Raw genomic sequence first — 51,901 nt, forward strand, 5'->3', positions numbered from 1 at the left:
CATTTCAGTATTATTGACGGGGGGAAATGCCAGTGAATAGCCCGTCATGTACAATAACATTTTAATAAATTATGAACTATACTATAAATATATAAATAGTTTTAAATTTAAAAACAATCAAAAGCATTAATGAGTGATGTATTGTACTATTGTATATTACATTTACTATAATAAACAGTATACCAAACAATAAAAATATTTTTTATAATTATTATTACAATAAAATCGGGATCCCAAACATACATGACAAATATTCACTATTCGTTAGTACACTCAACATGAAGTAGAAACAAATTAGTCAGTAGGTATTTAATATTTGTTATAACTTATAACAATTTATATTATAAGCCAATTTATTGTTTGCTTAGAGTTTAAAACTATTTAGATACTCAATATTATATTCAATATTCAACATTTAATAACGTGTAATTACGTGTATTACATAAAAATAATGGTAGTCTTAAATCTAGTAAATTTAAAAATAACTATTATTATGAACATACCAATTTATCCACAAAAAGAAAAGAAATGATTTTGATTAGAACAACAATAAATTATACAAAAATTATAAACAAATTAAATTAATATTCAATGGAATATTGAAATATTGTTCAATCAAGTATGTATAAATGGTATAAATTTTGCATTTATTATGTAATACAATGCATTCAATTATCACTGAATACACAATATTTGTTGTTTAAATCTTGAAAGTACACAACACATAAAATAGCAAATTTACTTTAACCAGTTCACATTTAATTTCATTAAATTCTATATTGGAGTAAATTAAACATCATCAAACTTAAAAGTAACAACAACAGATAAACCAATCGTTGAAATATAAAAAACTTAACAGATTTACAATTATGCCAATGTGAATACAATATTCATTGATATAAAAATAAAAAAAAACATGAATAACAATTTCCATTTACTAACAACACTTATTTTAGATATTAATTTATTATTTACATGCTAAAATTAATTTAATGTTAAAATTCTTTAATATTTTCATTTTTTCAATACTATTATAAAATATAAAAAAAATTTACTAAAACATAAATTATAACCAGTGGCAGCGCGCGAACAATTTTATAGGGTAGACAACAAGACAACAAGACAATAAGACAACTAAAGAAATAGTGTTATATAAAATTGATTTAAAAATAAAAAATAATACATATGTGTAAAAGGCCCTAAACCACTGTCGGAATGCAATTAAATTATTAAAATATTACGTTGAGACATGTCTCTTCCATACATATAATTTTGTTAATACCCCACTGTGTTTCATTGTCTACCCTAACTCGCCGCCACTGATTATAATTAATATTGAATATATTGTATGCAAACTTGTAAATAATTATTGCCATCATCAATTTTTATTTAGTAAATAATAATATTTAAAACAAAGATAAGTTGTAAAGCATTCAATCATATTCTTAACTGAAAAATAATTTGCCTTAAAATTTTATTTCTGGTATATTTTATTTTATTTAAACACTATGAAAAATCTGATAATAACACAACAGAACAATAACCAGATTTGGTTTCTAAACCTGTAGTAGATTTATCAGAAGATTTTGAACAGGAGTTACCAATAGATGAATGAGAATTTTGTAACATACCAGACTTCACACAACTAAGCAAAGGTAAAGGACTCTTAATGAACAAGTACTATATTTTCAAGAACAGCTTGAAACACTAGATATTGAACTAGCACTGCTCGATGGAGATGAAATTTCATATTGACAGCTGAAAATGAAAATAAATATGAATATTTATAATTATTTAAACGAAAAAACATGTTGTAAAAACATGGTACCTACTAACCACCTTGAACGTGATCAATTAATATGCTCAAGAAAAAATATTTTCTTAACATCATATAAGAATTAATATATTGAAATAATAATTTAAAAATAATTACCAAGTATTGATTTTGTACTCGCTGTTAAAAAATTTATTTTTTTATTTCCTCATCTTCACTACTGTTTTCCTCGCTAGTTGATATGAATTCTTTGGAAACAATTCTAAGTTTTTGTTTTGATAACGTGCATACTTTTTTATTGCTGTTGGACTAAACATGAGATGGTTATTATATAATGGAAATTATTATTGTTCACAAATTTAAATTTAAAACTTACCAAACTTTTTTTTTTTAATACTGGTACATTAGTAGAAGTAGATCGAGTTGAAGCACATATTTCTTTTCTGCATTTTATATTTACTTTTTTTTTCTTTGTACTATTATCAGATTGCCCACTACATTAAGATAGATATTAAAAAGTTGATAAATTATCTTATAATGTAAGTGATAGATAAAAACCTAGAAACATATATTACCTTTTTTTTGATTTTTTAGGACATTTATTTTCTTCCTCTTCAGAAGAAAAACTTCCACCGTGAGCTGAACTCTTTTTCATACGAGGTTTTCTTTTAAGTTTAGGGCTTTCTATAGCTGTATGAAACATCATAATTGCATTTTTTGTTTTCTCTAAATATTCTTGGCGTTTTTTTAAAATTTCATTCTTTTTTCCTTCTTCGAATTGCATTTCATTTGCTTTGTCTTCATTTTGTTTGACTATGAGTAATTCCAGTTCTTTTTCTCGTTTTTGACGAATTTCACGTTCTTCGATGTCCTTCTGACGTGCTCGTTTCACATGATAATCAGCTTGATTCATTAAATCTTGACAACGATTAGCTTCAATACCAGCCAATTTTAAGTCATATTGCACATGATCACCATGAATAGATAAATATTGGAAATATCTGAAATACAATTAAATAGTAATGACAATTTATAATTTCAAAAATCAGTTATTATTTAATAATATTACGTTCGTGATAATCCAAGTTCACGCACAGCTTGAAGTACAATTTTCAAATTAGATTGTTTGTCCTTCAGTACTTGAACTGCTAGTTTTTGTAGAGTCAAAGCGAGATTGTAAATTATAACAGTATCTTGAGGAGCAACTCTACGAGCCTGATATTAATTTTAATGATTTTAAGTATACATCTTAATAATATTATGTTAACATTGTTAACTATGAAAAATAAATAAGCTTACTCACTTTTGAAAATACAACTTTTGCTTCTTTAAATTTTTCAGCCAAGTAATATGCTCGTCCAAGATATTGTAAAACATCAACATTATCATACTTATAAAATGTTTTTATACATTGTTCATACTGAAAATATTTAAAACAAATAACATATGAAATTAACGTATGACTATTAATAAATACTTATTTATGTGTAATTTATATATTATACTATCTAGAATAACTCTGACATACCATTTGAATGCCACTAATATATTGTTTTTGTTCAATGAATAAATGTGCAATATTCAACCAGACGTCGGGAAAGTTGGTAGTAACTTCCCTCACTTGAGCAAATATATCACCAGCCTCGTTTATATAATTCTGGTGAGCCAAAACACAACCTTATTTAACAGAAAAATACTAAATTTATCTAATCTCTAACAAGAATAAATAATTTAAATTGAATAAAATAATCAAAATCAAATCACTATGAAAAGCATTTTTTTCAAAATTAATGAGAAATTAATGATATTGTTTAATATTATATTAGTATATTATATAAACATAATATTACAGAAATAGAAATAATATATTTATTTTAATCATCTGATAACTTTGACAAAAAATAACAGTTTATACTTATAACAGTTATGTTATAACATAAGAAAAAACATGCTGAAAGTGCACACATATAATTGCAATGGTATCATCAAAATATAGTATACACAAATGCATAAATAATAAACAGTATAAAGCTACATTTTGAAACACATTTCTTAATATTTTTGATAATAACAAAAAATTAGTCATAAATAACCATTAATTTAAAAAATGAATATTTCTATGAAAATCATTTTCATCTTTAAATTAAGTGTCAATTTTATTTGTTATTATTACAGGGGGATATATATTTAAAAATTATATATAAAATACTAACACTGCTGTGCATTTATTAAATACTATTGCAGTTTGCCATGTAATCGTAATTTATTGGTAATAGATTTTTAAAAATTCACATTCTAATTTTCTATTTTCTTAATAACAATTAGAAAAATGAAATACAGCAAGATATAAGAATTACTCAATGTGAAGATATTCTTAGAAGTAAATTAACCCAGTAAGCCCAAGACTTGTACCCTTAAATTTACCAAAAAAAATGTAATAATAAATTTGACTATATTTTAATAATCTACTGAATTTAAGATATATCAATAAAAAAAACTGATGTTTGTCAAATTAAATGATTCATTTAGGCGATTTTAAAGATAAACAAAAATAAATGGAAGTTTAATTTTAACAAATATAATTTTTACTAACCAACTCCATTAGTAGCCCAAATATTTTTTGGATCATATCTCAAGACTTTAGTATAAAACTGCATAGCTAAAGCCTGATGTTTCTTTTGTTGGTCCTTATTTTTATTCTGTTGGTATAAAGTATGCAACCAAACATTTCCCAAAGCAATCAACGCATATGAATCATTTAATGTTGATGGGTTCTAAAAAAAAAAAAAAAAAATTAAACTAACTTTGATTAGGTAATGCAATTTACAAACCTTTAAAATATGTTCAAATTTTTTTTGACCAGGACCCCATTCATTTTTAGATAAATGTAAGTTTCCAAGTAATGACAAGGCATTAGGATTATCATTATCAAAACGCAATGCTTCTTTTAACCAATCAGAAGCTTCATAAATTTGGTTACGATCTCGAGACATACATCCCAAACGTAAATAACCTATAACATATAATTCAACATTATAACAGTTTCTATGATTGGATTGAAATAAATATTCGGTATACAATCAATGTAATTAGGATGCTCTTTTAAGATGTTTTTATAATATATTTCAGCTTTCTGAAATTGAGATTGTGCTTCCAAAACCCTTGCCAAATTGTAACTAGTTGTAACAACTATAGAAGTATAATGTTCCTGGTTAGTTGTAGCCATTTTTTTTGACAAACTTAAAGATTCTTCTAGTTGAGAAAGAGATTGATCCAAATTTCCTAACCTATAATATTAGACAAATAATTATATATTATAATAATATATTTTTTTTTACTATTTTCATACCTGTAATTTAAAGCTGCAACATTATTAAGTATTTCAGGTGGAATTGTATTATTCTGATTTTTGCGCAGTAAATTTATAGCTGTATTATATGCAGATAAAGATTCTTCTAAATCAGACGGTTCTAAAATCTTAGCAAATTCAATCCAAGCCTCTAAATCATCAGGATTGTATTTGATAATCTAGGATATTAAACAATAAAAAGACTATAAAAAAAAAATAATAACTAGATATTTAACCAAATACCTTTTTTAAATAATTTTTTGCAATATCTCGTTTCTGTTGATTATTTGAATCAGCATATAATGATGCAAGGATTTTCATAGATTCATTACTTTCCGGTTCAGTTTTAAGAACTTTTTCAAAACATTGAGCAGCCTAAACAAATTACAATTTAAATTCGTTAAAAATTATATTTAATTTTAAATTTAAGAAAAATAAGATGTTATAAACAAATATTACATTTTCTATATCACCTCCATGAATATACATTTGACCAAGACCATAATGTGGAAGTACAAATGTTATAGGTGCTAACTGAGTGGCTTGATAATAGTATTGAAATGCTCGTTCATAATTATTCTAAAAGTTATGTTAAAAAAGATAAGTTATTTCTTAACAATAATAATTATATTACCTCTGCATGATATGATCTAGCTATATAATAACAACTCTCCGCTTTTATAGCATCATATTCTGTGTTTTGTAATGCATGAATAGCTAGATTTTGAGATTTTTTATAATTTTTCTTAAAGAAAAAATGATTCGATAAATGATTTAAAACCGATGGATTTGTTGGATCAATTTTATAAGCTTCAGACATCAAAGTTATACCAATTTTTATGTCACTATAACATTCACTATTCAATTTCATGATAGCAAGACCCACTAATGCACCCATACATTTAGGGTCTAATTCCAAAGTACGTTCAAACGATGAACATGCTTTTTCTATGTTTCCTAGTTTTAAGAAACAATGTGCCAAACCTAATCTTACATCAGCTGGACAATTGGGGTTAGAGCGCAATACATTTTTATAATACTCTAAGGACCTTTTGTAATCCTTCCTATTAAATGCAATACACGCTTTGCCTAGTTGAGCTGGTATATTATTCAATGATTGGCTCAATATAAAATTGAATTGTGCATTGGCCTGGTCAATTTTATTATCATCCAGTAAACAGAAAAAAGCACGACCCAATAAATGATTCTGCAAAATGTAAAAATGTATAAAACACATAATATGTAATTCTTAAAACATTTAATAATTAGTAATAAACATATTCTTACCACATCATCCATTAATATTTTATCTCCTGTTGTATATAATTCAGTTGCCCGAGCAAAGAGTTTGATACGTTTTTCTTTATTTTTTTCTCGGTTGGCTGTTTGTACATAATAGGCTGCTAACATATCTAAAGCTCTCATTTGGTCTTTATCGCTGTCTTTATATTTCAAACATGAATTACTCCGTGACGATTCCAATAACTTAACAAAAGCAACTGAATTGCCTTTTTTATAATATTCCAGCTAACATTTTTTGAAAAAATAAATAAAAATATTTAAATATTATTCTATATACAGTATATTCATGTTTAAAATATAATAAAACATAAAACATACTGCTAAATTGACCCATATATGTAATTCTGAATGTTCATTTTTTAAAATATTATGGAGCTCGTTAGGATCTGGCAGCTGGCTTGTTTGTATTTCAATAATCTAATAAAAAAGTTAATAAACAAATTTTAATTAAAATAACAGTACATCTTTATGTTATATTCAATAATATGTAATTCTATTTATTCTGTGTAAATGCAAACAAAAATTGATGGTTAAAATAAAGTGCAAGTATCATTGGCCAAGTTATAGTGTATTATAATACAGTCACGTTTACCAATTAATGATTTCTAATTAATTATTATACTCTGTAAGTATAATGTTGTTCTATCTATTTGAATAGACTGTTTATTGTTTAGTGACATTTTAGATGTATGATAAAAATACTAATAATTAGGAAATGCATAAAACAAAATTGTTAATACTTGATAAAGTATTACACTTCCGAAGTAAGTATAAGTTATTATTTGAATCAAACCAATTTTTTAAATTAAACTTGAATCTGATTTATTACTCAATGCAATAAAAACATTTTTTTTTTTTATAAAAATAACAATTGATCATTTATGAATTAATTGATTAAAATGCAAAAAATAATTTAAATATTTAATGTAAAATGAGCATGCCTAGATTTTTTCAGTATTATTTAAATATATATTAGGAACCATTAAATTAATTTAATATAATTAAATGTATTAAACAAAAATATAATTTAAAACAAAAGACTAATACCGCATTGCATGAAAAATTTATTCATTTAATGGACCAATATTGAACCATTAAATCATGATATTTTTGTTATTCGCTCACTATTGATTCATTAAATGTTTAGAGATTGTTTATGTCACCAGATATACCTAGGTCTAGATCAATTATAAGTATTTTTAAATAAAAAAAATAGCCTTACAATATATATATATATATATATAAATATCCTAGGTATGTGATTTTAAATTGTATTCTAGTTCAATATGTACTGTTCTATAAGTTTGTTACAAACTATACTTCTTCATATTGTTAATAAAAATTATTATTATTTCAAAATATTTATGAATGTGTGATATTAATTTTTGTGTATTAATAATAAAAATATACTATTCATGCACAATAATTAAACTACAACTGCTACAAATAATAATAAGTATTATATAGATATTAAACCATGTATAAGATATATAATTTTACAACGATAAGTGTTTTTTATTTATATAATTTTTGTGTATAGAAATATTATTCCATTAGAAAAAATACTTAGATCATCAACTTCATGAGAGCCGAGAGGTTACTGGTAGCAAATAGTATCTAGTTAGTGCTTTTGGAAGGTTAAAATTAAAAAATTCTCAGTTATAATCAAAACTATAGTGGTATAAATACTACTAAAACTAATAATAGCTTAGGTTACAATGCCATACTTTATATCGAACCTACAATACAAATAAACATAAATACATAATTAACCCTAGTCACACTGCACGTCAAGTGACAACCATAACTCCTAAATCGATCACGATGGTTTCTAGTCTTATAAAATCGAAGCTTCTATTTCGAGTAATTAATAATTAAAAAAACCGTGTCCAGCAAACTGTATTTAATGCATATTAAATTGTTGAATTCAATTTCGGATCGTGTGTCGGGATGTCCCTTCTCACACACACATAAAATATCCAAATAATAAACACAACATTCAACAAGTAAACGTACCTTGTCCATGTCCTTTATCGGTATTTCGATTGAGTTAGCCATGTTCGTTACGGCAAAAGAAACGCAAATGAAACGACGACCGCCGGCGAAACCACCAATTTATTATTTCAGTTTATTACACGAGCTTCACAACGAACTATACACGTAAAACAACAAAAATAAACAAATAAAATATTATTTAATATTTGTGTCAGTGCCATATAACCACTAAAGATAAGGATTATAGCAGGCAACAGCCACTACGACTCGGGACGTCAACAATCGTTGCGAATACACGAAACGATCCACATGTTCTGACGACCTTGTATATCTACCTTGCGGAATCGATACTGTCTCGTACACCCCCACCTTACAGGTGGTTGAACACTTGTTCCAAGCGCCTAATACAAAATCCGGCACGAAAATAAAAAGGTTTATCATACACTGTAACCCGATTATTGGTAAAAAGCACTTGTAGTAGGTTTATTGTTTTTATTTTTAACAATCGTATAGCCTTACGGCTGTTGAACATGGACCGTTTTTAAGAGGCGTCACGACTGATTATTAATGTGCGTGAGTTCCCCGAACGCGTAATCACAGAATAACCGGAAGGGACAAGGGCTCAAAAATACTGTACAATTTGTTGGATTATCAATGTATCTATAAAATAACAAAAATCTAAAATTCTTTTTGTCTGGTAACACTGATTTTCCAATTTTATAGGGCCTCGGACAGTTTGACAGTATACATTTTTGTAAACAATGACTACCGCGTTCTTTCAATATTTGGAAAATCAGTCTTGCTAAAAAAATAGAATAATGGGAAATATCTTTCCACAGGCCACACTGATATAGTGATATTCTAACAGGTGTAGCAAATCTGTGCCCCATAAGAACCCCTGTTAAACTCAAAAAGTGTCCTTTCTGGTTATTCTATAGCGTAATTATAACGTTTATCAGTAAAATAGTAAAACATGTTATTACCGTGATGGCAGGCGTTGTATTAACAAAACATTATTTCTCATTATAGCTAACGCAGCTTCTCTTTTGCAATCATCGTGTGATTTTACCATAGACAATGTTCCATGACTAAACATATCTGTGGACATAACGTTGATAATAGTATAAACAATAGCTTTAGTGATAATGATACATCACTAATCTTGGAACACAGATAAGTACATAGAATAAATATTTATTCTACATATCTGTGGCTCGGAAAGACGACGAGTATACGCTGATAAATATTATATTAATGTAACCAATTAAAATATTAACATATAATTAATATAATAAATTAAAATATTAATCTGAGAGCATATCCACCCTTACCGACGCGTTTGGAACACCAAAAAAACTCGCACAGAGCATCATGACGATTCGTCATTGACGAAATGTGAAACCCCGATTAAGCGGGTGGATGCTTACGTATCGTTATGTGGCAGGTGTGTACACACCCGTAGTCCGACAGAGGACGATTCGCTTTGATCTACCCCCCCCCACAGTTGGTCCCGACATCCCGGGAATCGAAATCAATAAAGGACAAAGTTTATATTTACCATTTGTTGATATTAATCGATTTTCCACCCGCCCAACGACAGGGGCGTCATGTTATAACTTGAATAGTTTTTGTGTACGGCGGTCATCATTTCTGTAACTTGTCGTTTTTGTGTGCGGTAAACAGACATAAATCAAACGATAATTTCAGAAGAAAAGAAAGACAAATATGGTTGACTTTATCGCAGCACAAGGAAAACAGGTACCTAACTAAACTAATTGTATTGCTATTTTAACGTGTACATGTCATCAAGGCCGTAACTGAAAAAAAAATTCATCTTTTTAAATATAATGATGAAAATTTTTAGAATGTAAGCTATATTCAGCAATAAAATATTTCTACTTTTAAAAATTTGGGGGGAGGGGGTCCGGACCACTTGATCCCTCCCTTAGATACGGCCTTGAATGTCATTAAAAATAGCCTATGGTAGATAAAAATGGGGATCGACCCCCCTCCAAATTCAGGTCCAAATACGCTACTAATAAACGTATTGTAAACGGTATGTTCTCAGAATCGCTGTGAGTCGAAGATGGTTGATAGTTGCCTCGGTCCAAATTCCGTGTACGTGAAATTGATCTCGAACGACGGTAGAATATTCATTGTGAAACTCGAGTACGCCTTGATATCTGCTACTATAAAGGCTATGTTGCAAGGCCCTGGAAAATTCTCTGAAACCGAGTGTAACGAAATCAATTTTAAGAATATTCCGTGAGTGTTTCTAAGTTTCACCCACATCAAATGTCTTGATTATTTGATTTTTTTTTCTCATTATTTAGCTCCCACATCCTGTATCATATCTGCTTGTATTTCATCTACAAATATTGTTACGATAACTGTACAGTCTCTAGTTCGTTTGATGTACCACCGTTCAATACAAACCCAAACATGGCTGTGGCTCTAATGATGGCAGCAAACTTTTTGGATTGCTAATACTCAACAGAAATATGTATTAGTACTTATAATCTAAAACAGTGTTTCCCAACTTTTTTTACTTGTGGAACCTTTGCAGGAGCTTGAACATTTTGTGGAACCCACATATAATTTTTAGAGCTTTTCTATGTTCAAATCATAGTTCAAATCAAAAATATTATTAATAAATAGATATTTTCCCAAATATCTCACGGAACCCTTGGCACTGGCTGATGGAACCTTTAGGTTCCGCGAAACACCAGTTGAGAAACACTGATCTAAAACATTATTATTATTAATTATCCATAGCATACCATACTATTATTAATAATTTAATTTAAAAATAAAACAAGTAGGTAAGTATTCTGCTGTATGTAGTTGTTAAGTGTATCACATCATTGAGTAATATTTATCAATTATAATTCACTGAAATTAATGTGTTAAACTTGAATACAATAATAATCATTGTAAACAATCAAAAACAGTTCTGAATAGTAATATTCTAACTTTTTTTAATAATAATTTTACAATTTTAATAAATTTTAACAAATTTTTATATTTTTTTTTACTAGAAAAAGTGTTTTCAAACATAAAAATAAATAAATAACACACATTGTAAAATAAATATCTTCCCTTCACAACTAGTATTACCAATGATAATAATAGTCTAATTTTACACAACATTTTTTAATAGAAATTTATTATTTTTATATTAGATAATTACTTAATGAACAACTTTTATGTCTTGAAAATAAATAAAAAATATAAAAATCTTAAACACTGTATTAATATAATACAAATCTATTAACTGATATTTCTAGTTTTTATTGCAATCACCATAGACTAACAATGATGCCTGCTAATTTTTGATATTACATAATATAAGCTTCTAAATTTCTGTAAGAATATATTAAATTTGCTATTATAATTTTTCAATACATTGAATTATGAAATATGGAATAAAAATACATTTTCCAACAGATATTCAATCAAATTATTTTCTTGTGATAAATGTTTGTCAGTGATAGAACACAACAAAATATTATATTAAATAAATAAATGCAGGACAATGTATAGTGTATACTGCATTTGTTAAATAAAAACAATAGATTTTTCTTTAATAAAAAAAATATGTATATTCCTGATATTAAATTTAGACAAAAATAATATAATTATTAAATTAGTAGGTAAATTTAATTTTTTTTTTTTTTTGAGAATAATATACTAAGATTATAGAAACGGAAAAAGTTGAAAAAGATTCCTTTGTATTTTATAGATAATATTATATGCAATTTCAAAAAGTATCCAAACTGTGAAAGTGTTAATCTTTTTAAATAATTAAAATGTATAATTTAGTTCAATTTTCACCACTTGGTCAGTAGCCTATAAATATTATGAAAAATACAGTCACAAATATATTGAAATAAAAATTATTTAATTCACATTCTCACAGTATATTATACATAAAACATGATTTAAAAAAAATTGTAACAAAATATTATTTTCATATATTTATAGTTTCATAATGCAATTTACTTTATATAGAGCAGTGGTTTTAAATTTGTGTTCGGTGGCACATAGATGTTCCACTAACTTAGAAAAAGTATTCTACTGACTTGAAAATCAGTGATAAAATTAAAATTTTTTCAATTAAGAATTTTTAGTTTCATTCCATTATTTTTTTACTTGATCATTAAAATTATATTAAATTCTATAGAATGACATGTAAACTGTTTTATAAGTACCCATATAATTGTAAATATAACATCAATATGTATTTTAAATAATATACAAAAGTAGGTACCATTTTATTTTACGGCTATGCATCATAAAAATTTTATACAATGTTTTCTGATTCTAAAAACGTTAAAAATAATTGATATAGACTATATTATAGAGTATATTTTATATTCTTTTATTCTAGCTTAGTCCTCATAGAACTTTTTTGATTACCATCTTTTACTCTTTTAAATGACAATATACATTTACATTTTTAATTTCATACTCTACTTCAGGATATTATTCAGAGTATTTAAATTTCAATCTATAAAAATAAAATTTAAAGTTTAGATTAGTAAATAATGGTCCAATATTTTGGGGATACTCCTGATCACGCCACTTAACTGATCTAAACAATAAATACATAAACTCATAAGCTAATCGCCCAAAATTCAATTTTTATACTTCAAAGTTTTTTAGAAAATGTTGTGCTTTGGAATAAAGGTAAGATATATTTATTTTTTTACTTAAAACTAGGTTAGTTATAATGTATATTTTTTTTTTTTTGGAAATGAACGTTTTTTGTAAATGGATCACTCGATATATATAAATACACACACGCATATATATATATATATATGCAGAGTTGGGCAAAATATTATTTAGATAATTATTCGAATAAATTCTTATTTGAATAATTTTCAAACATAATGCTTATATAAAATATAAAAATATTGTAGGATGATTTATTTTTATTTTTAAACTATATTATAGGATGTGATTATGCTATTCATATAATATATTTATATTTTATAAAAGTATTATGTTTTAAAATTATTCAAATAAAATATTATCTAAATAATCATCTAAATAAAATTTTATTCGAATGATGACCAACTCTGTATATATGTATTTTTATGGTATAATAAATTATATTATAATATTTTATAAATGTATTATTTTCATATTAAAAACAATTATTTAATTTTGCTTACATAAAAATAAAATTGTTTTCAACAACCAGTAAATTACTAATGTTAATTAGTTAAGCAACAGTAAATACATAGAATAATGTTTCATTTGAACATTTTATAACATTAACAATTATTTATAGTATCTATTTTAAATAAAATAAATAAGATTTATTTCTTATTTAAATTAATTAAGTTTAATATTATAATTATTTATAATGTAAAAATCAACTTATTTGCAAGTGTATGGCATTTAATAGAATTAAACAAAGTTTATAGTTACTATTTCATAATTTATAGTCATAAGATTTAAACAGCATTATTTAACAATTGAACTATAACTTACTATACTTAGTGAATTAATATTACAAATATAATACATTCAAAACTTGATATCAAATTAATAAGACATAACGAAAATTGTTTTAAGTATTGTTGTTTACTGGTTCACTGGTTTCAAATGTATAGCAGATTTTCCTAATTTTCGACCATCTGAAAAACAGGTTAACATTATTTATATAATATTAATAAAATAATGAATGATGCAACATACAGCTTTTTAAAATAGTTGAATAACATCTTTGAGTAATTGATTGTGATGACTGTTTTCTTGAAAGACCTAGTAAAATACCTCTGAATTCATAGTCAAGTTATATTTGTTGAAACTAAGTAATAATCATAGACATATAAAACAACTAGATAGTTGATTTCATGAAAATATTAAAGTCAGTAGCATATGCAAACAGTGCAATGTTTACAAAAGTTCTAGTATTAAACGAAACTATGAAAATAAATTTTTTATTTGTATATGTATATTATCTATTGGGTTATTTTGTGAACAATGCCCATAGCCACATAACTTCAACATTCATACAGGAATGTAATATGCAAGTTATCACTTTTTCTGTGATAACCTTAAACTTCTACACAAACCTTGGTATCATGCTTAATACCAATATATTTTTATTGTACGATTTGTGTAACCCAAACGCATCTGTAAAAATATTTAACAGTCCGATAAAACAATTCATTAAATAAATTTAAAGTTCGGTTTCATGCAACCCAGCATGTCTACTAAACCTAAATGTCTACAGTCAAATGTATTTATAAAAGTAAAATATTTAAAAAATATTTGTTTATTTATTATATAAATACATAGGCGTATCTAGGGGGGCTTGGGGGTTTAATGTATATAAACTTTTAAATTTAGCTCTGACCTTACTAATTTCTTCGGCATCATGTGAGAGGTCTTTTTCTACAATGAGACGTATCAATACATATATATCAACTATGACTCAAGACCGTTTTTTTTCCCTGGCAATATTAAATATTGAAAGAGATATTTCAAATAATATTGATTCAAATGATTTTTAAATATATATTCAAAAACTAATAGACGTTTGGAATTATAGTTAAAAACAAATAAATGTCTTATTTTCATTTAGTTGAGTGTTTTTTTTATTATTATTATTAATTGTTTATGCAGCCCCCCGCCAATATATTTGATCACCCTACGCCTATGTATATATATATATATATATAATAGGAGGGTTAATTAATGATATTATTATAATAAGTAAATATTTTATTTTTATTCTAGAAAACTAGTTTTTAATTATCTATGGTGTCAAATTCTTGTATTTATATAAATTAATTTAAACTTCTATCAAAGGATACAAATTCATCACATCATGAGGATTGCGTATGTCTAGTTTATTAGCTGCTCCACTTGTAATTATTAAGTTCTGAAATAGATGTAAAAATTAAATTACATGAATTTTAATTTAATTTTTTTTATTTTACTTTCGATTTTCCTTTAATATAAAGCAGATGAGCTAAAGTAAAAGTATCTTGACGTGTATTAGAATTAAATAACATTGGACCATAAAATATTTCGAAATAAATATTTTTTTCAACAGCGATTGTATAGTCCTTTGGAGTAATAGATGTTTTCATATTACAAGTTATTATATCAATTGATGGAGAAGTCACTATGTCCTAAACAATTAAACAAATAATAATTAAACATTAAACAAATATAATAACAACATTATAAGCAAATAAGATAAGTAGAAGTGCAAGAACTGAAATAAATGTTTTTTTCTATCCCTATTAATTTTAATCTAGAATATTGAAAAAAAATATAATTTATTGAACAATATGAATGAAAAAAAATCTGTTTTATATCTTAATTGTAATTTTTAATGTTATAATACGTAAAATGTATTATTTATGTTATATATTATTTGTACATACAATATATAAATTAAACCTATTATCCAGTTGGCTGTCAGGTTATGTAACTTTGAAGGATAAATTTAATATTATTTTTTACTTTTTCATATAATATATTTATTTAAAAACCAAGTAAAAATGTTATATCATTAATAACATTAAACTTAATCTTATTATTACTTCATTATTCATTAGAAACAATTATTTGAACAAGTAGTATATACATTCTTCGATTTATTTATATAATACAACATCTTAAATTTATCTACCTCGGCTATACTGCCAGTATATCTTCAATTATGGTATCATAATTGCTCATCACTTGTTGATACATCTACCTCTGGATCTAGTTCACTAATGATATGATACATTTTTTCTTATGGTTCTTCAATGGATTGTGGTTTGATTTTGTAAACATGAGCTTTTACGTAACCCCAAAGTCCAGTGGAGTTAAGTCACATAACTTAGGAAGCCAGTTATAGTCACTACTTCAGACCTCAAACTTCTTGCACAATTACATGTTTGACTAGAACTGAAGCTTACCAGTGTAGCCAAGGTGAAAATATATCAAATATTATATTTCATACATAAATGATAGACCTCTGAATGTATACTACAATGTTCATATCATATTTTTGTTCTAAACAATTTCGTCTAATAAAGTATTAGCGAGATTTAATTTTACGTTCTTAATGAAACAACCTTTATTTAATAATACATACAAACATTAAATAATTTCTCATAAACTGATCTTACAGGCATTTATTAATTGTGACTTAGTATTCATACCTGTAAAACTTTATCATTTAATGGTTCTACTGCAAGAATATTATATAATTTGAAATTTTGAGAACCCAACTAAAAAACAAAAATAATACAATTAGTTGATAACTAAATTTAAAGTATACTTGTTATTTTATTTTGTTACTTACAATTTTTTGCAATTGTCCAATATTGGATATTTGTATTGTTAATCGATTTAGAATGGTCAATTTGGAATCATTTTCCTGAAAAAAAATGTATTCAATTTAATCTGAATAATAAATTATAATATTTCTATAACTATGTATATTAAACCAAACTGAGGTATCTGAACCTATTGTGACATAAATATTTAAAAGAATTTTTTGCTTATTATAATTCAAAAGGTTTTAATTAATTAAATATATTTAAGTCATGTTTATAATTAATTCAATGAAAAAAGTCTGTTGAAATACAAAAGTTAAGTGGCACACTAAGGCGGTTGATATAATATTTAATTTGAAAGTTTAACTTAATCTTAATCATGCTCTTCATAATACTTAAAATACGTAATGATACATCTAAAGGTACATTGTATTTACAATAATATAAAAGAAAAGTACTTTCCTGTTATTAGCCATATAATTTCTATTATTGAGACTACCTAATTTATATTATGGATTACTCAATACAAATATAACTATAGTGTTGCTGTAATACAGATTTAATAAATAATGCCAATTATCTTTTATATTATCAACTCAGATTATTTATGTATGATTTTTATTCGTATGACATGTGGTTATACATTTGTACATTTTATATTTCAAAAAATGAAGGATGACCCATTCATTTCACTTATCTTGCTACAAACTGCCAATTTATGGTAGGAGCAAAGTAAGATAATATCAACATTGTTTATCATGGGATCACAATGTTGAGCAGACAGGGTATCTACAATTCTAATTTATATGTTTAAAATTAAAAAATGTATTACTAAATTACAATTTATTATTCATATTTCATATTATTAATACAATTGTTTAAAAAATATTTGTTTAAATAATTAAAAATTAAAAAAAAAATAATTACATTTATAGCTTTATATTATAAGCTATACTTTTTAGAAAATCTATGGTGGTTCTACTAAATTTATCATCAATAATATTATTTAACCATTTTTTATTTTTGATCATAACATAGCCATTTATAAAAAGTTTGTTGTTTAACAAAAATCACTCCATTATTATAAAATAAAATATGACAATAGCAAAAACATCACTGATTCAAAATAACATTGCAGCATAACACAAATGTATAATACTAGTTCAATATCTCATCTTAAATAATAGCTTTGATAAATATTAATATTATTATTAATTGGAAATTTTGGATATGGGTACATAATATAAAATCTTTATTGTAATAATAATACCCAACGTCAGCTAGTCGGTTGTCGGCTCAACAACCATCGGCTGTTGGTTCACCATCCTAGTTCCGTTTATCATATATTCAGGGTTGAATCCAGGGAGGAACAAAAATATATGATAATTTAAGGAGTCTGGTATCAATTTTTTAAATATTTTTTTTTATCTGAAGAAAGAAGTCTTTCTAAGCTCAAATTTAATTTCAATTTTTTATTTTATTTTAAATAATGATATAAAACAATTTTTAAAAAAAACTGTATTTTATTAAAGGCATATTACAAAGTTTGGGATTAAAATAATGAAAAACTAAGTTCAATGAGGGCTGAACAATATTTTTTATTTCTATTAATTAAAAAATAATAATAATAATAACCAGATTTGGTTGGTTCTACAGCACAGAATCATTATTCCTATAGAGTATATTTTTGAAGACAAAACAACATTAAGAGGACGTCTCACCTGCATGGTGTTGTCTCTGTCTTACACACGTACGAGTGTACGACATAGTAAATTTTTGTTCACCAGTTTCAATAGTGTGATTTTAGTTTTAATATTAGAGTGAATTGACCTATTATCATACTTTTAGGTAAGAACATTATCTGTGTTCTTTCGTTGGCTTTTTACGATATTTTAATTTTTAAGTTATGAGTATGAAATTATTAAATATTTGAAAATGCTCATAATTCACTTAAAAATTAAAGTATCATAAAAAGCCAACGAGAGAACACAGATAATGTTCTTACCTAATAGTTTGATAATAGGTCAATTCACTCTAATATTAAAACTAAAAGCACACTATTGAAACTGGTGAACAAAAATTTACTATGTCGTATGTGTGTAAGACGGAGACAACACATGAGGGTGAGAAGTCCTCTTAACATCAGGTATCTTAATAGAAATGTAATATAATTTATATAATTTAAATTAAATAAATCACCATACTCACATTAATTAACTTAGGTGTAGGTACCCAGTCTTTTTCTTCGTCATTTTCATCATTACTTTCTGCAAATTTTCTTTTTTTTTTATTCAAACTACCATTGCTTAGTAATGAACAATTCACTGTAGTGTTTACAGCAATCAAAGCATACCCATCTGGGAATAAAATTTCCATAAATATAAAAACAATCATATACTGCACCAATAATACAATTTTTATTATTATCACACTACTAATAAAATATTAAGTTATGGTTGGCCTATAGTTACTTATGATTAGAATATAACGAATGTACACAGACAAAGATTGATGTTATAATTATGATTTTGTAACATATTATAGTCTACTACCTACCAATTGGCTATTATTGTTACAATTGTGATAAGTTAAAATTAATTGACAACAATCTTAGTATAATTATATTAAAGCAGTTAAATTGGCTATTAGTCAACCCATGTAAATAAAACATATAAATAATTTTTCTCTAGGGTAAAAATAAGTAAATAGTTATTAATGATTTAGTCAGGTGAATAACAAATATATTTATACAAATTATATATTATTATACTATTATATTTCATATAAACGATGATAAATTATTTGAAAACAAATAAAATGCCATTTATAAAATTAAAGCTTTTGGATTTTCTCTTCTGTATGTGTGTATACATTTTTCCAATAAATTTAACAAACTAGTCATAGTTTTTTTAATGTTTTAATAATTATAAAAAATAACCTTACGTATGTAGGGTACTGTATTAATATTATTTCCATAACAGTTAAAACATGCTTTGAACAGTTTAGCTGCAAAACTAGGAAAGCATAAACTCAACCAATGTATGAAAGAAAAGACTGTAACAACAACAACTGTTACCGCTGACAATATCTTATCTCAGACATATTGAAGAAAAGAAAATAACCATTTCGGGTATTATAATTCGTGTCGACAAAAACAACAGATGTTCACTGTTGATTGTATACTTCTGCTCGGGTCGAATAAATAAAAAATTGTTGTACTCACGTCTAATAAATGCATCAATAATGTCGCCGTTGACACTCTCGACGCGTAAGTCACAGTATCCACAAGGTGTTTTCATTTTTTTTCTCGTGACATTAAACTCGGTGGTTGAGCATTAACGAAAATAATATTACCATTAGAGACGTCTAATAACGTTTAAAGAAAGTGTGACTACCTACAACTGAGCAAGTAACTAAGAACATTTTTTAACGCCGGTTAGTTTTCAAAACGTCTAAACCTTATCACGTTATCGTTTATAGGACACACAAATGTTGATAACGACGTTCTATCGTGTATTCGTGTACACAAACGTGTGTTGAAAACTCAAAACATTAATAAATTGAGAAACCGTAGTACGATGATGTGTAATATTATTTCCACAGAAAAAAATAATTTCAAGTGTTTGTACCGTAATTATTGACGTAAAATAAAAATCTGTAGTCCGACACGACTGATATCATCATTATATTGTACTATTGTTTGAAACGCGCGAGTTTCGTTATCGCTCGTAAGCTTCTGTGCGAGTGACAACCACAGTTTCTCTCTCTTATGTTGGCCAAAATTAAGCGTATGTTTAGTGGTGATAGGAATATCGTATCCATATTGGGTCTGTTTATCAATTATTGTTTGTAGTTTTATTTTCACACAAGACAATACGGTAGTCTGACGATTACACGATAGGAATGGATCATTTCGCGTTTGTATACATTTCCTTTTCAACGTTGAACCTCTGAGCGCACTCCGCGAAAACATCTTTAGGCAAAGCTTGTCGTTCGTCTATTATCCGTATCCAAAAGGTTACTATAATTTTGTGACTGCGCATAACAATTGAACGCCTTGAAAAGGTCCTATAATATAACAATATTTTATTGACAAAAGTCCACAACAACCGACTGAAAGTACAATGGTAAGAAAACAGCTAATTTTTTTGTCACAGTACGTGCTCTGAAAATTGGTCGAACTAATTAAAATATATTTCAGTTTTCCCTGAGTTTATTCAATGACATACTCCGACCATTCAACACGACATACAGATGCTGGTCAGTGTCGATGCTCCCTGGTACCGAACGAGAAGACGTTGAACGTGGTGGAAAAAGTAAGACGCTTGAAATCATTATTGTGTATTTTATTATATTATTTTTTTTAACAATGGTTTCAGTTATAATGCCCCCGTCAGCTCTGGATATATTGACTCGGTTAAATATCAACTACCCGATGTTGTTCAAGCTAACTAACAAAAGAAGCAACAGACAAACTCATTGTGGTGTATTGGAATTCATTGCAGATGAAGAAAAAATATATATTCCTTATTGGGTATTAATTATATTTTACATAATATTAGATATAAATCTAGTTGAAATTCCACTTGTTTTTTTTTTCATACATTCATATTAAATCTACTCACAACAATGAAATCATACATTCATAGTTATTTCGGCTGTCATATAGTATGCGGTCTACCGGCAAACGCGTTCTACTGGCCACTGTAGGATGAGGTTTTTACATAGGTTTAAGTTTATTTTTAATAGATACACTTTAATCTTTTTCTTCGGTCAATACTTTATCTTTATTGCCTTATACACAGATAACAATACTTCGACATTTTGTAAAAGAGCCCATAGCTCAGTACGTCATTTATTGCGCGACACAATTTATATTTTATACATTCAATATGTTGGCAAAAGAATTTTATAAAAAATTTTATACTTATTACTAGGGCTGGGATTTTAATGCTCTAAAAAAACCCGAAAAATGCCCTAAAAAAATGACAAAACTCGTACTGAACGTCGAACGATAATATCATCAGACGTCGATTTTACCGATTTAAGATTATTTAACAGGAAATGCGGGTAGAGGTTACTCAAACCTTGTCCGATAATATAATACGAATTACGAGTACCTACTTATAATCTGTTATATTTATTTAAAAACCATGTTGGTGTAAAAATCTTAAAATCTTAAAATAAAATTTTAAATTCATACACTTGGTTTCCAAAACCTCAAAAAATGCCCTAAAAATTAAGAAAATGACCTAAAAACTAAAAAAAGCCAAAAAATGCAAAATAAACTTTCTTATTCTCATTCAAATGTACATATAATAAATTTGTGACAAGACGAGCATTGCACAGTAAGCTTTGAAAAACAATGCAAAGTGCATCAAAATCCCAGCCCTACTTATTACTATTTTTTATTTTTTTATTAAAAATTAGTTTGTCAAAAAAATTGTTGTCAATGAGTATAAATAAATTTAACGTAATACAATGATATATATTATTGCAGATATCTCATGGAAACATGGTGGCGTGGCATAAATAAATCAGATTTATTTAATGCATTTTTGAGAGATATGGCGGAAGTTTTTGTATAACATATTACATTATATTTATTTATACTCATTGACAACAATTTTTTTGACCAACTAATTTTTAATTATTAATTTTTTACTATTACTGCTACAATAATCATACTTTAATATTATGATATAATTTTTCATTTATTTATTTGCGGTAGACCGCATACTATATTCGTAAATCGCCGGTAGACCGCATACTATACTCGTAAATTCACCGGTAGACCGCATACATGACAGCCGTTATTTCAGTGAGCAAATTTAAATCAATTTTTACTAAAATTGAATAACAACTTATTATCTATATTACAATTGATTTATATATAATTATATAGATTTATTATAATTAATAATCTATTATTTTAGGCCTAATTAAATTAATTGTTAATTATAAATTTATAATTTTAAAAATATTACATGAGTAGTAAAAATAAAATATATTTTTAAAATGCAATGTGAGCATAGGATTTATTTTAAATTGAGATTACCTGTATTATGGTGTATGTAAAACAAGTTTCATAGGCTAGTTTGAAATTTAAACTATTGTAATTCTTGTTTGTATTTTATTTAGATGATGAAAAACTTATTGCTAGACGAAGGAGATATAGTGCAAGTCGAAAGTGTTTCATTAGAAGTAGCTACCTTCTCAAAGTTCCAACCTCAAAACTCTGAATTCTTGGATATTACTAATCCAAAGGCCGTTTTAGAAAATTGTTTGCGCAATTTTGCTTGTTTGACTACTGGTGACGTAATAGCCATAAAATACAACCAAAAAGTTTATGAAATGTGTGTGTTAGAAACCAAGCCGGGTAACGCTGTTAGTATCATTGAATGTGATATGAATGTTGAGTTTGCTGCACCAGTTGGTTACCAAGAACCTAAACATGAAAAAAAACCAGCTGCAGAAGAGATGATGGTGGATCCTGCTGATTTAATGCCAGAACCAACAGGTTTCATAGCATTTAAAGGTTCAGGCAATCGATTAGATGGTAAAAAAAAGAAAGAAAATCCTGACGATCAATTGAATCAGTTTAAAGCAGCATACCAAAGAGGTATTCCAGATTATAATTATTCCATTGGAACTATACAGTTCTTAAGGAATATTCGTCCTGTGAATAATGACAATGAGGTAATTATAAAATTTCAATTTAATCTATATCACACTGAAATTTCAATACACATCCGCAACATAAATAAATAGTTAAGACATTGTCTTTATAAATCCTAAAAACAGTAAAAACCTATAAAATATAGCTCTAAAAATAGCATTAGCTCTAAAAAATACTAAAATATGCTCTAAAAAAAAAAACTACTAATTAATTGTTTATTCTAATTTAACTAAAAAATTTACTTCTCATATGTTCTGTTGCTAACAATTTATAAAAATGAGTTGTATTCACTCTTCATCTAAAACCAAACAAAAATGTTTAATGTTCTTAATAAAAAACAACAACTGACGACCACGATAGGTATGATAAAATATAATATTAAGTGATATTAATGACGATTGCTAGTTAACAATTAAGATTAGTAATCTAACCTATTTTTATTTAATTAGCCATAATAACTTACACAAGTGAAACAAATTAATATTTTTTTAATAATAATTTTTTGATTCTCGATTCATTGTTTTTAAAATGCTAAATATGATCCAAATTTTGTACATAAAATATGTTCTGAAAATCCAAAATAAAATTTCGTACTCAGCATCGTTGGGTTATGAAATATATTTTGGAGGTATAAACTGATAAAAATATGAAAATATATACAAGTATTGGCCTTAAACATAATTAACACATTATTTACATTATTATTACCAACTACAACTGATCCAAAAGTGAATATGATGTTCAAACGCACTAATCATATATCAGTCATTTTTGACTCACTAATTGAATCACTAATTTGTGAAATTGATTATTTAAACAAAAATATTTTTGTGGTTTAATTTGAAGGTAGTTTTTATCAATAAAAAAACTATACATTTTTTTATTATTTCTTAGTTAAATTTAATAATACATATTACATTAATGACTTAATTTTTTACATTTCAGAATGAAAATCAAGAAGGATTCAAGCCATTTGCAGGTTCTGGATCAGTATTGAAAACTAAAAAAAAAAAGAAATAAGATAATTTTCTTTTAAAGCATGTACATATGTTTAATATGAAAGGGTTTAAATTTTAAAAAATGTACATTTCTCAAAATAAATTTATTTCATTGTAAAATGGTTTTAACATGATAATTATTTTATAGTTAAAAATAAGCATTTTATACAGTTATAATATATATTCAAGTATTGGCACATGCTTATAGTAAATATAATTATCACAATAAAATAAGAAATGTTATGGAGATCATAAAAATTTAAAATAACATAATTTTCTGTGGTTTATTATTATAATTATTTTCATATATGTTGTCAATGATTACTACATGATAAATGATTATAAAGAAAATTAACTAGTTTAAGATTAATATTTTGTTAAAAATTATGTTCATTACTAAATCAACAACCAAAACGACCATCTATTTCTAATAATAAGTTTATCCATTAAAATTTTAGAAGTATAACAATATAAATAATCAACATTTTAATTAATGTCACATTTTATATGATCTTTAAAATCTAAAATTAAAACCATTAAATAATATTAAATATTTTAAAATAACATAAGACTAGTTTTAATATTTTTATATTGGATCCTAGCCGTATCTTAATTAGGGTAATACATGTTGTAGATACTATATTACAGATTAATTAAATTAAATAATAAATAACTGAAAATAATATAATTGAACTAAAATAAATTTATATGAGATATTTTACATAATTCTTCTGTTATTGTGTTATAATAATGTTTTAATAGTAAATCCTAATTATATTTTACAATTAATATCATTATAAATTAAATTTGCATTAATTGATTATAAAAACATACCGTATTATATGAATTATATTCATTTAATAATTCAATTTAAAAAAACTAAAATCTGTCTTTAAACATGATGCTATAAATTAAATTATTTACTATAAAAAAATCATTTATGATAAATATGATGAAAATTTTAATAAAAATATCACCAGGCCATTGGCAATAATAACATACATAAAACCTAGCAGCATACAATGCTTTTTCATGACTCATCGATCTGCCATGGCTAAAAACGCATTTAATCCAGTAAATCAAATGATAAAATAAGATTTTTATTAAAATTATCAGTCATGTTATTGGTTATTAATTTATTGTAGATTGGAGATTTAAAATGAAAATAGGTATAAGAATGTGTCTTAATACTTTATTATAACCACAAATTAGAATCTCGTTATATGTCGCATGTGGACTTTGCATAAATTGTCAGTAATAAATTCAACAGAGTAGGTCATCATATGAATATAACTGTATTTAGAGGATTAATTAATAATTAAGTTACATTTTATTCAAATCATTTTTTACAAAGTGTATTCAAATAATATTTTCAATTATAATTATTATTTGATTAGTTTTAGAATACAATTATTTGAATAATTATCTATTATTTTATTTTATTAAAGATTAAACATATAAAAAACAATCAATGTAGATCTTTTATCTATGGACCAATCGTTATCTCCCAATGTTAAATGCATATCGTTTTTCAATGCTGGTAAAAATTTTCTTGTAAGATTGGCTATAGTTAGAATGTGATAGTTGTTTTACTACACGAGCACCCAAATTTTGAATCCGAAGACAGTTGCTGCACTGTGGGTTAAAATTTGTACTCCTGACTTTTACGTCATAACAGACAAACCACTATCAATACAATGATTTAACTTGCACCGAATGACACTTTACAATATAGTCTATCATATGTTATAATTTCGTTCATATGTATAAAAAATATATTGTAATATAAGCCAAACAAAATTATGAGTGACTAGTTACTGTCGAAAAAAAAAAGAAAAAATAGCTAATAATAACACTAAATCCATTAATTTTTTATTTATTTTTATATTATATAACTATGTAATAGATACATGATAAACTATTAAAACTATTTATATCACTTATTGTAAAAAAATATTTCACTAGGTGGGTTATTTTTCATACCTCCGTGCTGGAAATATGATTTTAGAAGTGGGACAAACGGTATACTATCATTCCTAAAAGAGTTAATGATATACACCTTAATTTTTATACATGGATGCCACTGACTTTTGGTAAATAAAAACAAGAGAACTTGTAGACTTGACTTTTTACCCACAATTCTATGAAGTATAGTATTATCATTGTTGACGATTGTAATATTTAACTTGAATTTATCATCTAAGCGGAACAGTTTACTTACATTTTTATAATACTTTGAATACAAGAAAATATTTAAGTAAGTTATATTAAATCCCAAAAGTCGGAGGAATAGTTTTTTTTTTTGATATTTTTTTAATATAAAGTACAAGAATTTTAATATTTTATAGGAGTATAACACTTCAAAATTGAAATATCAAAATCACAAACAACTAGATTACTTTAAAGTTTAATAATAAGTTACGTTATATATTGCAATATTAACACTATTTAAGCTTAGTAATTAGTATAAATAATCTATGTTACACGCTTGAGACGATGAGTACTGGTAAGCCTACCAATTAAAGCATTATGAGGGATTTAAAAGGAAATATGTAACAGAATAAATTTTAGTATGATACTGTACAACACAACTAATTAACATTTTTATTAAATAGACTTGATTGAGATTTGCATTAAAAACTGATTTATAATTATTTTCAAACACGTTAATAGAATTTTTTAGTACTGCAATGCAATGACTATAAATCTATTGTACAATTGTATCATCATAATAATTTATTTATAAAATATAATTAGTTGTATTTGTATACTTTTATAGTTAATTAGTTATTACAATATTAGTATGAGTGAATTTTTTTTTTCTTTTAAGAATTTGACTTAAACAAAATTGTTATTTTTAAATATTTTATATAATTAAGTTAAATTGTCCCCCTAAATAATATAAGACTTTTGAGTAAAGCATTTATTTCAGAATAATTTGAATACATTCATTTTTTTTAAATATTTAAATTTATCAATTTAAAAGATCCTTTAAGACATTTTAAAATCCTTAAAAGAGATGTGTTCCATTTACAATTGATATAATTTAATAATATTAACGTCTTTGATTCCATGATCCAGACACTGGAAGTCCACTGCGTCTTATAGGAGGTCCTCCGCGATCCATCGAAGGCCCGCCCCGACCTCGTCCAACTAAAATTGTATAATAATAATTAATTTTAATCATACAAAATATACTGTTAATTCTTAATTAATAAAAAAAGATCGATAGATACCCGATGATTGTATCTTTCCATTCTTTCCACGTAGTGCTACTACTCCACTCATAGTCATTTTACTTTTAAACATAGGAGCATTCCAAATCATGTCAGGTAGTATAATAAAACAAACTTTTTAGGGCATTTTTGTGTGTTTTATAGGTCATCAACATCCTAACTCTAATCATGAAAAAATGATTGATTTACCATTAAATTTCTGTTATAATAATAATTATTGGAATTCAATATCATGGGTTGTGGATTTTCTTTATGTTTAATTTTTAAATGACAACAATAATAAACTAATTGATGATAAATTATGGTTGGGTTGTATTTCAACTACCTATGTTGCTGAAACGAATTCTTCTGTTTCTGTTACACATGAGATATCAGTAAAACTAAAGAGTTGTTAATAAAATATTGTTTTATAATGTGAAATTATATTTTTAACAAAATAGGTATAGGGTATTAATTTGAGATTTCTATTTATTCAACTTAGAAATTTGATCATTCTGAAACCTATCATTATCACATAACAACAATAAATTTAATATTTTACACAAAGTGTTGAATTCAATTTATGAAGTATTAAAATAATTTAATGAAATTGAACATATATTATTCAAGAATGTAGAACTATATATTTAATTCAATAAACATAACAATCATTTATACTTCTGTTAATAAGTTACAGAGTAGTTTTTATATCACTATCTACAGAAATTATAATTATTCAAAAAGCTTATTTTTTATACTCTTTATTATAGTTATTGTTATTATTAATGTAATCACTGTTATAGATAATAACCCCTAATAAACCTATTCTTGATCAATTTTTCCTTACCAATGAACGTGAAATAATAAATCAAATCTTAAACTAAAAAATGGTTCTTCGACTGGTTTAGAGATGGTATTACAATCAAATTATTAAAAGAGAATAAACTTGCATTAGTCTCCCTCCTAAAGCATATTTTCAATCTTAGTCTTTCAAAGGCAACCAGATTTATCAAAATGTCCATAGTCACACCAATTTTCAAAAAAGGCGAAACAAATTTAATCAATAACTATTGACCAATCTCAATGATTTCAAATATTACAAAAATATTTGAAAAAATTGCTAAAAATAGACTTGTTACATTTCTAGAAACAAACAACATTATACATCAATCACAATATGGTTTCCAAAAAGATAAAGGCACAGATCAAGCCATCGCTAAAGTGACTGCATTTATTTATAAATCCTTGGATGAAAGTAAAAAATGTGCTACGGTTTATTTAGATCTTGCTAAGGTATTGATCATAGCATAATATTACACAAGATAGAACAATTAGGATTACGAAATAAAGCTTTACACCTACTTTGCTCATATTTTTTTTTGTTACGTTGAAACTTATAAAAAACTAACTAAATTTTGGTCATCCCATCTTATTCAACCAAAGATTAATGTTGCTCTTACACCAACAAAAGCTTTTATCGAAATTATGGGGGGGGTATCATAAATGGAGTAATGGACATCCGTTTGAATTTTTAGACTATTTTTTTATTTTGATTATTTTATTTAGCCTACTTTGAAAAAGTGTCAATGGATGTCCACTGAATTTTAATAAAAACCTACAATGATAATTTTTATTAATTTTAAACCATTGTTAGGAACATTAAGTAAAACATTACAATCTACAAAATGTTTTATAATACCTACAAATTAAAAGGCATACAAAACAGATGTTTAACTTTGACATCGTAACTAATCTATACAACATTTAAACTTAACTTCACTATTTTAATTTTAAAAGTTGACGTGTGACGTCTTGCTTTTTGATTTGCAAATGATTTTATAATATTTTCATATGATAATGAAACAAGAAGACTTGACTCAATTGTTAGAATTACCAATTGCCATGCTGTTTAATCTTTTTTGTTTTATTTTTAAACGCAAGTACGTTTTTATTCGTATATTTCGCATAAAAATGAACGTTCTGTTGAACAGTTTGCTGTAGGTGTACACACAAAAATAAGAATTACAATTATTAATTATTTTTCGTAACTATAAAGTAATTAATTTTCCAATTTATTTTTTATATGTTTGATGTGTTTTGATAAAACATTACAAAATTTGCCGCCCCTCCCCATATTTTGCTCCCCTAGGCGGCATGTCTACAGACCTACAGTATCTAATGAGAAATCCACCTTTACGTTTCATACAAGTACTAATAACCAAAGGCGTAGCCAGGGGGGAGGGTTTCAGTGTTCAGACCCGCCCCCCGAAATTTTTTCTTGAAATAAGATTGAATAGGTTTAAATGCCTATTATATTTAAAACTTGTATAATATAACATATTTATACTCTAAACCCCCCCCCCTCCCCAATTTTTTTTCTGGCTACGGTCTTACTAATAAGTAATAACTATACTCTATAGTAACTAGTATCACTAGTTGAAGCATTGGAAAAACCTCTAAATAAGACTGTTATACTATTTCGTATACATTTTCCATCGTATTAAGATAACTAAAAAATTTCTTAAACAAGATATTTCAAAAGAAAAATTATCATACAATTGGCAAATATAGAGTATTCACAAAGAAGACAATGGATGCTCGATCAATGAGTTAATAAGAATTTTTATCACATAGATTATATATTATTATAGCACCATAAAATTAATGTTGTGAGTAGTGTAATCCTTTTAACTTTCTAGGCTAAAGTATATATAGTGTTTTATATTCATTTTAATAAAAATAAGAATAATAAATATCATAACGTTAAAATAATACAAGTCATATATTAATTTAAATGAATCTAGGAAAAAACGACATTTTATAAATCAATAAATAATAATAAAAATAAATTATATAGATATCATATCGAATAGTAAACGACACGACAAAAAACGTTAAATGCAGTTCTTTAAAATTTCAAATAGGTATTAATTAAGTATAAATATATTATAAAAAGTCAATTAATTTTAGTTAATTATTAAATTTCCGTAGAGTATCACGTATTCACATCGAACGATCAAGACGTAACTGACGCCTAATGTTTTACAAAATACAGTAGAACCTATAGTTTATACCCATAATCTTATCATAACATCCAAAGTCGTAATTTAAACTTTTATTATACTCAATAAGTAATATGTGTCTTTTCCCTTTATTATTATTATCGTTGCGACTAAATTAATATTTATAATTGGTTTTTATACAGTAACATTTTTCATTTATTCAATTAATCTTATTTTTCACTTTTACCAATTTTGAAAATGTCTTCTTTTTAGATCTCACTTTGATTTAGTAAATATACCTACTATAAATGTATTATATACATTCAATAATAGGATTGCCTGTATGGCAATATAACATAATTTATTTACCTTTGTAATTTAATAACAATAACTGTTTAAATACAAAAAATTCTAAATTTAATAAATCAATTTTATTTTGAAAGTTGAGTAACTCCATTTATTTTGTATAAATAATATAATATATAAATAAGATCTTATGTCGTATTTAAGACTGCCTGTTTTTTTGCAAATGCAATGAATACTTGTTCAAGAGTTGTGTCACCAACAGTATAGTCTTCAATAGCAGTATAATTTTCTTTAATTGCTTTTATCTTACTAAATACCTCAGACAATAGTGAACTTGGATTAGTAACGTGATAATGCAATAAACCCTGCAATACAAATAACATTTTAATATCAATACATGTTTAAGACAATATATAGAAAAAAATATTAATAAATAATAATCTTAATAAATTTAATACTATTTAGTATTTATTTACCATAATATGAGAAACCAAATCAACTGAATTATACATGTTTTTAAATTTTTTTTATGACTAGACAAATCATCTACAGTTTATTTCATCCAAATATTGATTAAAAAGGTGTTTCAATAAATTATCGATATACGGTTCCTAAACATTTTAGCCTCATTATTTCATTAATATTTGTAAAAGATATCGGCCAAGTATGGAGGTTAACAAAGCTAATCGCGGAAATCGTGCGTATAAGATTATCAAAATTTATATGATGTGTATGACTTAGTAACTATAAAATAGCTACCTACATGTATTACCTATGCAGAGGTAAATAGATTATAAATTGTTAAATTTTCAAAAATAGTTGAAACGAATATACAATTATTATCGATAATAATAAATGGATACAATTTTAAATCGAAATTAACAAAAATTAATTGCAATTAATTGTAGGTAGGTAATGTAGTGGGCCAATCAACAATCTATGTGCAGTGGTTGTGTAGCCGTGGTTTAATAAAATAAGAAGTTGCAAATAATTTTACAGTGTTTATTTATTAAAAAATTCAAAGTATAATTATCGGTAAATTATTCTAAGTGTATTTAATTAGAAAAATAAACTAAGTCGCAAGGACTGTTTTGTAATGTCAACTGGCGTGAATAAGGTGCTTGTGCTGGCTCTGGTCCTCTCCAGGGCCTCCCTTATATAGTCGGTTTCCCCTAACTACTCTTCTCCTGTCCCTTCCGTACAACTGGTATGGGTCATTTGTGTTCACACGTTATTACGTAGTTTAGGATTTACGCAGACGTGCGATGACCTAAATAGATTATGACAGAATGTAGCACTGTCTGTACATGACCATAAATGGTAATACTCTGTCGTACTGCAAATCTGATTCGTTGTTTATCAAAGGACTAAGGACTATAATTATTATATTTTAGAGCCGGTGGCTTTTTGATAGACTGAATATCTTAGACCTATCTTTTTCTTTTAATGTTGTTGTTTAACCTTAGCTTTTTCTAGTATTCTGTTGGCACTAGTCGCGTGATAACTCGGGTGTTTAGTGAACAGTTTTACTACCGTTTATTATATTCTTATGCCCCAATAGACATCGTGTTACTATTATTATTTATTATTATCATGTATTAATATTACCTACTATTAGTATTCTGAGATGTCAGAGCACATAGCAGTAATTATTATTTTTTAACAATACACAGAACACAGTTTGGACTACTAAACTAGAATTTAATCACTTAAATAAAAATATAATACTTTTTAATCTCACTTTATGTTCGTCTTTTAAAATAATGTCTGGAGCAAACTGTTGTTCTATATCAAACTTTAGTTCAGTAACATTGAAATTTTCAGTATTACGTAGTTTTATCATTATTGTAAACCCTTGTCCATAACGGTTTTTCAAATATTGTATATTACCAATACATTTCATTACGCCATCCACCATTATTGTCAAACGGTTGCAAAGTGCTTCACACTCATCCATACTATGTAGATAAATCAAATAATGATAAGTATAACATAATATAGATATTGTATAATTTGTTTATACAATGTTTTTACCTATGTGATGTAAGTACAATAGCTTGTCCATCTCTTTGACTAGCAGCCAATAATTTCCATAAGTTACGTCTTGCTACGGGGTCTACTCCACTAGTGGGTTCGTCCAAAAATATAACAGGAGGATCTCCAATTAATGCCATTGCAGTATTTAATTTTCTCTTATTACCACCGCTATATTCTCCACAGGGTCGATTTTGATATTCTTCAAACCCTATAACAATTATGATGGTTATTAGTACTAAGACAGTAAAGAATTTTTAATTTTTTTTAAGGATTTACAGGATATAGCTTTTCAAGCACAAAATGTAATTTGGTCTTATACAATTTCAATTGTATAGTTTTTATTTTGCATTTTTTGGATTTGGGGTCATTTTTTTAAATTATACGGGCCTTTTTTATTTTTTATTGAAATCTGGGTAATATTTTTATACATTTTCATTTACACTAAATGAGTTAACTTCAAACTGTTGTATTCGAATCTAAAAAATCCTAAATTTAATTTTTTTTTGCAATTTTTTCATAATATTATAATTTAAATAATTTTTTACCGAAATATTAATAAATAATTATAATTTATAATACATTTTTATAATATTTTAAGGTTATTTTTTATCTTTAGAGCATTTTTTAAGGTCTGTTTTAAGTTATTTTGAAGTCATTTTTTTTTAAGTTTTTTGGATTAGTAAAATCCAGAGTTATAAAAAATTCCACCACTCCCTCATTTTACATACCTAAAAGTTTAATCCATTTACTAACATGCATTTTGGCGTCTGTTGGCGATATACCTCTCAAAACTGCCATTAGTTTTAAAGTTTCTCTTCCAGTAAGTTGATCATTTATTGCATCAAATTGAGGACAATAACCAATCAAAGAAATATACTATACACCATAATTAATTAATATAAAAACAACTTAATTCTAAAATTGTATTCAATTTTTTTATTAACCTGATTTCTATTAGAGCTGAGTTTGTACAACTTATTAGTCAAAATGAAAGCGTCACCTTTTGAAGGAAATATATCACCAGTTAAAATTCGGAATGTAGTTGTTTTACCTGCACCATTTACTCCAAGTAAGCCAAAACATTCACCAGGGGAAACGCCAAAACTTATACCTCTGACACCGGTGAATTTAAAATTAAACTTTTTAACCAAATCATCAACTAGCAATAATGGCGATGAAGCATTATCTAAAATTTAAACATAGGTAAAATTTAATAATATTTATTGGTCATTTGTTTACAGAAGTTTTTAATAAAGTACTTGGATGAGTTTTAGCTGCATTAACTTTATCCCTTTCTTTGCTGACATCTGGATCTTCATTAACATCTCTATAACTTTCACCAGTGCCAATGATTTTGTTAAAAGCATACTGATATAATAAATGAAATATTTTATAATCAGATAATAATATTATGGATATATATAGTATGCTACTGAGAAATAAAAATAAAGTTTCTTCGAGTATGCCATATGGATTTTTATCCGATTTGAAAACAAAATAACTTTTTGGTTTAGAACCAATAGCATCTACAATTTTAAAGAATAATATTAAAAATATTGGCAGTTGACATAATGTAAAAAAAGAAGTACTTGCCTGTACACATTTCAACCATAGTAGTTTTACATACTTTACACATATTGTTTTCCCATGTTATTTGTAGAAATCCTATTAAGCATGATGAATACGAAAAATGTGGAATAAGTAAAAGTATTAACCTTATTATATTCAATATGTTAAATGAACTAATTCTGCTAATATTTCTTATGTAATCGGCAAGTAGATGAAAGGAAATACTAATAAACAAACCTGTAAACAAAGGAAACTTAGAATTATCAATAACGTAATGACTAATAACTGTTAAATTATTAAAAATATAAATATAAAATACCGATTATAAAATTAATTGAAATAAACAATAACATGGAACTGATTAGGGAATTTTTTAAATAGCTATAAACATATACATAGAATATTAAACTCCATCCATAAAGAAATAGTAATGTAAATAAAGCACCTATAAAAATCATATTAAATTATACATTAAATAACCTTGATTTAAACTTTATAGTAGATCAACTTACAAACTTCATTTGAACCAGTAAATATACCGTTTTTATCCATGAAATATATACCTGCCATTGTTAATAAAATCACAATTATGTAACAAAAATAGTCCCAAATGAAACAAGTAATCCAATACATGATTGGAGAAAGTTTAGTCATCATTTGTAAGTGTTTAATTCCACTCGCTCTTTCATATAATGGTAACGCCATTACATATCCTATTGAGTACAGTAAACCAGGCGTGAAAACAAATAGCCAAAGAAATACTAAAACTGTTCCAAGTGATTCATCACATGAATTCTAAAAACAAAAAATTTATCAACTGTTTATTTAACTAAGAGAAATAAAACTAATTACCAAGATTACTAATTATCAGGGCTAGGATTTATATGCAACAGTATGTTTTTTGCGACTTTTGATGATTATTGATATTGTCAGTAATGTCCACGAATCACCTTATGATGCAATAAATGATGGTATTTTTATTTTGCATGTTTTTGCATATATTGATTAAAATGAATATCATTGCATATTTCGATTATAAGAATGCGAAAAATGCATGTCGTAATTAATATTTCGTATTTAAATTTAGCCCTGCTGATTGAAGTATAAAACTTGGATTTTTGTCAAACATACCTTTTCCAATTTTTCAAACATAAAATTCAATGTATTTCTAATATTGATAGTGAATATAAATTTTATTTCTAAATTATTTTATTTTATTTTATTTATCAATTATACTATATTAATAGAACGTTATACCCGCATGTATTGTCTCTGTCTTACTAATGTAGATCATAGCAAATTTGCATTCAGCAAAACACATTTTGTGATGTTAGCTTTAATATTGAAATAAATTTACCTATTATAAAATTTAAAGGTAAAAATATTATCTAGAAAATATCATATGCTTTTATTGATATTATCATTTTAAAGTGAGTTATAGCTATGTAAAATATTACAACTTTAAAATATTCATAACTCACTTTAAAATGATTATATCAATAAAATCATATAACATTTTCTAGATAATATTTTTACTTTTAAATTTTATAATAGGTAAATTTATTTCAATATTAAAGCTAACATCACAAAATATGTTCTGCTGAACACAAATTTGCTATGATCTACATTAGTAAGACAGAGACAACACATGCGGGTATAACGTCCTCTTAAGACAAACAGCCAATCACTAATATATTTCAATAAATACATATTTTTTTTTGTAACTATATTTTTGTTTATCTTATAAAAATTTAAATGCATATTTTAAAATTTTTTATTGTATATAAATCTTAGCCCTAATAATTACGTTACCATTTCATCCAATAATAAAATCGGTTCATTGACAGTTGAAATGCACGATTCATAATTTCCAGACAATTTTTGTAATAAAGCATTAGAATAAAGATTTACTGCAATTGGTGGAGTATGAATAGCTATACTATTATATAAAATAGTTGATTTTGTTCTGTTAAAGTCACCAGCGATCATAAGATTTGTTCTGTAGTTTAATACATTTTCTTTGCACATTTTTAATAAATCTATAATAAAAAAAATATTTCATTATAAAATAAAAATATGAATAAATAATTCTAATATATTAACTAGATTTTGTGACTTTCGTGTCTTCTTAAATTAAAAATGAACAATATCTCTTCTGTATAATGTTAACTTGATTTATTCAGTACATTTTTACATTAAAATATAATTTAAAATGTGACTGGTCATATTCAGTTCAATAAATTAATGATTAATTAATATAATTTTAATATTTATAATATGGTCTTAAACATTAAAAACTAAAAAGTCAGCATAATATATATTATGTTATACAACTATTTAAAACAATAATGATTAATGATTATTGTTTAAATAAAACTTTAATTGTGATAATGACATAGGTAGCAGGATCAAAATAAATTAAATATATTTTAATCATATAAGAAATTAACATTAGGTCTGATTTCAAATCAGTATAGTTATTAGATACCTAATTACATTTTTATTTGTAATTTTTATAATGTATTTAATACATACAAACATTTAGAAACTTATGTGTGAATGTAGAAATATCTAGAATTTAAACATGTACCATGTAAACATAGTAATAGAACGATTATGACTACAAAGGGCTAATGAATACATAAAAATATAGTAATGACTAATGAGTATTGACTTATTAATATACCTATATTATATTACTATGGTATGAATTGTATTGATAACAATTATAAAATTAATTTGTCATTAATTTGTTTTATCCATAGCATAGATTAAGTAAATACAAAAAATTATTATAACATAAAAATAAAATTGAATTGTAAATATTTTATTTTATATGTATAATATCCTAGAGAAATAAAATTGTTTCTGAAATAAATCCACTACTAAAGCTTTTTATTTTTATTACTTTTATTTTATCATGAATTATTGAATTAAGATACACGTTTAAAAGCAATGGCTTATTATATTAATAACAATAAATTATTTTATATTAATTTTACATTCTTACCATTAATTATATTGTTCTCTGATGATATTTCATTGACGGTAGCTTTATTTTTTTTAGAAATAGCTACAAATGTGGGTTCCAAATTTTCTGGAGAATTATCTCCAACGCGGTAATATGCACTGCTATCTTTGTAGGTGCTTAATGATATCTTTAAACCGTGGGAAACATTGGAACTAATTATTATAGTATTAGTGAATTTCATAACTAATAAGCCCATTAGAATAGGTACAATTCCCTAGAAAGAATAATAATTAGATAATCAAATTAATTATTAAATGATACATGGGCTACTTATTAGTTATCATATTAAAAACGCATCATATCATAATATTTATCACCTCTACACCAGATAACTTAATTTAAAATATTATGGAAATTATTTATTAAGTTTATTGGAAAATGTCAGACTATTACAAATAGTTGCCTAATATTGACATGATCAATTTATAATAAGTGGTAAGAAAATAGCAAACAATTAGGTATCAATAATTAATATTAATAATAATATTGGTATTATGTTTTTTTAATGCACCTAAAGAATACAATTATAACTCACAAAAAATAATGACAAAAACCATTTCCTATGTGTATAAATGATTTTTTTTTCCAATAATACTTTAAATTGATTTTTCAATAATTTGATTCCACTTGTATACTTTGGCCTAAAAGCTAAAAATAAATATATATTAAATAGTTATTGATTAGTATTAAGTAATAACTAATAAAAGTTTTACCAATAATAATAATAATAAAATAGTATGAATTTGTTGTTAATAACTGTTATTTTATTAATAAAGTTTATAACATTTGAATCAATCAAATTAATAATTTGTATAATGAATTTATGATTTAATTTTTACTTTTTAATGTACTATATACACACTATATGGACAAATTTAAATAATTTGAAGAAAAAATTACTATAAAAATATATAATTAAAAAATTACAATTTTAAGACAGTTATTTTGTTTGCTTAGAATTGTATGGCTTAAAATTTATTAAAATGTTTATATTTTATTTTTTTCCCTACTTAATATTACTTTATAGCTTTTAATAATTTAGAAAGTTATAAATGAAAAGACTTATTAATGTATGAAAAAAATATGTTTTAAAAATTATACACAAAAAGTATTATACTAGTTTCTTCGATAAAAATATATAATATATAACAAGTTTAAATTTAAAGTTGTTTGTTTTAAAATATTATAATAAAATACTGAAAGTAACATGACGTGTTTCATTTTTGAGTAAATACTTATCACGGAAGTATTCAATTATAAATCAAGAAAGAGAGAATATTATACAGAAGTTGTCCATGAACAATACTATTGTAGTAGATAGTTCTAAATATTAAAAAGCATACAAACAATGCATTTTTCTAAAACTGTTAATACAATATAATTATTATATAAATAATTAAATAAATAGATTATCCATAAAGATTAAAAAAAAATTAATTATTATTATAATTTAATGAAGTTTAAAGAATGACATTTTGGATAAGCTATAATTTGTTTACCAACAAATATGTTAATAACAAATAATTAACCTAAAATATGTACTTTGTGTAAAATCATTATTAGATGGTTGTTTTGGTTCATCTCCATCATTCCCAGATATGACTGAACTAAAATTTAAAAAATATTAAATTATTTTCCTTAATAATTTTAAAAATCTTGAGTGATAAGTACCTATATAAATTATTTAAAATAAATCTGCATATAGAAATATAATATATGATATATAATAATATATAATATGTGTAAATAATATACACAATGATTTAAATTATTTGATACATTTCAATTAAAATTAAAACGCTTCAAATTATAGTGAAAATTAAATAATATTTTCTAAATAACAAAATTGAACCATTAAATATAATATAAGTGATATTAATAACAGGTGATTGATGAATAAAAACGAACAACAGTCAGTTTATTCAATATTGAGTTATTTTTATTGTCTACCCTATATTATTATATTATTAAATTAATATAAAGTTTCATGTGATACTATATTAAAAAATTACTTTGGATAGATGCCGCCTGTAGTTAAGTTAATTATTTTAATATTTTTCATGTGAAAATTTTCTTTTTGAAATTCAAGAGCAGAAAATAGGGCACCAAATTGATTTTTTTTTGTAGCTGGTAGATTAAATATAATTTGCATTTCCGTCTCGTCCATCAAAATAAATTCAGGCACATACTGTTGAATTAAATTAGTCACTTGGTCAACATTACAATCAACTCCTTTGGCTATAATCAACTGGTAATTATTACCATCTACTGGTGTGTTTATAGATGATATATCATCATCATCAGGTACATTTGTTTCAGCTCTAAAGTAAATAAATAATTATTTTTTAAACAATAAGTCAAAAAGTATAATGTCTTATTGGTGTAACCTTTACTATGTTAAATTATATTGATTTATAAATTATGTAAGATTATTATAAAATATTTTTATTTTATTTATATAGATATAGATATAAGTATTGTAAATTTAATTATCAATAACCACCAAGTTAATTTTCAATTAATGTTTTATTGATAATATAATCTGTAAAAATTTAAATAAAAATATTAATTGGAAAATTGGAAATATAAATTAAAGGATATTAATTAAATTAAAAGGAATTAAAGGAAAATAAAACTGATATAATGTTATGCAAATATTCACTGACCAATGATACAAATAGGGACTAGACAAAAAATCCTGCTAGATGTTAGTAACATTGTTTATTACTATCTAAGCTATCACACAGTTTAAATAAAATAAATAAATAAGCTGTAATTCAATACGTCATATTATGAATGTTTCAAATTATTAATTATTATTTTAACCTTGAAAATACATAAACACACATAGTTTGTCCTATGAAAAAAAAAATTACTTTATAAATACTTCTTCCATTGTTGTACAAGATATACCCATTCCTTTTATAGAGAAGTTTTCTCTATTAAGTTCTAATTTTCTAAAAACATCTGGAAATTGATCAATATTTTCATTCGGTAAATTAATGACAACTTGAGCTGCCAATGAGCTTTGAATTTCTGCTTCTGGTATAATATTTTTAATTTCTTCTATAATTTTAGACTCGTCAAATGATTCTTCTTTTACAATAGTCAAGTTATAACCAGTTCCTGTATATTTTTTATAAAATGTATGATTATTTTGTAATGTTAAAATTATTTCATTTTTTTCTACCATATGCTTTTTTTAAAAACAACGAAGTTCCATAACATATAACTTTTCCATGATCCATGATAGCAATCCTGTCACCAAGGACATCAGCTTCTTCCATAAAATGTGTCGTTATCAAAATAGTTCTGGTTCCTCTGAAAGACTAGATTAAAAAAAATAAAACATTTTAAATAAAAAAAAAAATTATGGAATAATTATTATAATTTATTTTTACCAAATTCAGACATATTGAAAATATTATTAATAAAATATAATACCAAATTATAATGAATAATGATGAATAAAGCTAATAAAAAAACAATAGTTATATTTAAATTTCAAATTTATATTGATGTTTCAGATGTTTAGAGCAGAGGACTATTATATTACGTTTATCTAGGTCCTTTGAAGTTTTTATATCATGAGTTGACTGTATTTATAAAATTTTAGTCCACTATTTGATTTCAAAAATAAGTAAAATTTAGTTTAAAAAAGTGGTCAAGTGGCTATCGCTTTGCTGTACAGTAGAGATGGAAATGAGTAGGTCATCATAATGGATGTGTTAAATTTGAATGCAATGATAGGTATCATTGTATAGGTACGAAAAACGATTCTGAACGGAGATGATTTGTTAGTCTAGGATAATTAGTAGGATATATTATATTATTAACTATATTTAAATTGTAATATGTCGTTATTTTACTCAATTTCGTAAAACAATAAATTTCATACGCTTATAAAAATTTTTTTTTGTTGACGGAGTTTTTTTACAGTTATTTGAAGAAAAAGTTATGAAGAACCTTGTGATGGGTTTTTTAATTTTATGAATTTTCAACTTCAAAATGCATTGCAAATTTTTGCGATTTTGACATACTTCGTAGACATTTGAACATTAAATGCTTATAAACAAAAATTGTGACTAACGATTTTTGATTTCTTTTTACTACGATAATCACAACTTATAATAAATCTTGTAGGTATTAAATTTTAAAGATTTTTTGGAATGCCAAATTTTTTTTATAAGCATTTCAAAAAATAAACTTAAAAAAATCGAAAATTTAATACAAGGTTTATTATAAGTTGTGCTTATTGTAGTAAAAAGAAATTGTTCGATTTTGTCAAAAACTGGTTATGTGTAAAAATTCCTGTTTTTCCGTTACTTTTTCAAAGTACCAACTAGATTCAATTTCCTTTTCAAAGAGGGACCGAAGTCAAAAATCAAAGCACTATTACTACTCCAAAACGTGATGACAGACACAAAAATAAAAAAATAAAAACACATTATTGTAAACTCAATATATTCATCACTCCGTTCAGAATCTAAAAAAGGTAAAAATATATACGTACCTATTAAACAAAGTATTACGTTTTCATTATTTCCCAAAACATTTTATAATTGATTTATATTAAAATAGATCCAGATTTTTTTCTAATTATCCCATGAAGGGTAAAATTGTATAGAGTAAATAATAATAAGACATTATTTTAATAAATTAAAAAAAATATACATACCAAAATATAACAAATAAAATTTAAAGGTAAATAAATAATCATACCAGTAGTAAATCCCACATTTGTCTTCGAGATTCAGGATCCATTCCAGATGTTGGTTCATCTAATATTAGTATCTGGAAAACACATAACGTTATTTTTAGTTAGGTACTTATAGATTTAAAAATATTACATAGTATCAAAATTAAAATTTACTTTAGGATCGCCAACTAATGAAATTGCAAGAGACAACTTTCGTTTCATTCCTCCAGAGAGATTACTTACTAGTTCATTTTTCTTTTCCAGCATATTTAAAAGTTTAAGCGAATGTAAACCATCTGACTTTGCATTTTTCAATGGTAAACCTTTTAGCTAAATTAAATTACAAAAATATTACAATTTCCTAAAAAAGTTAGAGTAAATATTTAATACATACCATTCCAAAAAATATTAAATGATCCAGAGTAGTCAAATAAGAGAAAAGTAAATTATGTTGAGGGCATAAACCAAGATTTTGTCTAAAATTGTCAATGTCGGTAAATAAATCATTTCCATTAACATTTACAGTACCATATGTTGGAGAAAATAACCCTTTGATAAATTAATCAAATTAATTTAGTTTTATAATAATAATATTTTTAAAAAAATATATAAAAACCTGTTATAATTGACATTGTGGTTGTTTTTCCAGCACCATTGTGACCTAAAAGTGCAGTTATTTGCCCTTTATATAGGTCCAAATTTACTCCATTAACTGCATGAACATTTCCAAAATGTTTATATAAATTTTGAACACTAATTCCAACTTCATAATTATTTGAAGGTTTTTCGAAAAGCCTACTATTGCGTTTACTAATGGGAATTGTTACATTATTTTCTTCCTTATTTTTTGACCATTTACACAAGAAATAAAATGGTTTTGCAACACCAAATTCTCCTGGCATAATTGAGTCAATGTACCAAGCAATAAATCCATATAAGAAACAATCAACAACAAACATTAGTAGAATGAAACCAACAGAAAAACTGTTACCGCTCTTTCCGGCGGTAAATAGAGTGGAGAATTGAAGACCCGTTCCTTGAGTTTCAAGTGATGATATAGCATTATAAACATGTACTATTGCATAATTTGGAAGTAATGTCAATAGTATTTTAATTAGAATACTTGTAGAGGGTTTCACAATACAATTAGGTAAAATGTAAGTGAATAACCATACACTAACTCCAACAATTAAAGCCATTAATGGTCGACTGAAGAAACTACTAATTGCGAAACAAAAAAATACTCCAGCAATCATATACATTATTAAAAAAATCCAAAACAGTAATGGATTTGTATTATTTAATAACTTTTCGTGATCAGTAGTTGTTTTAAAACAAGTAATATACGTAATAATTGTAATTGATATGGAATATACAAAAAAGTTATGTAACATCCATCCTATCCATATCATCCATGGTCGAAGACCCATAATTGTCATTAGTTCTCTTATGCCCGAAGTTTTTTCTTCAACGACGCTTTTAGTTGTATTAGAACACATTAAGAAAAAACTCAAAACCGTGAATAGCGGGAAGTGAAATTGAAAATAAATTGCAAATGATGAATCCATTATGTATTTTGTATAGGGAAACGACTGAATTTCTAAACTATAATCTTTTATATTAAGACCACTTTTATTATGGGCACCCAACAAAATAAAAGCTTTGTCTAAAGTTAACTGTAATGCTAAAAATCCCATAGTTAGGTATCGATCGCCAGAGTTCATAGGTCCTGGTAATTCAGTATATGGAAACAAAGAATCGGTTTTCAATAACGTATCTGTGCTTCTTATCTTGTACTTCAAAGTATGGGATTTTATAGTTTCTTCAAAAACAATTCCAAATCCAATAAGACTTGGATTATTTGAACTGTTTTTTAATTTCCTTTTAAATTTATTTATTATTTCACTTTCGCTAATAGCTGTTCCAATAGTATCATTCAAAAGGTTCAATTTTGTTTTTACTATGTTCATAATTTCGTCTGTTTCTTTGGTTTGGGGAGTATATAGTATACAATTATTGTATGGCGTAAATTTCTTGTATAAGTCATCTTCAGAAATCGGTGCTGGTATAGTTTGGTCCATAGTTATTGGTTTAGATGTATTTTCGTTTGACTTTAAATAATTTATTAAATAAAATAATAAACACGGTGCTATTATTTCAATTATAGTCCACAACCAATGTCTTTTTCGTAGTTGTAAGCTTTTCCATAAAAGTACTTTGATTTTTAGCCACATCTTTACTTATTTTCTAAAAAGACAGATAATACATTTATGTATTTATAGTAAATAGTTTTTTTTTATCAACGTAACAAAAATTCAATACAAGATATATTATCACATGTTAATTACTCTTCAAGAGGATGTCAAAAACCCATGTATTAAATCAGTCTTACATAACATATTATAGGTATCAACATTTACTTTCAACTGTTCCAATTGTATGTTATTAGCTTAAATATTAGAGTGAATTGATTTATTTAATATAATTTAGATAAGAACATTATCATCTAGGTAAGAACTAAGTATACATACATTTATAATTAATATATCTTTCATTCTCCGTTTTTCAACTAATTTTTCCCAATCAATAGATATTCTTTTAAATGGCACTATAGAGTTGTTTTTTAAACAATATATTATGTATTAATTGTTATACTTTATAATTTATAGAATATTTATATATTCTGTAACACTATAAAAGTGTCCATGAATTAGGTTTGTTGTTTGTATAATGGAGTTAGCGAATAAGTAAATCCTATGTGGCACCAAGTACTTAATAGTATAGGTATCGTATACCATGTCATTATAATAATTAATTGTCTTCCAGAAATTACCAACTCCGTGAATACCTACAGAGCTGGTCAATTTTAATAACCCAATAAATTGGTAACAATGAAAAGTAACACAAGGAAAATTACTTCTAGTATTTGAAGGTTAAATATCTAGGTAATAAAATATTATAAGTATAAATAAATATAAATGTAACAATATCAATATTAAAATAGTAAGCAAGTATGAAATACAATGCAGACATCAACATTTTAATATTGGTATCATGAAAGCAAGAAAATTATTGTTGACAAATTGTTTTAACAAGTATCTATAAGTAAATATTTTAAAGAAATTATCACCAGCAATATTCACGAACAAATTGAAGTATTATACAAACTTGGAACTTATTTCAAAATCAAAATAGCTATCAAAAAATCTTATCTGATAAACCACGAAAAAAATTTTCCCATAAGTTTAATAGGTAAATTTACTATTATGTTAAAACTAACAAAACTAAATGAGAACTGACAAATGTAAATTTTCATGTTAAAGTACCTACATAACATCATGATTTGTTTTTTGAAATCACTAATGAAATAATTTATTTTACTCTTACTTTTACAGTATGTTGATTAATTTTTTTCCGAAAACATTGTATGTATTAATTAAAATTTACGTATTGTATTATATATTTATATGTATACAGATTGTAAATATTCATTTTAAAATAAAAAAAAAAAAAAAATTAAATATATAATATGATCTTAAAATGTATTATTATATTATCTTGAAAATATACAATACACGGAAAAGTCATCACGAGTACCTAATGTTTTGAAATTATAACAAAATAATTAAGATCATTATTTATTGCTTAAATATATAATTTCGTCAAAATACATAGGAACTTAAAATATCTATAGAAAATAATTTTATATATTTTTAAATCCAGTATAAAATACTTATGAGGAATTTTGTATTAATTTTTTTACTACAAAACACTTGTAGGTATAATTTATAGATTATCTTGATTTTGTAAGAATTTGAACTAGGCACAACTACTGAAATGCATATAAAACAATTGTACCTATAAATTTGAACTATTTTTGTATAAGTGAATCGCTAAATGCAGAAATGGCACGTTGCACGTATCTACTATTTTACAAAAATCACTTTATTACATAACCGAAACTGTAAAAATGTTTCATTACAATATTTGATGAGTATATTATGAGCTTAGTAGTAGACGGTAGTAGATGTAAAACAGAGAAATATTGCAACCAATTAACAAATAAGTACCTATATATACCTATATTATCTGGATACTCCCTCCCCCCCAAAAAAAAAACCTTGCAAAATGCGCCACTGTTGTTACTATCTATAAATTATTAATTAGGAATTAAGTAACTAATCATTAATATTTAAGATTAAATGTTAAAATAATGTAGGTATTATGTCAGTACTTACCGAATATCTGAATGCCGTATCAAAGAAGATGAAAATTAAAAATAATAACTAATAATATTGTCGTTTTACACAACACATTAAATAGGCAGGTGGGTACTATGTAAAAAGCACTGATGCTAGAACCTTAATGAGTAACGACTCGAAGGCTAAAAGTTGACAAATTATGGCGATTACTGATGAGTAAATAGAAATCATAAGGAATTATTCTTTTCTGTGAAATAACATTGTGCAATACCTATGTATATGTATTCCGTTTCCGAGGCACCGGCAACTCCCAAAATCGTTAAGCAATTTATTATAGTATAAATAAATAGTACAATTGATAACATGATACGTTTAAATTAATGATAATCCGCACTTTGGTATGAAATTTCCTAATTTATTTTGATTTAACAATCAACGTTGGTTATCTACAAAATAATAGCAAGTTCCATAATACCTACCGTAGTTATGCGTCGAACGGTTGTGCACTGTCCGTGATCCGTGAGTTATAATCAAATGCCGTAAATCATTTACAAAATGTGCTATACATTACGCTACTATTTAAGTAATAAAAGTCTAAGATAGGCGTGCTCAATCCGCGGCCCGCGGAAGTATTCCAACCGGCCCAAGACTATTTTATAAAAATTAGAAATTTGTATAGGACTATTTATACCTAGGTGTAAAAAAAAATAAAAATTATAATTTATAAAGAATTTTATTTTAATATACAAAAAAATATCTTACAAATTTAATTTTAATATAAAAAATGTATTGGATTTTAGAATATATTGGTGTAAAATTTGGGTTTATTTTTCTTTAACCAATTTCTCAATACTTGGAGTGAAATGTGAAACGCCAATTCTTAATAAGAAGTGTAAGTGTTCATCAGTCAAACGAGACATTTCTGAACATTTGCGGAATTCATGCGTGAAAACGTTTGTTCACAAATATAAGTAGAACCAAATAATGTAAATAGGTATACGCATTGATAATTCTTATAAAAATGTATTTAATCTGTGTTTTTATCTGTGATTTCTTTGTATAAATCTTTCAAATGATTATTTGTTTTTAAATCAATAAGTTTAATTTGAACAGTTTCTTGGACATCATTTTCATCTGACAGAAATGGATTTTCAATCATCCGAAATGAAATCATATGTAATTTGAAATCTTGAAAACGGTTTTAAAATTTTGTTGATAATTGTTCCAACATACTCACAAAATGATTTGTCGGAACGTCAATAAAAAAGTTTTGTTTAATTTCTTGACACGTTTTAAAATGTAAAAAATTTTGCTTTAATATTTGGTTTTTAAAACGTCGTAATTTTTTTTCAAACGATTTTACATTACTTATAAACTCGAAAATAGTTTTTAAGAGTTTAAGATATAATTCATTTAAATAAGCTGAAATATCAGTTAAGAAAGCAAGATCATACATCCATTGTTCGTTTTCAAATTCTTCTACTGGTTTATTTTTTTCTATCATAAATATTTGAATTTCCCGCCGAAAATCAAAAAATCGTTTTAAAACTTTTCCTCGACTTATTCACCTAACCTGGTTATGATACAACACATCTTTATGTTCCGATTCCATTTCATTTAAAGATTCTATAAATTGTCTATGGTTTAATCCGTGCGATCTAATGAAATTAACTGTTTTTGTAACAATATTCATCACATGTTCCAAATTCATAATTTTACCATACAAATAGTGTTGATGAATAATACAGTGTAAAAATATAGGCGTATCAATCATTTTTGAAGTTGTTAACTCTGCTATCATTCCAACTAAATAAATAAATAATATTATATCAGATAAAATGTACAATAGATATACCTAATGTTCTAATATATCTACTGTACATTTTATCGAAATGAACAAAAAAACCGTGAGGTATATATGGCCCGCAGTATATAAATATAAATTTCGAATGTTGGCCGCAAGTTGAAAAGTTGGGCACGCCTGGTCTAAGACGAAATAACACAACAGTCACCCGAATGTCTTACGAAAACTTATCCGAATTACCTCAATAACAGTCTACCAATAGTACCTACCAATTACATATCTAATCTTTTTTTCAACTACTTATCAAAGTAAAGTGAACCAAAAATTATAAAAAATAAAAACACATTAATATATATATATATATATATATCAATACATTCATTGCACCGCTCAAAATCTAAAATAGATACACTAATTTAAAAAAAATCAAATTAAAATACCTGTCACGAATAATAATGTATCAAATGAAAAATATTTTATTCCGTCTAAACAGAAGTACAGAACTGTTCAATAATAGACTAATTTTTAATCCATAGATACCTTAATATTAGATATGATTAGTCAGTGCCGTCCTTATGGGGTGGGGGAGAGCAGGGCCCAGGCCCTGGGCCTTGCGCATTTTGCTTAAATTTGGGGCCTCGCGTTTGAAAAATGTAATAAAATTAGTTTTAAAAATTATTTAATTTTCGTAGCATTTAAATTGTATGTTTTATATAATTAGTAAATATCAAAAATTATACCAAAATAACGATGTAGGTTTAACAAAAAGGTGTTACAAGTATTTTTGCCCTGGGCCTCACAAATTCTAAGGACGGTCCTGTGGTTAGTTATGTTGTTAGACGTGTACAAAAAATATTCGTAGAATTTGTTGTGAAAACTAATATGCTTATAAGTTATTACTTATGATTTATGAGTATAACATAATTACAAATAAACAATAATTACACGCATACCTACTGATTTAAATTACATGTCATTCGTGTCAACTACGTATAGCCGTATAGGTATTTAATATTACTTATGTTCAGCGTTCAGTCTTTCGATTCCCCTGTGGTGAACTAGCTAATAGTGTGTGAAGTAGGTACTGATTGTTCAATAATGTGAGCTTACGTTACGATATTAGTAATTAAATCATTCTTAAGTAGGTACTATGGACTTCAAATGGACAGTAGAAATCATAAAGCTCGATCAATGTATTATGGCAGAGAATTTCCCGAGAATTATACGTGATAGGTATGCGATATGCATGGACCAGTGCCCAGTGAACATAAAGTGGGCATTGAATAGCTATGGGGTGATTGTAGCCAATGTTTCTATTTTTTTTAAAGTGTTATTTATCGTGTAAATACTAAACCGTTTCATTGAATTCATATTTCCGTATTCAATTTTACATAACATTTATTATTTTCACATATTTTAAAATAGATAGGTACTTATAAATGCATTTTCTTAAATAATATTTTACCAATAAGTACATATTTCGTTTTTAGTATTTTTATATTTACGATTTACCTATTCCCAGACATAACTGCCACATAGGTATTAGTATTTAGTAATGATCATTATTTTGGTGAAAATATGTTCATTTTTTGTTATTTATATTAACCCTACCAGACACCAGTCCCGGATGATGATTAAATATAAATATCAATTTTTAGTAAAATCCTTTTTCTCTGAGAATTTTTAAATTAAGATCATTTTGCAATAAATAAAATTTTGTATATTGTTTTTGTCGATTATCAATTAAAAGGTAAAATATTATAACTAAAAACAATATTTTACCATTGTATTAAGATATTAAGAAACACAAATATGCACTGTTAAATAATGTTTCTATACATTTAACACAGCATATTATTCTAGTGACTAATTGTTCAAATGCATTAATTTGGTTTTCTATATTTTAGTACCTACCTACTCTAATTTTTGCACAGTTAAACTCTTAAAAATTAATTAAAAAAAAAAAATGGTTAAATATTTCCCAGATATACCATCACTGTAAAATTCTAACTGTAATAGAAGTGATAAGATCTACAAGTGAGAGATCTTTTTCCACTTTAAAATAAATTAAATTATATTTAAGATTGACAATGGCAGAAAATAATTTTCTTAATAATCATAATAATGATCTTTATTTAAAAAAAATTTATATACAGTAATACAGTATACAATAATAATAGATGTCCTCATCAGCCCTTTAAACAATAATATTAATAATAAATATATAGGTGTAGACTGTAGACGTAATATATTAAGTATTATACTATATTTTCCACTTATTGTTTAAATAAGTGACAGGGATATAGATCTTAATTTTTTTATGGGTGGGTCTAATTAATCATTTTATTGGATGAGGTTATATTATCTCTGTGTGAACATTTTTAGTTCTTACCACCGTATTTCAAAGGGTTTAAAATAAATAATTATCAATACTGTCTGCCTATTCTGGATAAATACAGTTTTTAAATTATAATTTATGATTCTAACATTTTAAGTCACAGAACAATACATTCCGATCAGATACAGTTTTTGTTAATTAAATCCTGAGTACTTTCCAAACAAATACAGTCTTTAGTTGTTGAAAGTAAATGTTTTGACAAAATACAGTTTTTAACCTTTGGATTCATACAATTTAAACTACATATTACATATTTAACATATTTAACTACACATAATATTTCAAACAATTAAAATAATTTGAAACTATTTAACTATAATATCTACCTACTTTCTTTACTCAAAATTATTACAAAATCTAGATCAATTGTTAATCAAATGAAGAATTTGATTTTTTACGCAAGACAGCGTTAATATTGTAAACTTGTGTATTAAACTATTCATTAAAACTTCTAATACTATCAAGTTTATTTCATATGACGTTTGTTAATAATAATTTATTGTTTAAAGATTAATGTTTAAGTGTTGTATTTTTTCTTGAAATCAGTTTACTAGTCAGTATAATGGATATGGGATTATGAGTTTTATTTATTAGGTAGTCAAGTAGGTATTAAAAGTGACCATTATAATTTATAGAATGAAAGGGGTTGCTATATTTTTATCATGTATTTAATTTCAATAATATATATTAATTGTATAATATAAATAGTTCATATTCTCCTGTTTGCTACTTTGCAGTAAACCCATTCATATACAGTTGATGTGTTTTGGAAATTATCAATGTGTAAGAAGCAGTAACCCATTAAAAATAAAATATTTCTTATCATCCTCAACTAAATATATTTAAAATTTAAAAACATAAATTTCTATTATTATCTTACATGTCGATAATTTCAATATATATATATATATATTGTATTTCTATAGTCTATATCATGAAAAATCACAAATAACATTATGTTTGTGTTATATAATAATAAGAGTAATCAACTTTTTTTATAGTTAACTATATTTTTTACTTATCAGTGTGTATTAACTATTAGTAAATGTTAAAATTTTAATTAATTAATTAAAAAAAAAAAAATACAAAATACAAAATAAAACAATAAAAAATAAAACATAATATTTAAAAAGTATTAACTTTATGTAAGCTACGCTATAGACAACGGATAGATTTTAAAAAGCAAAAAAATTATTGAATTACAAGATTATGAAAAAATGCAGTTTATGTATGGAATACTAAAT

General features: G+C 25.3%; 5 protein-coding genes across 8 annotated transcripts; 2 read left to right on the forward strand and 3 right to left on the reverse strand.

Moving 5' to 3' along the window:
* Positions 1-753: 753 nt before the first annotated feature.
* LOC132927468 (RNA polymerase-associated protein CTR9 homolog) lies at positions 754-11,271 on the reverse strand. Of its 4 annotated transcripts, none has more exons than XM_060992008.1 (20): positions 10,711-11,271; positions 10,320-10,645; positions 9,404-10,237; positions 8,442-8,577; positions 6,744-6,842; positions 6,411-6,650; positions 5,758-6,330; positions 5,583-5,702; positions 5,367-5,498; positions 5,124-5,302; positions 4,853-5,061; positions 4,606-4,787; positions 4,368-4,548; positions 3,303-3,451; positions 3,078-3,194; positions 2,844-2,989; positions 2,350-2,775; positions 2,151-2,268; positions 1,934-2,083; positions 754-1,758 (listed from the first exon to the last, which is right to left on the reverse strand). In XM_060992008.1, exons 4-19 carry the CDS (start codon positions 8,481-8,483, stop codon positions 1,967-1,969), a joined length of 3,030 nt encoding a protein of 1,009 aa, XP_060847991.1. In that variant the 5' UTR covers positions 8,484-8,577; positions 9,404-10,237; positions 10,320-10,645; positions 10,711-11,271; the 3' UTR covers positions 754-1,758; positions 1,934-1,966. The 4 variants fall into 4 exon arrangements, with proteins under 4 accessions (XP_060847991.1, XP_060847990.1, XP_060847992.1 ...); XM_060992007.1 differs by having other exon boundaries at positions 9,404-9,518; positions 9,979-10,645; XM_060992009.1 differs by having other exon boundaries at positions 8,442-10,645.
* On the forward strand, positions 10,507-10,907 carry LOC132925586 (elongin-C-like). The gene is made up of 2 exons (XM_060989971.1): positions 10,507-10,685; positions 10,754-10,907. The coding sequence occupies exons 1-2, from the start codon at positions 10,507-10,509 to the stop codon at positions 10,905-10,907; spliced, it is 333 nt and encodes a 110-aa protein (XP_060845954.1).
* Positions 11,272-13,808: 2,537 nt separating the features above from the next.
* Positions 13,809-20,383, reverse strand: LOC132924853 (ribonuclease P protein subunit p30-like). Its single transcript, XM_060989294.1, has 8 exons — positions 19,941-20,383; positions 18,926-19,074; positions 16,744-16,818; positions 16,601-16,669; positions 15,380-15,574; positions 15,254-15,321; positions 14,130-14,209; positions 13,809-14,068 (listed from the first exon to the last, which is right to left on the reverse strand). The coding sequence occupies exons 1-8, from the start codon at positions 20,014-20,016 to the stop codon at positions 14,016-14,018; spliced, it is 765 nt and encodes a 254-aa protein (XP_060845277.1). The 5' UTR covers positions 20,017-20,383; the 3' UTR covers positions 13,809-14,015.
* Positions 20,384-20,438: 55 nt separating this feature from the next.
* LOC132924852 (ubiquitin recognition factor in ER-associated degradation protein 1-like) lies at positions 20,439-24,514 on the forward strand. The gene is made up of 5 exons (XM_060989293.1): positions 20,439-20,844; positions 20,919-21,033; positions 21,097-21,251; positions 22,859-23,416; positions 24,342-24,514. Exons 1-5 carry the CDS (start codon positions 20,842-20,844, stop codon positions 24,414-24,416), a joined length of 906 nt encoding a protein of 301 aa, XP_060845276.1. The 5' UTR covers positions 20,439-20,841; the 3' UTR covers positions 24,417-24,514.
* Positions 24,515-31,105: 6,591 nt separating this feature from the next.
* LOC132927177 (phospholipid-transporting ATPase ABCA3-like) lies at positions 31,106-44,487 on the reverse strand. The gene is made up of 20 exons (XM_060991652.1): positions 42,870-44,487; positions 42,648-42,802; positions 42,428-42,583; positions 42,277-42,348; positions 40,745-40,883; positions 40,431-40,680; positions 39,567-39,875; positions 39,097-39,161; positions 38,090-38,202; positions 37,534-37,768; positions 36,336-36,562; positions 35,036-35,318; positions 34,843-34,968; positions 34,548-34,760; positions 34,214-34,480; positions 33,899-34,140; positions 33,683-33,830; positions 32,952-33,162; positions 32,659-32,875; positions 31,106-31,282 (listed from the first exon to the last, which is right to left on the reverse strand). The coding sequence occupies exons 1-20, from the start codon at positions 44,485-44,487 to the stop codon at positions 31,106-31,108; spliced, it is 5,223 nt and encodes a 1,740-aa protein (XP_060847635.1).
* Between the last annotated feature and the right edge of the window lie 7,414 nt (positions 44,488-51,901).

This window comes from Rhopalosiphum padi, chromosome 3, assembly GCF_020882245.1.
Source record: "Rhopalosiphum padi isolate XX-2018 chromosome 3, ASM2088224v1, whole genome shotgun sequence".
NCBI classification, from domain to species: domain Eukaryota; kingdom Metazoa; phylum Arthropoda; class Insecta; order Hemiptera; family Aphididae; genus Rhopalosiphum; species Rhopalosiphum padi.

Bases quoted from the DNA above. Each gene is read 5' to 3' on its own strand.
- LOC132927468 (XM_060992008.1), bottom strand. From the start codon at position 8,483: ATGGCTAACTCAATCGAAATACCGATAAAGGACATGGACAAG. The intron at 6,331-6,410 runs GTAAGAATATGT...TACATTTTGCAG, and splicing joins AAATATTAATGGATGATGTG to AATCATTTATTGGGTCGTGC. The intron at 4,549-4,605 runs GTTTGTAAATTG...TTTTTTTTTTAG, and splicing joins AATTTGAACATATTTTAAAG to AACCCATCAACATTAAATGA.
- LOC132925586 (XM_060989971.1), top strand. From the start codon at position 10,507: ATGGTTGATAGTTGCCTCGGTCCAAATTCCGTGTACGTGAAATTGATC. The intron at 10,686-10,753 runs GTGAGTGTTTCT...CTCATTATTTAG, and splicing joins ATCAATTTTAAGAATATTCC to CTCCCACATCCTGTATCATA.
- LOC132924853 (XM_060989294.1), bottom strand. From the start codon at position 20,016: ATGAAAACACCTTGTGGATACTGTGACTTACGCGTCGAGAGTGTCAAC. The intron at 16,819-18,925 runs GTGAGTATGGTG...ATTTTTTTTCAG, and splicing joins CTACACCTAAGTTAATTAAT to GAAAATGATTCCAAATTGAC. The intron at 16,670-16,743 runs GTAAGTAACAAA...TTTGTTTTTTAG, and splicing joins TTGGACAATTGCAAAAAATT to TTGGGTTCTCAAAATTTCAA.
- LOC132924852 (XM_060989293.1), top strand. The intron at 21,034-21,096 runs GTAAGACGCTTG...CAATGGTTTCAG, and splicing joins CGTTGAACGTGGTGGAAAAA to TTATAATGCCCCCGTCAGCT. The intron at 21,252-22,858 runs GTATTAATTATA...TATTTTATTTAG, and splicing joins AAATATATATTCCTTATTGG to ATGATGAAAAACTTATTGCT.
- LOC132927177 (XM_060991652.1), bottom strand. From the start codon at position 44,487: ATGTGGCTAAAAATCAAAGTACTTTTATGGAAAAGCTTACAACTACGA. The intron at 34,761-34,842 runs GTATTTTATATT...CTTTGTTTACAG, and splicing joins TTCAATTAATTTTATAATCG to GTTTGTTTATTAGTATTTCC. The intron at 34,141-34,213 runs GTACTTTATTAA...TTTAAATTTTAG, and splicing joins TGCAGCTAAAACTCATCCAA to ATAATGCTTCATCGCCATTA.